Here is a 72089-nt window from a genome sequence, read left to right as displayed (position 1 = left end):
TTAAATCAACTCCTCGGAAAACGAGGGGAGCAACGGGGAGCCTCCAATTTCTATTGCCCCAAGTGGATCACTTGGGGCGTTCTCTCCATCTCGAGGAGCCTCGAGACCAGCCCCCACAGTCGTACCCACTGTTGGCTCATTATGGTGGGAGACATCTTCAATCCTCGATGACTCGGGGACTTCACCCAAGTCTCTTTCCGAGACCCCCTCATCTCGAGATGGAGTCTGCAGTCTTTACCGATTCAGTGGCTTTTGGGGCCTCGGTGCTCATTCCCACTCAGGCCACCAGCCCGGAGTCATCTTCTTCCTCTTCTTCGTCTTCATCCATTAGTCACCGAACAGAGTCTTCGGTCAGGAGGATGATGTTCTTCCTCGGCTTACGAGCCTTCTTCTTAGGTTCTGGATCCTCGGAGGTTGAGATCTTTTTCCTCTTTTTGTCCTTCGCCAATTTTGGTGCCGGGATCGAAGTCTCCTCCTCACCAGATAAGGGCCTCATGACAGCATCTTTGACAAGGCTTGTATGATAAGAAATTAAGTAAGAAACACTTTAACAAAATCACCAAAGACGTGGAAAAGGGGCTTACCATGAGTTTTGGCCTCCCATCGGTCCTTTGATAAGTCACTCCATGAGCGCTCGGCATACGTAGAGGTCGAGGCCAGGTCCCAAACCCAGCTCTTGAGGTTAGGAATTACACCGGGCATCCAAGAGACCTCTACATCACGAAAAAGGATATCGATGAGAAGAAGCAAAGAAGCAAAATAATAAATAGGAGATAACAGTGGGATTGTACTTACGCTTCATATTCCACTTCTTGGGAAATGGTATCTTCTCGGCCGGGATTAGGTTGGAAGTCCTCACCCGAACGAACCGGCCCATCCAGCATCGGTCCTTGTCCTCGTCTATGCTTGAGAACAACACTTTGGTAGCCCGGCATTGGAGTTTTATTAACCCACCTCGATAGAGGCGGGGGATGTACAACCTGATGAGATGGTCGAGGGTGAAAGGCATCCCTTCGACTTTGCTCATGAAGAATCGGAGCAGAATAACAATTCACCAAAATGAATGATGGACTTGGCCTAGGGTTATTTGGTATTGACGGCAAAAATCAACGACGACGGGGTTGAGGGGGCCCAGCATGAAAGGGTAAGTGTAAACACTTAGAAACCCTTCCACATGGGTGGTGATGTCCTCTTCGGGGGTCGGGATCACCACCTCTTTGCCCTCCCAGTTGCAGTCTTTCTTTACCTTCTTAAGGTATCCCTCGGCTATCAAGCATTATACCTCGACACTGGCTCGCATCGACCAGGAATCAATGAGGCTTTATCAATTTTAAAGTCAAAAGTGAGAACGCACCCCCCGGGAATACACTCCTCAGGGCGCGGCTCCATCGGTTTTTTTTCACCGCCGGCCGTGATGAAGAAGCGTTTTCCTTTTGAGGAACAGTTTTTGACATTTTTGCCATTTGGATTTGAAGTTTAAAAAATGGAGATGATAAGATTTGGTGTTCTAAGAAGAGGTTAGCAGTAAAAATCGTAGATTTGCAGATGAAGAACTTAGAAGATGTAAAAAGCTTTGGAGATTGGAAATTTGAAAGTAAAAGTTTGAAATGGTGAAGAGATGAGCTATTTATAGATTTCACAATGACGATTCAAAATTGGCGATGGCCGACCATAGACTGACACGCATTTAATGCCTTGGTAACTATACAGACGGGACGTTTTCGGTGAATTTCGTCTCTTACGTCACGAGGATGACGTCATGATAGGTCAAGGTAGAAAAATCGAAGGCTCAATTCGTTTCTTGCCATTACACTCCAAAACAATGAGAGGACTATCTGTATACGTTTAACCCCCTCCCCCCCTCTCACCCCCCCCTCTATTTTACTATTTGTCCGAGACCGTGAGATTGCATCAAAGGACGGCTTCATAACGGAACAGACTAAATCACGAGGGCTAGGTACCAAGTTCAGAACCGAGGTACCTGTCGAGATCGAGGCTAGTAGCGATCGAAGCCAAACGAGACAGACATCGAGCAAGATCGAAGATATCACAATAACAGAAATGCGAAATATATGTGACTGGTCGAGGATCATGGCGTAAACCTCGGTGACTGGTCAAGAATCATGGCATAAATCTCGGAACTGATCAAATCAGAAATGGTTAATTAGCTAATTATGGGATTTCTTTCTGTAATTAGTGTTATACTATAAGTAGAACTCCTATACTATATAAAGGGAAGTATTGACCATTTGTAAGACATATTTTTCTCGCATAAAAAAGCCAATATAACTAGGGGTGGGCATAAAATCCGAAAAATTGAATTCTAAACCGGACCGAATTAACTAGGTATTTCGGTTTCGATTTTTTCGGTATTTCGGTCTAATTCGGTATTACATTTTTGGTATAACGGTACGGTCCTCGATATTAGGATTTTGAAATTTTGGTATATCGAAATACCAAATTTTAAGTTGGACCTATAGCTATAGTGCCCAGCCCAAGTTGTATATCTAATGACTAATGCCCATTGCCCAGCGCCCCACCCCTAGCCTAGACCAATAAGGCCCTACTAGTCTTTCACTTATCTGATTAGGGAATTAGAATTTAGAAAATAGAAAGGGAGAAAGACAGAAAGTCAGAAACGGCGATTTAGGGTTCTTTCAACGAGAAGACCTTTGAAGGTTTTAGGGTTTGCAGTGCGTTCACTGGTGCGATTTAGAGTTTGTTGTTGTGACTTCAAAGAATCAAAGGTATGTTTCTAGTTTCTTCAAAGGTATCTTTAGTTTCTTCAAAGAAAAATGGATATTACCTGTTTTTGGATGAATTAGATGTATTTGGTTCGAGTAAAGACTACATTTTTCTTTTATCTTTCTCTACAGTCATGTCTAGTGATTTGCTGGGTTTTTGTGGGGTTTAAGATAAGTCGAAACCTGATGTTTACTAGGGTACATTGGCTTGATGTTGCTTACATTGCATATTTTAACAGTTTGAAGTTGGTTTTTCTGTAAATAAATTAAATATCATAAGATTGCTGGAGTTTGTGGAAGGAGTCAATATGAAAAACAGTTGTACAAGTGATTTTAATTTGTAATTTTAAAGCTTCGATTGAAAATTGGTTTTGGTTGCAAAACTCATAGGTGACTGTAATTCATTAGGATGTATTTCTTCATTAATTGATGGTTTTAGCAAATGCAGATCATACTCAGAGTAGCCATTGCCTTATTGGTTTGTACAAGTTATGCCTTGCTAGTATTAACACTACCAAATTAACTATCTGTTGCACAATGTATTATCTAGATCCATGTGCTCACAGTAACTCATCTAAAATGATTTCTATTCCTGCTATATTTGTACTAGGCAGTGGCTAATTTTGAAGCATATTTATTGGCACAAGAGTCCAACTTCAACTAAAAGCAATTCACGTGAGTATGGAGTTTGCCTAGGAAAATCCTACTTGCCATCCTAGTAAACTAAGTCTAATTATAGGAAGTCCAAACTAATTTGACAAAAAATTTAGAAAATTGAGTAAGGTTCATTTCTTATTTTGAAAAATTAGACAGATTTCTGTAGAGATTTTCTTTTTCACACAAACCAAAACTTTTGTTGCTGGTTGGAACTAATACATGACAAATAATAATTCAATAGCTTTTATCATATAATACCAACAACAATAAATATGAGTTGTAAAAGGTGAACTATACTAGTTTTATCATATAGCTTTTGAGTTGTAAAAGGTGAAATTAAGTCTTAATTTGTGTTTATATTTATTTTAATTTTATATAGATGGCATATGAAAGTAGAGTAAGTGATGCCGGTTCAACTGAAAGTTTACCTATTACTGAAGATAGCAACACCAACACAATTGATACTCAAGATTCTAAGAAAAGAAAAGCCATGCAACCTAGATCCGAAGTTGGCAACATTTTGATAAATTTGAGGTAAATGGGGTCGGTAAAGCAAGGTGTAGATATTGTAAGCAAGCTTATGTTGCTAATACATCTAGGAATGGAACAATGTGATTGAAAAATCATTTGGCTAGATACAAAGAATACCCACTTAACATTGATAAAGATAATAGTCAAACAAAGATAAATTTTCAATCTTGCCAAAATGATGGAGGATCACTTTGAAAATTTAATCAAGAAGTGGTTAGGAGGGCCTTAATTGAGATGATAGTTATTGATGAACTACCATTTAGCTTTGTAGAAAAGGAAGGCTTTATGAAGTTTATGAGAATAACTCAATCACTATTTCGTCTTCCTTCTCCTAAAACAATAACAAGGGATTGTTATGAAGTTTACGGTGAATTGAAGCAAAATCTAAGAAGGTCTTTTAGAGAAGCACAACCAAAAATTTGCCTCACAACAGACACATGGACTTCATTGCAAAGAATAAATTATATGTGTTTGACAGCCCACTTCATTGATAGGGAATGGAAGTTGCATAAAAGAATACTAAATTTTTGCCCTATCATTAGTCATAAGGGTGAAGAGATGGCTAAATCTATTTCTAATTGTTTGCTTGAATGAAAATTAGATAAGGTGTTCACTATTACCATGGACAATGCTTCTTCAAATGATGTCACAGTCAAAGAATTGTCTAAAAAGGTAGATATGTGAAAAACTAATATGATGAGTGGTGAACACCTTCATGTGAGATGCATGGCTCATATACTAAATCTAATTGTGCAAAATAGTTTGAAAGAAATTGATGCTTCTGTCACGCGTGTTAGAAATATTGTGAGATATGTGAGATCTTCGCCTGCAAGGATCTTAAAGTTTAAACAGTATTGTGCATATGTAAAGGTAGAATGTACCAAAATATTATGTTTGGATGTTCCTACTAGGTGGAATTCCACCTATTTGATGTTAGATACGGTACAAAACTTTGAAAAAGCCTTTGACAAGTTTCATCTGTTTGATGATGGATTTTCTGCTTATCAATGTTCTCATCTTTGTGAAGATGGTTATAGTGCAAGTCCTCTTGAATCTGATGATTGGGTGAATGTGAGGAATATGATAGAGTTTCTTGCAAGATTTCATGAGCTCACCAAAAAAGTTTCAGGTTCATGTTATGTCACTTGTAATTCTCATTTTGAGAATTTATCTGAACTTTATTGTCATTTAAAAATATGTTTAATTAGTGAGGATAGGCATTTGAGAAAAATGGCTGAGCGGATGCAAGAAAAGTTCAAAAAGTATTGGGGTGAGCCTGAAAAGATGAATAAAACGATTTTTACTGCTTCCGTCTTGGATCCACGTAACAAATTTGAATTTGTTAACCTTGCACTTGAAGAGCTTTTTGGGGAGGAAAAAGGGAAGAAAATAAATGTTGAGGTGTATGCTTATATGAGTTCTTTGTTTGAAAAGCATCTAAAAAAGCATTCAACTAGATCTTGTTCTCAATCTCCATCTAGTTCTACTTCATCTAATAACGCATCTAATACATCTAGTGGGAGTGTTATAACTGCATCATTAATAAGGACGAAGCTTCACTTGAAGAAACAAAAGGAAGACAATGGAAGTGGAGGTGTTAAATCGGAGTTGGATAAATACATTAGTGAAAAACAATAGCCTTTTAGTGAAAAAATTGATATCTTAAGTTGGTGGAAAACACATGCTCTTAGATTTCCGATTCTTTCATAGTTGGCCCGTGATGTGTTGGCCATTCCAATATCTAGTGTAGCGTCGGAATGTGTGTTTAGCACCGGTGGCCGTATTCTTGACTCATTTAGGAGTTCATTGACTCCTAATTGTGTGCAAGCTCTTGTTTGTGTTCAAGATTGGCTTAGAGAAGATAAGAATCATATTAGTGGTGAAGAAGACTTGGAGTATCTTGAGGAACTCGAGCTTGGTAAGCTTTAATATTTTGTGTGTATTTTAGTTCAAAATAATATATCATACTTGTTTATTTGTATGACATATTTGGTCGAATTATCTTTAGATATGGAAAATAATGGAAGCAATATTAGCATTGTTTGATGTATAGTTGCAACTTGCAACTTATGGTAAGTTTAATACTCTATTTGTTTGGTAATATACTTTTGTAGTTTTGTTTTATTATCATCAAAAAATAATATTCTAACTTATGATTTTTTTTTTAGGTTCAAGTGCAATCATGCCCCGTGCTCCTAAAGTACGCTCTCATATTTGGGAATATTTTGCGGTGAAAGAAGATAACTTAGAAGTTCGCAAAATAGAGTGCAAGCATTGTGGTCGAGTCTATAATGTTCATCCAAAGAGGGATGGCACATATAGTTTAAGGAAGCATATTAGGTGTTGTCTTGAGCGTCTTCCTGAAATCCGTATTTAAGAATTAAGACTAAGTTGATTCGAGACTATTAGTGTAAACTTGAATTGAGTGATGCCCTCTCTGTTTTTTTGTTGCACTGTGTTAAAGTCTGCTGTTAGAGTCTGATGCCCTCTTTGTTTATGCTGCTGTCTTAAATCTGTCTTAATGTTGTGTTTTGATTTTGTATTTGACTTTCTTTGCAAAAGCTCGTGACATTCTTTGCTGAATTGTGGTAACATTCTTTACAAAACAGTGGTAACATTCTTTGCTAAATTGTGAATGCCAACGTTCAGGTGTTTCCTCTATTTGTGAATGGCCTTTTTTCGAATATAGAAAAAATCTAGTATAAGTGTATAACAAAAGCTCATGAGTTGCGAAGTGAAGGTTTCAAGTTGATCTCACAATCAGTGGACTGTTTCCTTTGTTTTTGAATGCCAACGTACTTGTGAATTCATTGAGTGAATTGTGAATTCATTGATCAGTGAATTGTGATTCATTGTGAATTCAGTGAAGAATTGTGCACAGAGAGAGGCAGAAGGTTGTCAGGCGTCATAAGTTTATTTAGAGATTATTAAACCGAAATCGTACCGAATCAAAATAAAAAAAATACTAAACTGTACCGAAATAATTTGGTACGGTATTTGGCATACACAATTGATAAACCGAATACCGAACCGAAATATCGAATGCCCACCCCTAAATATAACTCTCTCTCTCTTTAGCTTATACTCTCTTGTCCATCAGCTTGCTTTATTTTTAACTGTTTTGGTATCAATCAATTCGAGGGCATCCTAGCTCGAGGGTCGAATTTCCGTTTCAACACTGGTTCACTTTAATTTATAGTTCATTTCTGTCATTAATCTTAATATTTATTTATTGGTATTAAGTGAAATCACATATCCTTAGAACCTCATTATAAGTTTAATTGTTATCCAATTTTAGAAGGTAAACAATATTGATGTTGGTTTCCAACAAAAACAGAGAATCCCAAATACCATTAATTTGACTTCATATAAAAAACCGAAGTTAGGACACAATGCTTCTTTAAGATCGACCATGTTGATGCAAACTGGCAAATGCCAGCTAACAGTGAATGTACTCAAGAAAAGTACATTATGTTTGGTCCCTGCTCCATAAGGCAAGATATAATTAACAAACAATAAAGTGTGCGGTGCTCCATTCTCGTCTATTTTGCGTCGGTGCACAAAAAAAGTCTTGAAATCCCCCCTTTTAACAAAATATATGAGTTTTTAAAAACATATCAGATATTTACCATTTAATTGCATATGACTAAGATCCACTGCAATGACAACTAAAAGTTTTAAAAAAAAATTGTTAAGTTGACTTATTTTATTCCCCACGTTAGTATATATAATAGTATTAGTAACTAATCAATAGCAATATCCAAATATAGTAAGCAAGACCCGCCAGACACATTGTTAAATCTTTAACATGAGTTATACGGGGTATGAAAGTTTAATGAAACGTGCAAAGATAATAGGAAACTCACAATGATTCAAAATTTCAAATAGATGGCGCTCTCCTGATATATAGATAATCTAGTAAAGTGATCGCGCGAAATCGTAAAAAATATCAATGAATTTACTAAGAATGCAATAGAATAATATTATTAATGGATTTAGATATCATTCTCTTTTTCCATGAGAAAGAGAACACTTTTAGATAATATACATTTGGGTTAATTCAGAAATTTTGCTTATTTAAAGTAAAACTTAAATTACATAAATGTCATTCTAAAACTACTAAGCACACAAATAAAGGATCACGACTATGCAATGTGTTTCCTTTTTTCTTTTTCCAGTTATACTTGTTTATTGAAACAATTGGGTTAATTTTACTAAGGACATCCAACTAATACTCAATTTTGCAAACGCCACTTATCTATTTTTATCACTTAAACGTCACTAAATTTTATCATTATCACCTAAAAATCATTCGGTTTCAAATTCCATAAAATTCCTACAAGAATTCTGATATGGTATAAAATTTAATTAGAAAATCTGAAAATATATACCTGCCACGTTAACTTAAATTGGACCATACCCAATTTAAACCTATTTTCTCGTAAACTCGATTTGGACTCATATCCTAAATGGAGAGCTACAAAATTAGTTTGTGAAAATGGGTTCACATATATATATATATATATATATATATATATATATATATATATATATATATATATATATATATAATGTATCTTCTATATTATTATACAGGCAGAATGATCTAAATAACACATATACTTGTGTCACTTTGTCATGTCAGTCCCCAAACTTAACAATTTATCAATTAAACACTTATACTCCTTTAAACCGTGTATAATAAAGCTTATGACAGGAAGCCGCCAGTGCATGTAATACAATCTCCTACACGTTGACGCCATGTCAAGAAAATTAACCCACGTAGGCTTCAGGTCATTTATTATCGCCACATATTAAAATAAAACGAAAAATGATTATTAACCCCCCAAACTCAAATTTTCCCCTCATTTTACACTTACCCGCTTAGTTTAGGGGTTAGAAAGTATCGAACCACTTCTGTCTCTCCTCTCTTCTCCGTCATCATTGTCATCGCAGTTGTTATCGAAGTTTCTGGGATAAGTTTCTTCATCTTTAAAGAGGGAGAAATGGGTTGGTTTCCCTGTTCTAGATCATCGAAACAGACCTCAAAGAATAGGAAAAAGAAGAAAGCCTCGACCAATGCGGTCCAATTTGGTTCTGGTAATTAATAATTCTGCATATTTATCATATAAGTAGACTAATTTGATGATTCTCTGAGATGGTTTTGTTGTATTATTGTCAAAATTCTAGGTTTTTATGCAATTTAAAGCTTCAAGTTATCAACTTTTAATGAATCCGTGAAATGAGTTTGTTCGTGACATTTTAAGATCTGCAACAACTCCATAATAACACAAAGATTCCTTCTTCATTGCTAAAGGAGAAGACTCGGCAGTAGCTTATTTCTTGTCGGAGAAGAAGAAAAAAATCGACCTTCAAAAGAAAAGGAGATGGCAGAAATTGATGGGCAATGAAGAATCCCAGCAAAGAAATTCTATTTTTTACTGTTGAAGCTAACACGAGAAAGAAGAAGGCATCAGATTTGGATAGAAATCAGCTTTTATAATGTTCAACAATGGAGAATAAGGTAGAAAGAAGAAGATGGATGTTAAATAGGCTACATTATTACCGTTAAGGCTTTTTCAACTGCCCTCACGCCCCTTACGGGCGTGTGAATCACGCACTAAAGCCAAATATGACACATAGGATCGGCCTCCTGTCATAAATATTTATTATACACGGTTTGAAGGAGTGTAAGTTTTCAATTGGCAAATTGTTAAGTTTGGGCACCGGCATGATAAAGTGGCACAAGTATAAGTGTCATTTAGGCTAGTCTGCCTTAATATATAAGCACGAATAAGATGTTGGTTTACAAAAATATTCTTATAATATTTAGCACAATACTCACGATGAAAGGATATATTTGGAATTCTAGGTGTTAGTCTTGTAACCTAGTAGTTTAATACTACAGTATGAAATTCTACATGATTACCTTTATGAATCCTATTAATATAAGAAATAGACATATTTTTAACAATGTAATCTTATTAGGATTTGGAAATATCCTTTACCACTTTTACTATAGTTAAGAAAATGCAACAACCATTTTTTAACATCAAAATTTTCCAATAATTTTTTCTCTTTGCAATATGCCAAAAAATTCACCGATGGATCATTATTTAGTACTTTTCTTTTCACTGATTTAGAAACTTACATGTAATTTCCCTTTTTTATTAATGTACTTAATAAGTACTTTATAACTTACATATACTTTGTATTTAGTTTTTTTTATTTTTCAGACATAGTTTGCATTCTGATCCACACGAAGGCATCAATACTGATATGAAACAATAAGAGGGAGATAATAGTTACTTATGAAAGGTAAAATACAATTACTTAAGCTATTTAATATCTTTCTTACTTAACTAATAATAGATTGAATGTTAATTTTATGTAATGTAACTAATACTTTTTCTAATTGTCAAATAGGATGATCGTAAAACTATGACCTTGTAGGGTGATTTAACTGAAAAATATGGTGAGACACTGTGTGAATTGATTAATGAACATCCCGCTGTAGTATTTATGATGTGGGAGGGTTGACTTTTCAAAGTAGTATATCAATGTTTTATATTCGCAGTTAATTTTTATCAATTTAATTTGCACTAAGCTTTATTTCGTCTTTTCTAAACAGAAGACTATGTAATATCTATCATTCTTATTAGTAGTGTGTTGATCAGCTGATCAACTCAATATTGCAAAACGCAAAAGAGTGGCAAAATTAGTACTATACTATATTAGTTTTGTCACCTCACTTGAATATTACAACTTACAATAAAGTTATGAAACATCTAATAATCCTTTAAATTCTATGCTAAAATGTAGCCATGATAATATAAAAGCTGAAAATAAAGATATTAAGTTAATTCCAAATAAACTGATTGGAGAAGCCAGATGAATGAAGATTGCCGATATCATAAATGGTTCATCTACATCTGTGAAGGTAAACTATTTTAAAATAATTATACTTCCTTTTTGAATGTGTAAGAAGAACCCTCCATAGGAGGTGTGCTTCTTAGATCCGTTAGGAAAGAATACAACTTGAGCTAATTTTTGTGTTTGTTTTCCTTTTGAGAACAGCTGGTTGTCATGTAGCTTTGCTGTGATTTGTACATATAATTTTGGTGAGTAATATAAAAAAGTTTAAAATAATTAACTTTTATTTATGTGCAAGATTTATATTATAGATTCAATGCACAAATAATAAGCTTTATAAATAAAGATGGTCCGTGGTATTCTTCTTACAAAATTTACTGCAAAAATATGGTGAGAAATAGGGTGATTTAGCTGGAAAATATGGTGAGATACTATAACGAGCCGACTTGTCGTTTTGAGCATTTACATCCCGTTCAACAATTTGAAGTCTTGAGCAGTTTCGTAATATAGATTATGACTTGTGTGAATTGTCAGCTTTGGTTTTCGGATGATTCGAGATTAAATTGAAAGAACAATCCTAGTTTAGAAGCTTAAATGAAAAAGAGTTGACCAAAATTTGACTTTTGTACAAACGACTTCGGAATTGAGTTTTGATAATTCCAATAACTTTGTATGGTGATTCTGGACTTAGGAGTATGTCCGAAAAATTATTTGAAATAACGTAGTTAAATTAGGCTTGAAATGGCAAAATTAGGAAATTTAAAATTTGGAAGTTTGGCCACCGGGAGTTGACTTTTTGATATAGGGGTCAGAATCTGATTTTGGAAATTGAAATAGGTCTGTTATGTCATTTATAACTTGTGTGAAAAATTTGAGGTCAATCGGACTTGATTTGATAGGTTTCGGCATCGAATATATAATTTAAAATTCATTAATTTTTATTAAGCATTGAATTGGGGTGAGATTCGTGTTTTAGTGTTGTTTAATATAATTTGAGGCATCGATTAAGTTCGTGTCATGTTATGGGACTTGTTAGTATACTTGGTTGGGGTCCCATGGGGCTCAAATGTGTTTTGGAAGAGTTTGGTATTTTGAGCATAAGCATGTAATGATCCAAATGTCTATTTTTAGTTTTAGAGATCGAAATTCGATTTTGAGACTTTCAGGAGTTTGACAATGAATTATATGAATGATCTGGAATGTCTAGTCTAATTTCATCAAGTTGCGGTTGGGTTTTTAGCGCGAAACATGAGTTAATTGATTAACGAGTAAAATTTGTATCACATAAAGCAAATGAGCTCCAAATTCAGTGTTGATTGAAGAATTAGATCCGTATTGAAATTACGGAGCCATAGCAAAAAGAATCATCGAATTCGGATATCGTATGAGAGAGTTATTCCTATTTCCGGACGAAATAGAAACGGTTTTCCATCACCAACGCCCAGGGTAGTGTGGGGCGCTGAGATTTTGAGGTTCTGGAAACTGGGCCACAGATAGCGCCCCACGCTACCCGTGGGGCTCAAACATTAATCCCAATAAACGGGGAATTTCGCCATTTTTGACATAAACAGAGTTGGAGAGCTCGGTTTGGGCGATATTCAGAGGCAAATTTTACCACACAACTTGGGATAAGTGTTCTTGACTCTCTTGTGATTATATTTCATCAATTAATCTTCATTTTCGGCGTTAGATTATTGATTTTTCAAGAGAAATCAGAGAAATTTTCTACAATTCCATAAAATGAATTTTCGAGCTTTAAACACCGATTCAGAGTCGGATTTGAATGAAATTAGTATGTTTGGACTCGTAATTGAATGAGTTGTCCGATTTTGTGAGTTTCATCGGGTTCCGAGCCGTGTGCCCTGATGTTGATTTTTGAGTTGAATTTCGGATTTTTATTGGAAAATTTAGCATTTTCATATAGAATTGATTCATACACCTCGCGTTGATTGTATCGAATTATTTGTGACTAGATACTAGGCATTCAGATGCCAATTCGCGAGGCAAAGGCCTATTGAAATAAAGAATTACACGATTCGAGGTAAGTAATATTTCTAAACTTGGAGCCGAGGGTATGAACCCTGAATATACGTGTTATGTGATTTGTTTGGGGGTGACGCACATGCTAGGTGACCGGCGTTCATCATAGAAATTGTGATGTAATTAATTTCGTGGAATTGTGTAGTCAAATAGTATTGGCATTGTCCATGTACTTTCATGTGTTAAAGAAATCGAGATGAGAATCATGTTAAAAATCATGCCGAGGCTATATGTCAGTATTATTGAGACCCACAAAGGTCATGTTGTTGAATTATTTATTTAAATTGTAATTTTCTACTCAGTCATATACATTCATTGCAAATTATATCTCAGTCTCTATTGTTATTTATTGATACATTGTTTCATCATTTAAGGCTAGTTTCATGACATTGTGAGCCCGAGAGACTAGAGAGATTGATGACTAAGTGAGGCCGAGGGCCTGATTGTGAGAATAATTATGGGATCAGGTTACACGCTGCAGCAGGCCATTTTGACTTTATATATTTTATTATTATGAGATTGGGATACACAATGCATCATGTTTTTATTTATTTATGCCTGGATCTGGCTTATTACAGCGCTTTGGTTGAAGGAGCCCCTCCGGAGTCTGCACCCCCCCCCCAAGTGAGCGCAATGGATATTATATTTGGGATGGAGTTCCTTGGGCATGGAGTTGTCATATATATTCACTTATGAGATGGAGTTGCCTTAATCATTTATATTTGGGGATGGATCTTCCCATGGGCATGGATCTTGCCCGAATCATTCATATTGAGGGATGGATCTTCCTTGGGCATGGATCTTGCCTGAATCATTCATATCGAGGTATGAATCTTCCATGGACATGGATCTTTTCCTAATCATTTATATTTGGGGATGGATCTTGCCCGAATCATTCATATTGAGGGATGGATCTTCCCTGGACATGGATCTTGTCCGAATCATTTATATTTGGGGATGGATCTTTCCCTTGGCTGGATTGGCCTTGTACAGTACTGAGTGACTGACCCTGGACTGGATTGGCCATATACAGTACTGAGTGACTGGAGTGGAAATGCGAGATATAGAAATTGAGTACTCTCAGAGTGTGAGTACATAAGTTATATAAGTTCATCATTGTGCTGCATTGCATTAGACATACACATTTGATATGTAGGCATAGAGAAGTATTTTTCATCATGCCATATGATAATGAGACATCTTGCCTGCCGTTAAAGGTTTTGAGAAAAATCACACATTTTAGACTTACTCTTATTTTCGATGACTTTTGGCAAAAGATTTGAGTTTTACTATTATACTTGAAAAGAAAATATTTATTTTCCAGAACTATATACAATCTGAGCATGTTATTATTGAGTTATTACTAGTGCTGCTTTAAATTTCATTGTTATGAGATGTTATTGGTTATTAGTGTGGACTCTAACCTTGGTACAAGCTCGTCCTAAGGTTAGGTTTATTACTTATTGAGTACATAGGGTCGGTTATACTCATACTACACTTCTGCACCTTGTGTGCAAATTTCTGATGTTGATGCTGCTGTGTGGCGGGAGTTGTCATTAGAGATGTACATGCGTTCCGGTCATAACTGCCTATTGATCTTGGTAGCTTTAGATTTAAAAATCTGTTCATGTATTTTCAAACAGATGGTATTTTATTTCACACCAACTTTGTAAATTCTAAATCTTAGAAGCTCATGATTTGCACTATCAGCCCTTAGGGAGTGTATTAGAGTCAGTTAAACATTAATTCAATCGAATTGTTGTTATTTGGCTTATCTAGAGGGTGAGGTTAGGTGCCATCATGACTAGTTGGATTTCGGGTAGTGACAAGTTGGTATCTGAGCTCTAGGTTCATAGGTTCTACAAGTCATAAGCAAGTGTCTAGTAGAGTCTTGCGGATCGGTATGATGACGTCTATACTTATCTTCGAGAGGATACAAGGCATTTGGGATAATTTTCCATTTTTCTTTCATTATCATGCAAAATTGATTCATCTTGAAACATAACTCTTTGAATTCCTTCCACACATTCGTGTGCGCATGTGAGCGCTCAGTATCAGTTGTGCATCGACGGCTTGTGATTCTATAAACGAGGTTCGAGATGAGTATTCAGTGTTTTGGTGATGGGCCAGTATGGAGGACTTGAGCCCAGGGTTAGACCGCTGCTTAGGCTTGGTAGCTTCAGCTGTGTGAACTTGTATATTTTGACTCATATGTCTGGTAGTGTCCCTATGAGTGGAATTTGTGGCTCTATGAGAGGTTTAATAGATATATGATAAGCATAATGTGACTGCGGAATGTGTTCATATGGTTTGACATGACGAGGATAGTTTGCTTGAGATGTAAAAAGGACTATTGAGTGCCAGATTATTGTCTTGATGTGACGTATAATCTCAAGTTATGAGTGTGTTGAAAGATTTTGCATATTGACTAATCGTGGAACGAAATAGATTTTTATGTCTCGTTGTGAGTTTAGACTCAGGAAGATTAAGTAATGGCATAGTAATCGTGGCAGCAAAAAGGGTATAGCAAGATGCCAATTTGAGGCTAAGCAGGTGGGTTATCTCATGCAGAGTAATTTACGGATGTATGATCCCTATAATGCCGAGTGGAGAGTTTCTTTCCTACCAGCGGGGTGTATGTGTTGAGATTTGAATTTGAATCTGGTTGAGAAAGTTGACTTGACTGTCAAGAGAATGAATGCGAGCTTAGCGGATGATTGAGGTATTTTATGGTTTGGGTTATCTGGGCTTGTGAAGAATTTTAGTTGAGTTGACTATGGGATTATGACAACAATAGATTATGGGTATTGTGAGTTATCGAGTGTTTTAACCTATGGCTTTGATCCAAGTGGGGGAGCCTGCTATTGACAATTCAATTTCATGGTTATATGTTAAATTTTAGTTTTGGTCCGAGGTATACTTGTGGATTAGTTATGACTTGCAGAGGTTGAGATCGAGGATGACTCGAGTAAGGAAATTCTTGGATACGGGTTATATTGTATTTTATGAGTATATGAAAATCATAGAATATGTGAGTTATTATTTGTGAAGGATGTAGTACGCACGGAGTATGAATTTGATCAGTGGTATTAAAGCAGGGTTACTTCTTTGAGTGTTGTCGTGCTAATGAGGCACGTGTCTTTTGGCTCGTTTGGGCGGAGTAATTTAGATTTGAGCAGAGTGGATGACTCTCAAGAAGGTTGTAAAGAGTTAAAGATTTATATGTAAGCAATTAAGAATTTTTTAGATTTGTATATTGCTAGAATCGGTTAGTTACATTGGAGGGTGTCGGGACTTGCGGTAATTCTATATGACTATGGATTCTACATTTCAGTATAAGAAAGGAAAGAGGAACAATTTTAATTTCACATAAGGTCTTTTAGAGTGGGTGTCTCGGTTGTGGTATTTACGGGAGTGCTTAAAAAAAATACAACGGCTTATGGGCCTTAGGGCGGTGTGGTTTTATGTTAGGATGTCTTGTAGTGAGCTTTGGGTAAGGATCATAGAGTTCTAACAAGGAGAAGTATCAACTTGAGGGTAAATCATAAGAAACTTTGAGAAAATAGGACGACTGGGTAGTAGGATGGACCAGTATGGTAATGGTATGATCGGTTCTTTGGGTAATTATGATGTGGTGAGCCTCTACAAATGTTTGGTGGCAATATTCTTGGGTTTGGTGACTTGCGTGGCTAGGTCGAGTTAGAGGAATTTAGTTCTAATAGCTTGGTTATGTGCAAATGGATTTCAAAGTGTTCTTGATGGTTTCCACCATGGTTTGAGTCGGATATTTTCTACCGGTGTGAGGAAGTGATTTCCTCATGGAAGGGCGCAAATGGAAGATTTCTAACTAACTGGGTATGTAATTTGCTGGTGACTCAGAGTTGATAATGAGATTCTCGTGCTTGTCACATTATGGCATGATAGATGTGGTATACGGGATTAAGATTTACATGCAAGGTGGCGGTTTAGTCTTGAAAGGAAGGTCACGAATTCTGGACAGAATGGTCAGTTTCAGATATTTAGATGAATGTTATAACTGCTCGGTAATCCTTGAGAAGGGTGCGCATTTCAGAAGGCGTATTGTGTTTTGACTTACGGATGTTCATCGGTATTGCGGTACTCACTTGGTTGATAGACTGTTGATACTCCAATTATTGTTATGTGTCACGGAAGAATTATGGAAGTATTCCTCGTGGGATGATCATGCATGAAAGATGTGTTAGTCATTCGAGTGCTGGAGTTGGGACCAGTTATAGTGATTCATGTGTTCTATGAATTTGGAGACTGGGAGTTCTCAGAAGCATATTGTTTCAGTGTTGTTGCATGTTTGAGGTAAGCATTTTAAACTCAATGGAGACACTAGTTGCGTTAATTGCTTGTGATAGCTACGCGCTACGAGTGCGTATATATGTGAGGTTTGAGCCCATGTATGGGCATCGGGGCAAGTATTCATACTCGGAAGAATGCTTGGGCCATGATATGCCTAGAGTTGACTATTAAGCGTAAAGTTATAATGTTTCTCGTATTCGTACCTTTGTGGAGAACTATCTAGGCTATACTTGAGGTTACAAAGAGGCTAATTCTCTAAACAAACTTGGTAATTACTATTCCTGTGATAACTTGCCGAATTGAGTTGTGATAGCACACTTTGCACATGCCTACTCTATGGCATGTTATTTATACCAGTCCAGGAGCATAAGAGTCTTATTTCATTTATCATATACATGTGTACTTATTTGATTGCTCATGTATGATATGCTTGGACTGGAGGCCTGTGACCATGCCAGGCGGATTATGTTATTGGCGCGTGAGTTGTTCGTGCAGATCCATAGACTGATATTATTGGCACGTGAGTTATCCGTGCGGGTCCATATATTGATACTATAGCACGTCAGTTGTCTGTACGGGTGATACTAATGTGAGCTCTAGGAGAGGTGATTACCGTTATTTTCGTGGGTCTTGGTTTGACTATATATGATGAGCTCATAACATTGTGGTTGAGGTGGTGCTTGTTGAACTTGCAATACGGTTCTCTTCTTTGAGATATTTTCTATTTTTGGGTACACGGATTGCGCAGTTGTGGCTTGAGTTATATTAGTGTGGCATGTATGTGGGATAGTTGTGTTTAATAATGTAAGGTCATTGAACCTAGAATGGGTACCATCAGGTTTGATTACGGTATATTCAGGAGGATAATATTGAAAGTTGGCTTAGAAAGTGATTGTGGTTTTAGTTGGGGCGAGAGAGCTCCATGACTTGTTGATCTGATAAGGGGTTATGGGATTCCGCGTGTTTCTTTCATTATCAGCAGTGTACGAATGTTGTTTTGGAACGATGTTTTGTTTGATATGGGATTTAATACTTGTACTGGGTTGGTTTTGAGTAGTTACTGTGATCGGGAATAGTGTTGTGAGTATACGAGTTGTGTAGTATGTTATGTGATTATATCTGGGGTTATAGTTATGGCTTGATAGAACTTGTTCAAACTTATACAGTGTTTAGATGTGAGACTCGGGTCTTGTAATAAATTCTAGATGTTGGAAATTGGGTTCTAAGTTTTACGGACTAAGGTTAAAGTAATGATCTTCAATTGTATTGTGCCATCAGGACTATGTGAAATAGGGTGGCGTGGAATCGCTCCTGGGTACGTGCGTGGTAAGATGGCATAGAGATTTGAAGGTTTAGGAACAACTCTTGGAACATTCGAGGACGAACATATGTTTAAGTGGGGGAGAATGTAACGACCCGACTTGTCGTTTTGAGCTTTTATATACCGTTCAACAATTTAAAGTCTTGAGCAGCTTCGTAATGTGTATTATGACTTTTGTGAATTGTCGGCTTTGGTTTTCGGATGATTCAGGATTAAATTGAAAGAATAATCCTTATTTAGAAGCTTAAATGAAAAGAGTTGACCATAATTTAACTTTTGTACAAATGACCCCAGAATTGAGTTTTGATGATTCCAATAGCTCTGTATGGTGATTTTGGACTTAGGAGTGTGTCTGGAAAATTATTTGGAAGTCCGTAGTTAAATTAGGCTTGAAATGGCAAAATTAAAAAATTTAAAGTTTGGAAGTTTGACGACCGGGAGTTAAATTTTTTATATCGGGGTCGGAATCCAATTCTGGAAAATGGAATAGGTCCGTTATGTCATTTATGACTTGTGTGCAAAATTTGAGGTTAATCGAACTTGATTTGATAGGTTTCGGCATCGAATGTAGAATTTGGAATTCGTTAATTTTCATTACGCTTGAATTGAGGTGCGATTCATTTTTAGTGTTGTTTAATGTAATTTGAGGTATCAACTAAGTTCATGTCATGTTATGTGACATGTTAGTATACTTGGTTGGGGTCCCATGGGGCTCAGATGAGTTTTGGAAGAGTTTGGTATTTTGAGCATAAGCATGTAATGATCCAAAGGGCTATTTTTAATTATAGAGATTGAAATTCGATTTCGAGACTTCCGAGAGTTTGATAATGAATTATAGGAATGATCTGAAATGTTTGGTCTATTTTCATCAAGTCGCGATTGAGTTTTTAGCGCGATAATGAGTTAATTGATTAGCGAGCGAAATTGGTATCACATTAAGAAAATGATCTCCAAATTCACTGTTGATTGAAGCATTAGATCCGTATTGAAATTACGGAGCTATAGCAAAAAAGAATCGTCGAATTCGGACATCGTATGAGAGAGTTATGCCTATTTTTAAACGAAATGGAAAAGATTTCCCATCACCAACGCCCAGGGTAGCGTGGGGCGCTGGGATTTTTGAGGTTCTAGAAACTGTGCCACAGGTAACGTCCCACGCTACCTGTGGCGGTCAAACATTAATCCCTATAAATGGGGGATTTCATCATTTTTGACATAAACAGAGTTGGGGAGCTCGGTTTGGGCGATTTTCAGAGGTAAATTTCACCATACAACTTGGGGTAAGTGTTATTGACTCCCTTTCGATTATATTTCATAAATTAATCTTCATTTTCGGCGTTAGATTATTGATTTTTCAAGAGAAATCGGAGGAATTTTCTATAATTCCATAAAATAAATATTCGAGCTTTGAACACAGATTCAGAGTCGGATTTAAATGAAATTAGTATGGTTGGACTCGTAATTGAATGAGTTATTGTATTTTGTAAGTTTCGTCGGATTTAGAGATGTCGGCCCCAATGTTTATTTTTGAGTTAAATTTTAGATTTTTATTGAAAAATTTAGCATTTTCTTATGGAATTGATTACTACACCTCGTGTTGATTGTATCGAATTATTTGTGACTAGATACGAGGCATTCAGAGGCCAACTCGCGAGGCAAAGGCCTATTGGAATAAAGAATTACGCGGTTTGAGATAAGTAACATTTATAAACTTATAGCTGAGGGTATGAACCCTGAATATACGTATTATGTGATATATTTGAAAGTGACACACATGCTAGGTGACGGGCGTGTGGGCGTGCATCGTAGAAACTGTAACGTAATTGATTCTGTGGAATTGTGTAGTCAAATAATATTAGCATTGTCTATGTACTTTCATGTATTAAAGAAATCGAGTTGAGAATCATGTTAAAAATTATGCTGAGGCTATATGCCGGTATTATTGAGACCCATAGAGGTCATGCTGTTGAATTATTTGTTTAAATTGTAATTTCGTACTCAGTCATATATATATTCATTGCATATCATATTTCAACCTTTGTTGTTATTTATTGATACATCATATCATCATTTAGGGCTAGTTTCATGATATTGTGAGCCCGAGAGATTGGAGAGATTGATGACTGAGTAAGGCCGAGGGCCTGATTGTGAGGATAATTATGGGATCGGACTACACACCGCAGCATGCCATATTGGCTTTATATATTTTATTATTATGGGATCGGGCTACACGCCGCAACATGTTTTTATTTATTTATGCATGGATATGGCTTATTATAACGTTTGGGCTGAAGGAGTCCTTGGAGTCTGCACCCCCCTCCCCCCACAGTGAGCGTAATGGATATTATATTTGGGATGGAGTCCCCTGCAGAGGCGGATCCAGGATTTAAATCTTATGGGTTCAATTTTAAGATTTTTAACACTGAACCCATTATATTTTTAAAATTATGGGTTCATACCTACTATTTTTGTAATTTTAATAAATTTTTATATATAAATTTTTACTTCGCGTCGAAAGTTATGGGTTTAGTTGAACCCGTAGTCAGTACACTACATCAGCCTCTGGTTCCCTGGGCATGGAGTTGCCATATATATATTCACTTATGGGATGGAGTTCCCCGGGCATGGAGTTTCCTTAATCATTTATATTTAGGGATGGATCTTTCCCTGGGCATGGATCTTGCCCGAATCATTCATATTAAGGGATGGATCTTCCCTAGACATGGATCTTGTCAGAATCATTTATATTTGGAGATGGATCTTGCCCGAATCATTCATATTGAGGGATGGGTCTTCCCTGAACATGGATCTTGTTCGAATTATTTATATTTGGAGATGGATCTTCCCCCTGGCTGGATTGGCCTTGTACAACACTGAGTGACTGAATGTCAGTTATTATGTATATGTATTGGGATGGATCTTCCCTGGGCTGGATTGGCCATATACTGTAATGAGTAACTGGAGTGGAAATGCGAGATATAGAAATTGAGTACTCTGAGAGTGTGAGTACACGAGTTACATGAGTTCATCACTGTGCTGCATTGCACTAGACATGCATATTTGATATGTAGGCATAAAGAGGTGTTTTTCCTCATGCCATCTAATAATGAGACTTCTTACCTGCCGTTAAAGTTTTTGAGAAAAATCACAGATTTCAGACTTACTCTTATTTTCGGTGACTTTCGGCAAAAGATTTGAGTTTTAGTGTTATACTTGAAAAGAAAATATTTATTTTCCAGAACTGTATACGAGCTGAGCATGTTATTACTGAGTTATTACTAGTGTTGCTTTAAATTGTATTGTTATGAGATGTTATTGGTTATTGGTGTGAACTCTGACCTTGGTACAAGCTCGTCACTGCTTTCAATTTAAGGTTAGGTTTGCTACTTATTGAGTACATGGGGTCAGTTGTATTTATACTACACTTCTGCACCTTACGTGCAGAATTCTGTTGCTGATGTTGCCGTGTGGCGGGAGCTGACATTGGATATGTACCTGCGTTCCGGTCATAGCTTCCTCTTGATCTTGGTAGCTTTAGATTTAAAAATCGGTTCATGCATTTTTAAACAGATGATGTATTTTATTTCACACCAACTTTGTAAATTCTGAATCTTAGAAGCTCATGATTTGTACTACCAGTCCTTGGAGAGTGTATTAGAGTCAGTTAAACATTAATTGAATCGAATTATTATTATTTGGCTTACCTAGTGGGTGATGTTAGATGTCATCACGACTAGTTGGATTTTGGGTTGTGACATATATTGTGAGAAATGATTAATGAGCATCCCGCTGTAGTATTTTATGGTAAAAGACGTTGATTATGAGGAAAAGGCAAACATATAAAAAATATTCACTTCTTTTCGTTTTCTTTGTATTAAATAAGTTTTTAATTTATCTATTTAACACTTTGTACATACTGTTTAAAACTTATGTGTTGGATGGCGAGCGATAGATCAATGTTACACTTCTTTGATGCTACAAAATACTTGTTAGGTTGTGATGTTAAAGAATATATCTAATCAATCTCTCAAAAGATTATCACCTTTCAATTTTATTTTTAGTATATCAAATATATAATTGAATGACAAATTGGATATTGCAAAGAAACATTAAGTGTCATTATTAACGTGCAACACACGTTAATAAAAACTCATTTTAAAACACGGCCCACTAGTTCGACTTGTCATAGCCTTGATAACTTCTAATTGGGTATGGAGACTGTATCGGACAAAGGTTTCACAAAAAAAAAACATGGCCCCCAACTCGGGCCCTTAAGGGTAGACCCGTTCGGTCCGAAACCGAGATCGATATGGCTCATCCTTAAGGGGGTGGGGTTAGGCCCGATAGCCTAGTTGACAATTTACATTAAGGCTATTATGTAACAGACAAGGAAAGAATTTTATGCCGATGTAGGTTAATCGAGTTTAAAAGGGAATGCGCTTAATAACCTATTTGGCCAAGCTTCTAAGAGTTTGTTTGGCCAAGCTTCTCGGAGGTTAAAAGTATTTTTTTTTGTTACCAAAAAAGTACTTATTTAGAAATATGAGATGTTTGGCCCAAACAGAAAACTACTATTGAGCAGAAGGAGAAGCAATTTTTCTGCTTCTGGGAAGAAGCTACAATTACTTCTTCCAAAAAGCAAAAGCAGAAACAGAAAATTAATTTTTTCAAGACAAAGATACCATTACTGTAAAATTATTATTTTTTGATCACCCCTTATTAATTAACCCTTTATTTTTTTTTATCTCTACCAATCCCTTTTTTCTCTTTTTATTTGTAACGTATTTTTATTCTTCTTCTCTTATTCCTATTTTGAATAATCTCTCCACTATAAATAAATCTCTTTTTTTTCTTCCGTCATTTTTTTTTGTCTCCTATTACTCTTTAAAATAACAAGGTTGATTACCAGATTCAAGCACTTTCTTCATATGGTGATTTTATTTTTTCTTTTGTAGTATACCAATGTTATACGATCTTCAGTTAGTTTTATTTATATTTTTTTGATGTGCATGCATATAATATAGTTATTTTTGGTAAAAGCATATAATATAGTTGACATAATGCAATACTACCTAGTTTGTTGTTTTCTCAATAATTAATAGTCTTTTTCGTATTGTAAGCATATATGTTCTTACCAATATTATTGCTTTTACATACTTATATTTTATATTGATTAAAATTTTTAACATATATTACTTTATATTTTATACTTTAATTACGTAAAAATAAAAACTATTATTTACTAAACCTTTAATGTCCTTTTGTCGTAATGATACTCAAAAATATTTTTTGGAAAGATTGGCCAAACATAATTTGTTTATCAAATATCGCAAAAAATACTTCTCAAACGAATTAGCCAAACACAAACTACTAATTTTCAAAAGTATTTTTTTTGAAAAGTACTTCTGAACAAAAGTACTTTTCAAAATAAGTAGTTTTTGACGGCTTGGCCAAACAAGATCTTAAATTAGCTTATTTTAAAAAGTAATTTTAAGTTGTTGTGACATAATTTTTTTAATTTTCTAATTAAATTTTATGTCATGTCAGATTTCTTGTAAGAATATTTTTGGATTTAAGTCAGAATGATGTTTAAGTGATAATAATAAAGTTTAGTGACTCGTAAGTGACAACAAATAGATAAGTAATTTTTGTGAAATTAAACATTAGTTGGATAACTTTTAGTGAAAGATTCGAAACAATTACATTGAAAAAAAACAATATAAATAATATTGTGAAACTGTAATGGAAATTGTATAAATTACAGAAATAATAATTGTCGCTAAAGAAAAGCTAAGGAAGTTTTCTCGGAAGTCGGATCTCAAAGTGAGGTGAATAAGGTTTCATAACTTTAAGTTTTTTGTTTCCGGATCTCAAAGTAAGATAAATGGTTTTGTTGACCCCAAAAAATTGGTTTTAAGTGACAGTTTTAAAACCGAATTCCAAGTGACATTCTTTCATTAACCGATTTCAAAGTGGCAGTTTATTGATAACGGAAAGAACTAATAGGATAAGTGAGTCTTGCTTAGTTGGTAAAAGTACCTCCACTTACGATTATTAGGTTCTGTGTTCGAGTTATGCTTGAGGGAAAATATGAAAACATTATAGATCCTCATAATTTGTGAAGGGTTTTAAAAAATAAAGTAGTATATTTTTGCAAAATGTATAGTACGACAGTACCACGAGGAATAATTCTGTTTTTTTTGTTCAACTGACAAATAGTTTAATTTCTAAAAAATATATTTAGTGTTTAATTGAAGAGTAAAGAATATTTTAAAAAAGAAGTATTTACTACATTAAATATTAATAACAATGTTAGCAAATTAGATGGTTCCGAAGAAACTCGATATTATTAAAAAATTGACAATAATGTGTTAATTGAAATAATAACTTAAATTTAAAAGTTGAGATAATTTATGAAATAAAAGATCTCCTCGTGAAATCATTTTTCTGCATTTGATTAAAACAAGTAAACACCAGACAATAACCTATCTTTTCGTAAAATAGTTACTGTCAATAATGTCGTAGTCACTAATTCACTATTGAACAGTTTCGAATCGTGAAAAAAGGTGACTTAAAAAAGGGGGTAAGCTTTCCCTCCAAATTCATTCCTCAAAAATTTCAGGGCATTTTGTTCTGCACACAGCATTCGACTATCATCATGATTGCCACCACAAACTAATTCTTTCAAATAGTATTATCCCTTTATCTTTACTCCAACTCTCTCTATTTCCTTCTCTCTCTCTCTCTCTCTCCTCTTTTCTAGGGTTTTTTTCTGGATCTCTCCCTCTTATCCCGCTTCGCCATTTCTAGGGTTTGTTCCAACCAGTAAGTTCCTTTACTTAATATCTCGTTTCTCTTTACATTCGTTTATGTTAAGAGTTCTATTTGGTTTCTTTCGATCTGATTTAGGATTTTCCTTTTTTTTTTTAATCCCTGTTGACTTTCGACTGCGGAATGAGGACTTTCGGTTTAACTCTCTATTTTATTTTATTTTATTTTATTTTGTATTACTTCATCTGGCCATTTGTTCAATTATGGTTGCATTTCTCGCTTTTCATCATTTGAATGATTTTTTCTGCTCTGTTAAGCCAGTCTTTTTTTATTAAGTGGTTCGTTTTGATGAGTAATGAGATTCAGATTTTGTGTAATGAATCAAAATGTGGCTTAGGTTTGTACAAAAATAGAGAGCAGTAACCATTTGGATGGAGTTTATTTGTTTATAAATCAACCAGTTATGCCTCAGTTTAAAATAGTTGTGGTCGACTATGTGAATCATTTATCTTGTTCCGCTCTGTTCAGCCATTTTTCATTCTGTTTAGTATATGCATATACAGATATTGAACAAGAAATGCATACTTATTGATGGCCTACCAGGATAACTATGTTCGTGGACTTTATTTGTATGTAAAGGGGAAATGTGATACAACTAGAAATGTAAACTCCAAGTCACTACTTAGGTGGTTTTACTTATACTCTAAGACCATCAGTAGCTTTGACAGAACCCTTGTCTTTCCAATCTTCTCCTGGTGATCTGCAGATAGGTGTGACTTTGTAATGTCCCAGAGATTTTAAAGGAGACCATTCTTAATTCTTGATGGCTTTTGAAATAACAAATATTGAGCACCTCCTTGTATCTCACAACACCAGGAAATTGAATACAAAATGTCTATTGTTTAGAGAAATTCTTTACTTTAAGAGGGAGGGAGGAAGAATCAAAATATGGAGACTCTTCTTAGCCTATGACTATTCTGAAAATGTCCCACTAATAAATGCAAAATGTGAAGAAATCTGTCTCTTGTTTGCCTTTGGAATTGTATTCGAGTTATTGCTTGATGCAAGGGGAAAACTTAAATGATACAAAGTTACAAACTCAGAAGCTTTGAGATATGCCTCGAGCATAGTAACTTTTTGCGTGGTATTTTACTGACAAGGTTAATAAAAAACTATGAGAAGTTTAATCACGGATAGTAGCTTATCATAAATGCATTTCCTTTTTTTGTGGCGATGAGATGTCAGCGAATTCGGATAAATTTGTTCACTTCCTTTTTGAGCTTTTTGCCCCTTAACAAAAGAGAAAGAGTAATATTTTAAAGCATAAACAGAGCTCCTAGTTTTCTAATGAAAAGACTATGGGTTTGCTTAACTGACAAGAGATATATAACTGTTAAAAGTCTGAATTCAACGTGAATAGCGCATGATGGAGTTTGAGCTAATACTTCCAAACAGAACAGTGACCTTCTTTTGTGGCTCAAATATATGATTTGCTATTTTTCTTAAATACATGGTATTTGGTGTACAGGTGAGATGTTATCGGGAAAAAAAGATTTCCTTATTGCACTAGGGGCTAGGACGCTTATATGTAATTGTACCTGTGGTGGATGTTTTTGCAGCTTATGACCATGATCTGAATGTCAATATGCACCAACCTTACTCATGCAATATGACTAATTACCCTTTTAAAAAGGTCTTGCATTTATCAGGCAAATGCTTATTCTGTTTTTCCAGTGAGATAAAATTAATTGTGTTGCATCATTTGACCAGAAAATAGCAAATTGCGTAGAAAATAGCAAATCTTGGTTGAAACCCAACTATGGAACACAACTGTGTAGAAAATAGCGTTGTGTTGCTGATAATGCGTTGTAGCTCATTGTTAGCCCTGTTTATAGTTATTGTTTCTTATGAAAAAGGTACCTCTAAGTCAATCTTATCAATGATTAAACCTTTATCGAAAAAGGTTGAAATAGGAGTAGTCATTATAGTAAATGGCATCTTTCATTTGATCTTCTTATTGTGATCACACAGATGCTTTGCCATTATCTTTTTCACTTATTTTGATATTCCATGTGTCTGTTTGAAGGGAAAAGGAATGTTTAAAATAACAAGGAAACATTTTTCTTCAAGTTCTGTACACATTTTGCAGGATTTTATCTAGAGGGAATTTTTTTGTAGGAAATGTTTTTACCATTTTTCAGACAACTTTCCTGAATGCAAGTTAGTTGACTTTCTAGGCACTTTTCTTTTCATTTCTTGGCAACATATGGTACCAAAGTCTGAGGGGATTCATAATTGCACATGATCAATTGTTGATGTGCTTATCTACTGATGTCAATCACGAACACGCTGAAAGCATAAACATGAACCAAGCACATTTGTTATTGTTTCCCTTGGTCTTAGCTGCCTTATTTCAATATTTCAGTATTAGTGTAGCAAAAGCTCAGAATTTTTTTTTAGAGGGTGTCCGTGAGGAATGATTTGCAAAATTTTAAATGGCATATGTAGTGGATCATTTCCTTATTCTTCTTTTGTTGACAGAATAATCTTCTGACTGCAGCTGCTTTTCCGGGCTATTGAAGATGGATTCTGCAGGATTCTCTATGAAGCTGTGGCCCCCAAGCTTAAGTACCAGACTTATGCTTGTGGAGAAAATGACCAAGAATCTTATTACTCCATCCATCCTATCCAGGAAATATGGCCTTTTGAGTAAAGAAGAAGCTGAGGAGGATGCCAAACAAATAGAAGCTGTGGCTTTTGCGTCTGCCAATCAACATTTTGATAAGGAGCCAGATGGAGATGGAAGTTCTGCGGTGCAACTTTATGCTAAGGAATCTAGTAGGCTTATGTTAGAAGTTATTAAAAGAGGCCCTCAGACAAAGGAGGAATCTGCAGAAGGTGTAATACCTGAGAAGGTTAAAGCATCTGATGAAACTACTGTTTTTGATATATCCAAAGGTAGACGGGATTTCATCAATGCAGAAGAGGCTGATGAGTTATTGAAACCACTAAGTGAACCGGGGAATAATTATAAAAGGATATGTTTCAGCAACAGAAGCTTTGGTGTGGATGCTGCTAAAATTGCAGGACCCATTTTGTCCTCTCTTAAAGATCAATTGACAGAAGTGGACCTTTCAGATTTCATAGCGGGTAGACCAGAGGAAGAAGCACTGGAAGTCATGGAAATCTTTTCTTCTGCTTTGGGTGCCTGTGACTTGAGGTATCTCAATCTTTCTAACAATGCTTTAGGTGAAAAGGGCGTAAGAGCTTTTGGGGCACTTTTGAAGTCACAACGGAACTTGGAGGAGCTCTATTTGATGAATGATGGCATCTCCGAGGAAGCAGCACAAGCAGTCTGCGAGCTAATTCCTTCAACCGATAAACTTTGTATCCTTCATTTTCACAATAACATGACAGGAGATGAGGGTGCACTTGCTATTTCTGAACTTGTGAAGCATTCTCCTGCATTGGAGGATTTCCGGTGTTCATCTACAAGGGTAGGATCTGAAGGTGGGATTGCTCTTTCACAAGCTCTTGGAGAATGTAGGAATTTAAAGAAACTTGATTTGCGTGACAACATGTTTGGTGTGGAAGCTGGAATTGCCTTGAGCAAAGTACTATCAATCTTTTCTGACTTAACTGAAATCTACCTTAGTTATCTGAATTTGGAGGATGAAGGGTCCATTGCTCTTGCTAATGTCCTCAAGGGATCTGCTCCATCCCTTGAGGTTTTGGAGATGGATGGAAATGATATCACAGCTAAAGCTGCTCCTGCTCTGGCAGCCTGTATAGCTGCAAAGCAATTTCTTACCAAGTTGAGGTTAGCAGAGAATGAATTGAAAGACGAGGGCGCTATCTTAATTGCAAAGGCATTGGAGGATGGTCATGGTCAATTAACTGAACTGGATATGAGTACCAATGCAATAAGAAGAGCTGGTGCCAGGTGCTTGGCACAAGCTGTTGTGAGCAAACCTGGGTTTAAGGTGCTGAACATCAATGGCAACTTCATATCTGATGAAGGAATTGATGAGGTTAAAGATATTTTTAAGAATTCACTTAATGTTCTTGGGCCTTTGGATGAAAATGATCCTGAAGGAGAAGATTATGATGAAGAGGCTGATGAAGAAGCAGATAATGAATACGAGTTGGAGACAAGGCTCAAGGATCTTGATATCAAGCAGGAAGAATAAGCTTTTAAAGAAGCACAATATGGCCTAGTCTAAATTCCCGTTATACTAGGTCATAATTGCCAGATTGTGCTTAATAAGCTAATCTAGCTTTTAGTACTATCATAATGTAGGTTAGATTTCAATATCATTTCTTGCCATTAGTATCAGGTTCAAACTCTTCTGTCCAACCTGCGCTTATGGAGGCTGAGAATTGTTCTTTAATAGTTGTTATGACTTTATTAAACTTCATTTGTTGCTTGCATTGTTAGTATAATGTATTGAGTATATTTTCCCAAATACAACCTACAACATGCCAAACTTAGTTTATAATATAAGCTTTTCCCTTTCTCCATTTTTTGCTGGATCAACTGATCAAGTATTTCGCTTACCTGATAACCAACTTAAATGCCATTAACAATAATTGATCTGGTGGAGCATGCATGAGTAACATAATCATGTTTAAATGTGATAGTCTGCAGATATGCCTGGTCTATTTTAGTGCCAATGATGATAGAACCAAAACGTAGATTTTAAGCTCAAGTATTATCAGTAGCGAGACAAATGTTCGAAATTTATGAATGGGACTAAAGGGTGCAGAAAGGGAGCAAGTGTAATGCAGCAAGCCTTGGGCCAAGCTTGTCATTCAACATAAATAACTTTGCACATAACGTGCTGAACAGTTTAGATCATATATCTCGATTCTTGAACTTGATCATTTTCTTACAAAATTTAGAGAAATTGTAGGGAAGAATGATAGACATGCACCTTCTCTATAAATAGCACAAATTTAAAAAGTTGAATGTAAAAATATGCGGGATGAGGTTAATCAAGCAGCAACTGGTACTTTTAGAGCTTCTAGTATCTTATCGTCTAGTTCAAACTTCATTTGTTTCTTATCTCTGCCAATCTTCACGTACTCATCATATCGCTCCTTCAAATCTTCCGGTAGGTTAGTCGTAGCACTCCATCCCAGAATCTCCTTCGCAGCTCTAGGCTCAGAATAGAAATGCTGCAAAGAAACACCAGAGGAAATTAAGATCTGATACAGATAACAATGCCTGGAACATGAATAGGTCTATCATTTGAAAATAAATCATGAAAATTTGTAAAGTGAACACTCAATGCACTTTCCACCTTACATTGACAAGAAAATGTGGATACATACCATGTTGCGGAAAGGGAAAGCTTTTTTTGCATCAACTCCCACTGCTTTGGGATCATAATGCACAATCTCAACAGAGAGTCCAGCAGCTTTAGCGCATAATTTGGCCATTCCATCCAATGTCACAGCACGGTCACTAACACAGTTGAAGATGTGACCGCTAGCAGCAGCTGGATTCTGGACAGCCGCAGTAAGCATGGATGACAAGTCCCTGACATGTGCTATGTTGGTTAGCTGCATTCCAGATCCAGGTATTGGAACTGGTCGTCCACGAACAATACCTGTATGATACGATTAAAAAAAGAGACACGGACCATTAGTAGAACTCAAAAACTGGCTGCAATCAAAATTATGCTATTTGAATCTGAGGTAACCTTCACATGTCACTAGTGTTTCTAAATGGTTATCCAATTATGCAGTGCGGATTCAACAATGGTTAGCGAGTTCGGCAGAATCCAGGTTTACGGAGTCAAACCCGATATATATACATTTCAGAACTCACAACATTTAAATTCTCCAGTTGTCACTTCAATTATGTCATAAGTTATTACTAAAGTGATCTGAAAACTAGCAACAAAAACACAAAAGCAGTGAAACACCAGTCCTTTTTTCAAATACTAACAAAAACTGGTACTGTTTATATTATGCAGGCTTGTTTACTTACGATCAAAGAACCATTCCTCACAATCCTTGTTATTGCCAGAGCCAATCATATACTGGGGACGGAAGCTTGCCCAACTATCAAATATCTCGGAGATGTATTTCTCGACTCCCACATGGCCAGCATCAGCTTTCACAGCATCCTGTAAGGTCGAAAGTTTACTTGACAAAGAAATTTCTGTTTATACAGGCGACAGCTAAACATTAATCCTACCCCTTCAACATGAGGAGGCTCATCAGTTGACTTGTAAATTCCAGCGCTGCTGATAAACAAAAATTGCTTCGCACCTGAACTCTTGGCCCAGTCAGCCACAGGCCTACAGAAGAAATTTATTAGAAAACTTTGATTAACTACTTATGTTGAGATTGCTACACATCTGCAACTTTCATCAAATTATATAACCAAAGAGGGTAAAATACTGATGGTACTTATGAAGAGTACATAAATGCTGAAGCTTTTTGGTTTGGGAGAATGCTCCGGTCAAACCAATATCAATCAAAAGTAGTATAATTTCTTCGATTTCTGCAAATTGCCAACTTCCCAATCCTCCTAACTTTATGTATTTATACATTCAAATTCACTAGCAATTGCAAATACTGTAGCCCAAAGATGAGCTAGCATCGACCATACAGCTGCTTAATGGATCTAATCCCATTTGGAACTTGTCTAATCATGAAACTGCAATCATTCTTCAAGAAAAGAAAGCATTATTAACCCAAATATGTAAATAAACAACCCCACCTAACTAAACGAGATATTGTCCTCTATTTCTAGTACTTTAGCCAATAGTCTATTAATCCTACTACAGTATCACTGCAGAAAACAAGAAAAGATTATGTGATCAACAGCTTCTAATCCGAGCGTTTGATTCCGCAAGCATTTGTCCACTACCTGAGGCGTTAAGAAAAACTTACTTAACTAAAGCTCTGATTTATTGTTAGAACAAGGGGGAAAAAAACAAACCTTACAGCATCCAAGTCTTTACCGTTGTTGTCCAAAACAGCATCAAATACTTCCCCCTCTAAAATCTTCCCAACATCTGCGGGATCACCCCATACTGTTCGACCACCAGCACCGGTAATTTCCTGAAAATTAGGCGATTTATAGACAAAATTAGATCCAACTTCAGATTCTAAACTCTCCCAGAAACCGTCAATTCAATGTTTGAAGTTCAAAATCACTCACTCCGTCCCTATTTATATGACACTTCCTATTTTAAAATGTTCAAAATGTTTCACACCATTCCACTTATATACAATTTTCAAAATTAGATAGTTTCTCTATCAAACTAATCTTTCAACCATTGCTTCAATATTTTCTCCCATGAGTAGTACTAACATAACAATCCCTCCGTTTTGTTTGATATGACAGTAAAAAAGAAAGAAAGACCTCTGACACAGACCAAAAGTAGGATTTTAAAGAGTGTCACATAAAATGGATAAAGTATTTTATAACTCTACTCCGTGGTCAATCAATTAATATTGTATAAAAAGACAGTAATTCTTAACTGAGAATCTGTTGAAAGGAGTTTTCTTCATCTTATCAGAGCTCTCTTCTCCAACAGTAAGAATGGTAACATCATGACCAGAACCCAGCAATTCTTTAGCAAAGTAGAATCCAATGACTGCATGACCACCGCTGTTTGTATTAACAATAAGCACCTTCTTCTTCTCAGCTGCACTTGCCTGGACAGTGAAGTACTGGGAGATAGAAAACCGCGTAGAATTAGTTGTTGGGTATGCAAGGAAAGATGGTGAAATCGAAAGAGAAGAAGACAGAGAAGAAAAAGAAGAAGAAAGTTTAAGAGAGAAGCGTGAAACAGTGGAGATTAATGAAGTTGAAGAAGAAGAGTTGAAAGAAGAAGAAGAATGGAGAAGAGAGGACGAAGAAACAAGAGTAGCCATTGGAGGAGAGTTTGAGGATTGTGGACTTGATCTTACGAGAGCCAACAATTTATATTGATACTAATGTATGGAGATAACTCAGATAAGTGATCAGTTGATCTGGGCGCTATGTTTGGTTACAATGAGAAATAAAAAAGGGAAGTGGGAATTATGATTTTTCGTTGGGATTTCTTTTTTTTATTATTTCTCAAAGCATATAAAAGGAAAATAGGATACAGAGGATAGGAGAGAAAATGATCAAATAATCTTTATGGCCAGGGGTGTTCATAAAAATCCGAAAAATCGAATCAAACCGACCAAAAAAACTGATACCTCCGGTTTGGTTTTGGTTTTGAATTTTAAAAACCGAACAAATTTGGTTTGCTTTTTATTTTAATAAAAAAATAACCGAAAAACCCGAACCAAACTGATTATAGAAGTAGCTATTTAAAATTTATTATTACACACACACACACACACACACACACACACATATATATATATATATATATATATATATATATATATATATATATATATATATATATATATATATTTATACAAAGTTTCTAAAATTTTATGGTACATATTAATTATCTCCTTTTAGTTTAGTTCTTTGCTATATAATAATCTTTACTAAGTACGAGAATCTATTTTATTTTTAAAATAATTTATTTTTAATTGAGCGCCTAAATTATTCTATCACTATTTGATTCAATTATCATCAATATATCTTCAGAAATGATAGATTTCTCAAAGAGCAATTGATTTGATAGTGTTACGTTGAAAATATAATCGCCGAAATATGTATTTGGTAGTGTATCTCTCATCTTTAAGAAAAAACGGACAGAAACTGACATAAACCGAATCCATAAAAACCGACTTAATTGGTTTGATTTGGTTACAATATTTAAAAAATCCGACTTACTTGATTTGGTTTCTTTTCAAGGAAAAATCGATTCAAACGGAACTATGAACACCCCTTCATATACTTATGGTATATGGGTTATCTTATTTTGGTCCTTCATATATACCGCTCGATAGATGAAGTCCTTAATATATGTAAAGAGGTGACCAATTTAGTCCCAAAATCTAATAGAATTTTCAAGTAGGATTCTTAATAAAGTACAAAATATTAGTTTTTTTTTCTTTCAATTGTTATATAATCTATTTAGTTTTTGTGTGTTTTAATATAAAATGAAATTTTATCTTAACTTTAGTATATTATATCAATATATGGTGCTACAACAAGCTAGAATTAAAAAGGAAAAAGTATAGGAGCAATATTATTGGTAAGATTTAAATTATTGAAATCATCTTAAAATTGTCTAATTGTGCAATAAATAGTTTCCATATAACTTTACCGTTGAAGATATAAACACAAAGTGATACATTCTTTTTTTAAAGTATTATTTTTACTCAAATTATTTGATGGTCAAAACTTAGATATAGAAGTTTCTTATTTGAATCATGTTATTCAAATTACAATTTAATGTGATTAGTATTTTTTGATACTGTCAGCTCATTGCATGAGTACTAATACTAGTATTTGTAAACAAAGAATATGTCAAACCAATAACAAAAATAACTATTTTAATTATTTCTAATTTGATAAGTTACATTAAAACTTACTACTTCATGCTACAAAATTTATATGACTCTTTCCGTATTATGATATGTATAATAAGTCAAAATGTTTGTCAACATTATGTTCTTATAGAACTTTCAGAAATGTTCAAGAATTTCAATTTATTAAACCATTCAAAATTAAAACTTTTCTATACTGATTTTTTACCAATTAAATCATGAACAATTATATTTCTTCCACTACTATTAATACTACAAATCAAATTATTAATATCTTAATTTTCATTCTAAAAGCATCACATTTTACAGAAAAAAAGAAATTACTTTCTCGTGATTATGATGATTCGGTTTAAAAGGACAAAAAAGAGATTTGATTTTGAATTATAAATCTAAGCAAAAGAAGTTGGTTACTTGATTTTAGAATTGGCGCTTTACTTGAAGCTGCTCCACTGGTTCACACTTCACTCTGAGCACATTATAGATAAGATAAGGCCTCTCCGTCATTCCTCCTTCTCTTTCACCGCCGTGCTCCACCGTCAATTCCGTCGTCGCCGTTACAAAAACAAAGTTTCGTGCACACAAAAATTCGTTATTCTCTATGGTATCTCTACAAACTCCAAACTCCACCGTCCGTTCCACGCCGTGCCCTCTCTTTCCCCATCCCACGCGTCGCCAGTGTTTGCACTTCTGGCGTCGCCGAAATAACTACTCCGTGTACTCCTCCGCTCGGGTCAATGTCAAGCTCGTGATAAACAATCTAAACCGACCCGAACAAACTCCTAGAACGCTTTTCCCCGGTGGATATAAGCGGCCGGAAATCAAAGTGCCCAGCCTAGTGCTAAAGCTGAGCTGCGAAGATGCGTTGGAAGATGAAACCGTTATTAATGAGATAGACCGGGCGGTTTCGGGTCGGGTTGACATTGTGGTGCTCAGTGGCGGTGGAGCAAGCGGCGGGAAGTTGTACGAGGCTGCGTGTTTGTTGAAATCTGTAATTAAAGGCAGGGCTTACTTGTTGATCGATGGACGTGTCGATATTGCCGCCGCGATTAGTGCCAGTGGAGTTCTGCTCTCTGATCAAGGTTATGTTCTGTAACATGGTACTTATCGTTTTGTGTTGTGTACTTCACCTTACACGTTGAGTTTGTGCTATGATGGGTTGTCTTATAATTCGAAATGAATATTGTGCAAAGTGTAGAACTACTTGGCCATCTTAATAGGTGATGATCTTAATTTAGCGCCAATTCACCATTATAGCGAAACCTACTAGTTTGGGATTGAGGTGTAGGTGATTGATTGAGTGATACCCTAAGACGTTCATGTTAGTATGTTTTGTTGCATAAAATTGTAATCTCAGATAACCAAGACACGAACTTTATTTTATTTGTTACATATAGTTGCTAGTACTGGTAACTTTTACTTATTAAAAAAATTACGAGTACTAGTTGCAATAGGGTTATTCATGATGGTGCGTTGAATGAAGCTGTTTCCTATATAATATATATCTGTCCGGTCATGAGATATCGCTAAGTGTAATATGTTGATTATTACATACTGAATGAAACAAATGTTGATTATTAGTGTCTACGGTGGTTCATCCTGAAACTAACTGTGTATGAATCATAAGTTCAAACTTCGCTAACTTTGGTAATAATCTCTAACCAACTTACAATTAGCCACCACTGACTCTCAGTTTTAGGTTCACTCATTTGGCTTTGGTTGAATGCAAACTTTGAAAAGATTTGTGGTTTATCTTTTAGATGCAAGATCTGTTGTCTAAAGTGAGTGGCCTGCTATGTAAATTCGTTGCAGTTGATAACCTATTCTCCTTTGTAACAGATCTTCCTGCTATCGTGGCCAGAAACACTATGATGGATTCAAAATCTGAAGAGTTAGTAGTTCTTCCTTTGGTAGCAAGAATTGTACAAACACGTACTGCTGCAGTGAATGCTTCTAATTCTGAAGGAGCTGATTTTCTTATATATGACGTCGGTGGCAATAGCCAACATGAGGAGCTGGTGAGCTCAGTATTTGAGCATGTGAAAATTCCTGTTTTTGTCATGATTGGTTCCCTTGGCGATCGCAAGTTGTTCAGTGAAGCACTAAATTTTCTTGAATCAGGGGCTAGTGGAGTAGTTATTTCGATGGAAGATTTGAAGTCTGTGACTGATGATGATTTTGGCAAACTGTTTTACAGTGCATATGCATTGAAGAACAAAACAGAGGAAAAAGTTCAAAGTAACAGTCAGCTTAACGTTTTGGACTTGGGGAATGGCTTTCCTGGTAAGAAGGCAATGGCTGGCTTTACCAGTTTACATGATAGGGAGCAGCAGTTGCTAGAAAAAGAAAAACTGGTTTTGCGCGAGGCCATACATGTTATTGAAAAAGCAGCTCCAATGGTGATCTTCTTTTGTCAAAGTTTAGCTGCTGAATTGTGCTACAGATAAGAATTCTTCTGTCAGTGGTTTGCTTGTTTAGACTAACCTGGGCTACTACTGGAATGGCAGATGGAGGAGGTCTCACTTCTCAGTGATGCTGTTTCTCAACTTGATGAACCATTTTTACTGGTTATAGTGGTAATTGTGCGCTGAACTTCAGCAAATTCTGGTTCCAGGGATATGCATGGGTATTAGCTCTGAATTTCAAATGAGTATTTCCTTCTCTGGTCCAGTCTAAATTTTAAGCTAATGCATAAAACTAAGATCTTGTAGATGCGAAAATTCTGTTTATACAAGTTTCTTTTTACGTCTTTTTTGCACTATTTCTTTTTTCCACTTCTTGCATTTGTTACTTCTTATCTCTGTCTCTTTCTGTCTGTCTCTATCTCTGTTTGTCTGTCTCTCTCTCTCTCTCTCTCTCTCTCTCTCTCTCTCTCTCTCTCTCCATATTATTGTTTTCTTAAGACCATATAATATACCATATTCAGCATAAACATTGTTATTAATACTTCATCCCCTTCTTTCTTGTGAATTCTTAATTTCCTGATAAACCAGGGAGAATTCAATTCTGGAAAATCTACTTTCATCAATGCTCTTCTCGGGAAAAAATACTTGAAAGATGGCGTTGTTCCTACAACAAATGAGATCACCTTTTTGCGCTATGCTGAGTCGGATGTCGATGAGTCGCAGCGTTGTGAAAGGCATCCAGATGGTCAATATGTTTGCTACTTGCCGGCTTCAGTTCTTAACGAAGTAAGTTTTCTTGTCTGAAATTGCTACTACTTCCAATTGTACATTTCATCAAGGAATTTAAATAGATATCTCGTTCATGTTGGATAATTGTATGTGCAAGTAATAATGTTGATGAATATGTCAATAACGCCGGCATATCACAGGGCACTATTGACTTACCGTTTTGTGTTTCTCACTTATTGACTATGTCTTTTGGCCTGATTTGAGACACATTTTAAAGTTGGATACTTTGTTTTCTGTTGGTTTAATATGCAATTTTTAACCTTTTGTAAGATCATTTATTACATTTTTTTTTGATAAATAGAAATTTTATACAGTCTTCACAGAAAGCCCAATCAAGAAAGAAAACCTGGAGTTGGACAGAAGGCCCCAAGCTCCAGTATTCATCAAAACTCCTATCTGCTACTCAACTAGCTAAGGATAAATATTTAATTGATCTAATCTTCCTGCCAGTTTATGCTTCAGCTGTCCCCTACACAAAACCTCTTGAATCACTTTTTTTGTTAGCACCTTCAGTTCCCTCTGGTCCCCTTGAAATTGCCTGCAATTTCTTTCTTGCCATAGATAAAAAAATACATCCAACTAAGGACATTCTACAGACTTCAGCAAGTGGCTTCTTTCCATTCATATGTGATATAGCCCAGAGCAATTCATCCTGCAAACTCTGAATGTTCCTTGATATCCCTTGTCATCTAAGTAAACTACTCCAGATCCCAGCAGAATAAGCACACTCAAAAAACAAATGAGCTATGCTTTCATTTTCCTCTTTGCACAAGGTATACTTCTGGCCCTCTATTACCCCCCATCTATGTAACCTGTCCTTGGTATAAAGATTTCCATGAGCAACTATATTATTTCCTCCAATGGACTTTAGGGAAGCTGCCTCTTAATTTCTGATACATGGAACTAACAGACAAGGACTTAGTTTCCTGCAATTCAGCCATACTAATGCCAGCCTCTTCAACATATTTCATTGCCTTCAGTATCTTCTTCTTGCCTTCAATGTAATAGCTATGTACCCTTTGAACCCATACTTTATCCTTTTTCTTGCATAAATTCCATAACAACTTGCAGATAGCAGCTTTATTCCATACTTGAATATCAATGACATTAAAGCCCCCTGCAGATTTTGGTTGGCACACTTTCTCCGATTTATTACATATTGTGATCTGCAAATGTTTGTTTAAGTTTCAAAAATTTATTGCACATATGCTTTTCACACCAATTGTTACTAGTTTTAGTTTCGAAGGCTTATTGCACATTTACTTTGATGCCAGTATTCGGCACATATTTTGCTGAATTTTGTTCTTTATGCGAAATTTAGATGCTTTCTAAACTGTGTGCATTTAAACGCTCTATTTTGTAACTAATATGGGTTAGTTGTGATCTAGATTAAACTTTAGAATTGGACTTCAAATGGGCTGGAGTAACTCTCCACATGCCTGGTCGCAATTTCTTTGCTCCCTTGTATTTTAGCTTTAAGAACTTAGTCCCCGACTTTGAGTGGCCTGATCTTTGCCTTTTTGTTACACTAGTGTTTTGTTTGTTGCTTTTGGGCAATCATCCTTACGTAGGCCATATCTCATCGTTCTTCGACTTTGTCGAGCTTCTGCCTTCTGTTTTCATCGTTACTGGGTCCGTTTTTATGGGAGTATCTTAGGATGGGCTCCTCGACTTTGACCGGTATTACTGCATCAGTCCCATAGACCAATGAGTAAGGTGTCTCTCATGTGCTCGTCTTCGACGTCGTTCGGTAGGCCCAAAGTACTTCTGGTAATATTTCCGGCCACAACCTCCACTCGGAAGGCGTGGGCTATAGCACACGAAAATATGGGAATCGCGCGGAATTCTAGTTTTTTGGCCGAAAAATGCAAAACATGAGGAACGATCATGGCGGGGCGGTAAGTATGGTTCCCTAGGACGTATTTGATGGCCCCAAAAAATTTTGGGCGATCCCAGTCAGGGGGCCTGGCCCACTCGGAAGGCGTAGGCTATAGCGCATGAAAATGTGGGAATCTGGCGGAATTCTAGTTTATTGGCCGAAAAATACAAAAAATGAGGAACGATCATGGCGGGGTGATGACTATGGTTCCTTAGGTCGTATTTGAAACTCTTTGAAAGAAAGTTAAATTATCTGCTTTTGTATTTGGATAATCTAATATTTGATTGCGTGTATAAGCTGCCTCACTACTTGATTTGGGTTCTTAGTTTCCATGCTCTAATTTCTTATTTGTCTGTTCTGGCAGATGATCATTGTTGATACTCCAGGGACCAATGTGATTCTTCAAAGGCAACAAAAGCTGACGGAGGAATTTGTGCCTCGTGCAGATCTGCTTCTGTTTGTCATGTCTGCTGATCGACCATTAACTGAAAGTGAGGTACAGTTTTGTCACTTTTATGATTACCAGTTCAGCGTTTTTAAGGTTATAGAATCTGGGACCTTGTCTGTCTTAGGCCTGTGTCCCGCAAGAATGAGGACATTTGGGTTTATGAGTTTAAGGTGGGATTGCATATGGTTTCACTTTTTCACGACAAGATTACCCAATTTTGTGCTCTCATCTCAATCAATCTACAGTACAAGTGAATATTTACCATTGCAATTGTCAGATAAGGTTATGTGTCAAAATAACTTATACAACAACAACCACGCCTCAATCCCAAGCAAGTAGGTATCGGCTATATGATCCTCATTGTCCACGTCACTCTATTTAAGCTCATATATGTCCAAGATTATATATAATAAAATTAAAAATAAAAACAACAAGTAGTAAAAGTTCTATATATTTTCTACTTACAGATATATTTCTCGGACTAAAAGACTCCTAGAAAATAACTTATCAATTAAAAAAAAACGTTTTGCGTTAAAATAAGGCAAGAAACTGGGGCGAATTGGAACATGCCTCTTTGCATCTTAGTGCCTAAATACAAACTTATTACGAGCATTGTGCTTTTGGTGCACTATGAAACAAAGGGACAACCTTTTTTGTCTCAGCCGATCTGACAACACTAATAGCCTGTTTGGCCAAACTGGAAAAATCAGCTTATTTGAGAAGTGCTTTTTTCAAAAGTGCTTTTCAAAAAAGTACTTTTGGAGAAAAGCAGTTTGTGTTTGGCTAATCAATTTGAAAAATACTTTTGAACAATAATTTGTGTTTGGCCAAGCTTTTCAAAAAGTGCTTTTATGTGTCAAATTATAAATAAGGAAATGAAGAGACTTGCTTAATAGTTAATATTATATAAGTAGATAAATAATTACAAATATTTATTATTAAAGATAATAATTAAGTTTTTAATTTTATTTAAGTAAAATATAAAAATAAAATTGAAAAGTACTTTATTCCTTCAAGATAATTTAAATATATCGAAAAATCATCCAATAAATATGAAAATTCATCCCAAAAGTCATTTTATATTACTTAATAGTTTAAACTAAGTAAGGTTATTTTGGTACATATAAAATTTTGCAAAGGGTATTTTTGGTAGGAAGAAAAGTCAAAACTGCTTCTGCTTCTGGAGAGAAGCTACTTTTTTCTGATTCTTTAAAACTGTTTCTGCTTCTAACCAAAAGCACTTTTTTTTCAAAAAAAGCTTGGCCGGATAAAGGCACTTTTTTTGAAAAAAAAGCACTTTTGGCATGGTGAGAAGCTTGGCCAAACATGCTATTAAGTGTCATAGTTGTGGCGAGGGTGGAAAGAGCACCTCCAATTGCGAAGGAGTAAGGGAAGTATATATTTTGTGGTAGCACTGGCCAGCTACCTTTAAGCAACCTTCATTTTCATGCTTAAATGTTGTAGCTAGATTGGATTAGGATAAGGAAATTGTTCATTTATTGGAAGGGTTTTGGTGCTTGAGGAAGCTAAGGACCGGTCTACCGGATATCTTTTGGACGTCACTAGAGCTTCATTGCAACAACAATACCTCCCATTTCCGATAAGTCTCGGATTTGATTATCCCACTCTATAGTTCAAATGTGTTACGTGCTGTAGTATTCATAAGGATTTATGAACTGTCTTTTATGATTTAATTCTTGCCACCTGCTTTATTTAATGACTGTAAAAGAGCATGTGATGTTCCTGATGCTCTTTTGCTTTTAGCTTTTACCAATCACTGGAATTTATAGTAAGTACTGATAACTAGGAACCGTTAGTTGCACACCTCACACCTGTTAGTGCTAATGCCGGCCACTGTCATATTTCTGTTTCAGACCTGTGAGGCTAATGCCGGCCACTGTCAGATTTCTGTTTCAGGCCCTAAAAAGTAATTTTAATTATAAATTTTTCGCGTGGTATTCTTTATGAGACAGTCATGAATTAGCATGTAGTCTTTGGGTATTCTTTTCTCCAGTCATACTCCAAGCACCGATTAGACCTGACTATTAAGAAAACTCTAACACAGAAAATTATTATGACTGAAGCTAAATGAATTTTCAGTAGTCTGGCTAGTTCTTTGAGGGATCATCTGGATGTCCTGTTGTTGCTACATTTCTATGAGCTAGAAATTAAAGATTGGGTAATACTCTCTTCCAAACAGATCGAGTTTCTTTTGCATGTTAAACATAGAGATAGTCTTTCCTGAGCTTTGATTATCATAAACTGATGTCTACTTAACTTGGGTGGAGACCTTTTTCTTTCACCACATATTACCTCTAATATTGTACTAATGTAAAAGTTTATGAGACCCACTTTGTCTCATAAATATCAAACTCATCAAAGTAATAGTATATAGTTCTGAAATTACTATTTAAGATCTTTCAGTAGCGAAGTAAGGCAGCAAAATGGTGGAATAAGTACAATTCTTTGTCCAAAGATGATCCTTTCCTTTTACCCCCCCCCCCCCCCCCCCCCCCAAAAAAAAAAAAGTCATAAAGGTGGATGAATTCAAGCCGTTAGGTGTTGAAGGAGCCTTAATGAGATTATCACTTCTAAAGGTTTAATATCTCGGGCTTGCTGATATACAAAAGACAGTTCAATTTCATGTGCTTTTCGTCATCTCTCTAGCTTGTCTTTCTTTTGGTATACAGTAGGCTCTTATCATGTTTATTTTAGGTTCTTCTTCTTTTGCCAAAAGTTAACCTCACATGCACTTATGGTGCTTATCAGGTTAATTTTCTGCGTTACACTCAGCAGTGGAGTAAAAAGGTCGTGTTTGTGCTGAATAAGTCTGACATATACCAGAATAAGGGCGAGGTTGGTCATACATTCTTGCTGCTGTGATAATGTTGAGTGAGGAAATAATTTCTTATTATCCGTGGATATATCAGCTGGGCCATTTTGATTAGTCTTGTATTATTATTATTATTATTATTATTATTTCTTCATGCTGTAGTTGGAGGTGGCCATTGGATTTATCAAAGAAAATACACAGAAATTGCTGAACACAGATTGTGTAACACTGTATCCAGTTTCTGCACGGCTTGCTCTTGAAGCGAAGCTTTCTACTTTTGATGGTGCTCTCAGTCAAAGTAATCGTAGTTCAAATGATAATTTTCATTGGAAAACCAAAGGCTTCTATGAACTTGAGAAGTACTTGTATAGCTTCTTGGATGCATCAACAAGTACCGGAATCGAGAGGATGAAGCTGAAGCTTGGAACTCCAATTGCCATTGCAGAACAACTAGTTTCAGCTTGTCAAGGACTTGTGAGACAAGAATGCCAGCAAGCCAAACAGGACTTGCTCTTTGTTGAGGATCTTATCAATAGTGTAAAAGAATGCACAAAGAAGCTGGAAATTGATAGCATTTTGTGGAAGAGGCAAGTTCTATCTATGGTATGTGCTGCTTTTATTGTGACTATCACAGTATTATTATAAATTTTAACCAACACATGGCATATGCCCTTGTATACCTTTGTACTAATATTCGCTGCGTACACTAAAATGCAGATAAACTCTACTCAAGTACGTGTCGTCCGGCTTGTAGAATCAACATTACAATTGTCAAATGTTGATCTTGTCACTTCATATGTATTCAGAGGAGAGAAATCTACTCAGATGCCAGCCACCACTAGTGTCCAAAATGACATACTCGGTCCTGCGGTTCTTGAAGGACAAGTGAGTGCATCACTCCTTACTGTTCTTAATTAGAGTCAACTCAATTATCTGTTTTTCTTCTTTGTTATTGTTGAAGTATGTGACCATCTCATCTAAAAGCTTAAGCTTTAGAGAGAGCACACTTTATTTACTTAATTTTGTCTTCAACACGCTCTTCCACATGCGGGCTTGATTCTTTTTTCATGGGCCAAGCATGTGAAAATTCTTTTTGATAATGGGTGGTGGTGAGACTCGAACTCAGGACCTTTGCCTGCTGTGATGTTGAAATATGTGACAATGTCATCTAAAAGCTTAATTTAGAGAGGGCACACTTTTATTTACTTAATTTTGTTTTCAACAGTTATCAAAAAGCCAAAGTTACGTTTTTGGAGTTTAACTCGGTCATCCTCAGCTATTAGAACGTTGGAAGCATGATTGAAATATTCAGGAGTAGTTTATTATTTTCCCTTCTGTTGCCACGATGTGAAGGTGGATATTTCCAGAACTTGATTTTTGCAGGTTATTCGATGGAGAAGATATTTTTCTCTCCACGTAACTTGGAAAAATTGACCTCCAATTGATATTCACTGTGATTATCTGTGTGTGTGAAAGAAAAAAACCTCTTGAATGGGCCCAACGCTACAAACTTGCCTTCTTATTTAGGAAGTAAAGCAATTGATGAGTGCTAAGCAACCATGTGAAATTGCCCTTGTACAAGTCAAATTATAGTATAGAGAAGTTATCGTTTTTCAAGGATTGGTTTCTCCACTAAAACATGATTATGCTAGATTACTTATTTGGGAAATTGTAATTGGTGTTATAATTGGTTTAACGAAATAAAGAAATTATATTAGACGTAATTAGAAACCAAAGGAAGGAACACAAGTTAGGTTGGACTTAATTCAATTCGGAAAAAAAAAGTCGAAAAAGATGAGAATCGTGACTTCACTTGATGAATAATGTAAGACAATCAATTAATTCTATCAATTAAGAGACAAATTTTGGATCATATTCTTCAACCTTCTTGCTACTGCATCTTTAGGAAAACCGAACACTGCTTTGTGGTCTTCTTTTTCTTCACCCTTTTCTTCTACCATATGATAGTCTTATCCTAATACAGAAAATTTCATCGAAAGATATTTTCTTCGATATCTGTAGCTTTAATTTGTGTGTATATATTTGTTAATTATATTGTTTATGTTAGTTTACAGCATGTATATAGTGTAGTATTGTCCCACATTGGTAGAAGAGTAGTATGTCCTTGTATAGTATAGCTATAAATAAGGATCTCTTGTATTGTATTGTTCATCTAATATCAATAATATATTTTCTCCCGTGCCTTCTCACATGGTATCAGAGCAATTGTGAGAGACTTATCGCTGTGCATAAATTCCAGCGATTCCGGGAAAGAGAAATCAATACTTTTTTAAGGTTGTTTTCTATCTGCTTCATTTCTGTCAGTGTTGTGCAAAATCCAACACTACCACAAGAGTCGTCACTGTCCGGCGACCAAACCCCAGTGAAAAACTCCGGCAGCAGCCTCCTCACGCGCCTCCACGCGCCACCAGAAGCTCACGCGCGTGAGCTCACGCACCGGCGCGTACGACCACTTCCGGCCATTTTTTGAAAATCTTCCTTCAGAACAGTTGGGTCGCTTGGTAATTCCGATCCTACCCCTACTGTTTTCATTTCATTCCGAAAACTTTGAGTTTTTTCCGGCAGCTACAGTACTATTCCGACAGCTACAGTAGATTCCGGCAGCTACAGTTTCAGTATTCTGTTTCTGTGTTTCCGTACACTGTTTCAGTGGATTACAGTTGATTCTTTCTCCTATTTGGTAATAATTTGCAACAATGTCTTTGGGATTTGATGCTTTTGGGTCTAGAAACATGCGTTCTGGAAGCTCTAGTGCTATTATTACCTCGGAACCTTTAATGGGAGGTTCAAACTACTTAGCTTGGGCTTCATCTGTCGAGTTATGGTGTAGATGTCTAGGTGTTTAAGATCATCTAATCAAACAGTCTAGCGATGGAGATGAAAAGGCAATAGCACTTTGGGCAAAAATCGATGCTCAGTTATGTAGCATCTTGTGGCGATCTATTGATTTCAAGTTGATGCCCTTGTTTCGTCCATTCCAGACATGTTATTTGGTTTGGGCAAAGGCACGCACCTTATACACTAATGACATATCTCGCTTCTATGATGTGATATCACGGATGACAAACTTAAAGAAGCAGGAATTGGATATGTCTACTTACTTGGGTCAAGTACAAGCAGTCATGGAGGAATTTGAGAAGTTGATGCCAGTTTCTGCTAGTGTGGAAAAACAACAAGAGCAGCGACCGAAGATGTTTCTCGTTCTTACCCTCGCTGGACTTCCTAATGATCTTGATTCAGTACGCGACCAGATTTTGGCTAGTCCGTCTGTCCCTACAGTTGATGAATTATTCTCTCGATTACTCCGCCTTGCTGCAGCACCAAGTCCACCAGTGATCTCATCACAGATACTTGATTCCTCTGTTCTTGCATCCCAGACAATGGATGTTCGGGCATCTCAAACTATGGAGCATAGACGAGGAGGAGGTCGTTTTGGAAGATCTAGACCCAAGTGTTCTTATTGTCACAAACTTGGACACACTCGTGAAATGTGCTATTCCTTACATGGTCGTCCACCCAAAAATGCTTACATTGCTCAGACCGAGACTCCAGGTAACCAAGGATTTTCTTTATCTAAAGAAGAATATAATGAGCTCCTTCAGTATCGAGCAAGTAAGCAGACATCTCCACAAGTAGCCTCAGTTGCTCAGACTGATACTTCTGTTACTGGTAATTCTTTTGCTTGTGTTTCCCAGTCTAGCACTCTTGGCCCATGGGTCATGGACTCCGGCGCTTCTGATCACATCTCTGGTAATATATCACTTTTGTCAAATATTGTATATTCACAGTCTCTTCCCACTGTTACTTTAGCCAATTGATGTCAAACTAAGGCAAAAGGAGTTGGACAAGCTAATCCCTTGTCTTCTATCACTCTAGATTCCGTTTTTTATGTACCTGGCTGTCCTTTTAGTCTTGCATCTGTTATTCGTTTGACTCGTGCCCTCCATTGTGGTATATATTTTATTGACGATTCTTTTATTATGCAGGACCGCAGTACGGGACAGACAATTGGTACAGGACGTGAATCAGAAGGCCTTTACTACCTTAACTCACTCAGTCCTTCCACAACATGTCTAGTTACAGATCCTCCAGATCTAATCCACAGACGTTTAGGACATCAGAGTTTATCCAAACTTCAGAAGATGGTGCCTAGTTTATCTAGTTTGTCTACATTAGATTGTGAGTCGTGTCAACTTGGGAAACATACCCGAGCTTCCTTTTCGCGTAGTGTTGAGAGTCATGCATAGTCTGTCTTCTCCTTAGTTCATTCTGATATATGGGGCCCTAGTAGAGTCAGTTCATTCTTGGGATTTCGTTATTTTGTCAGTTTCATTGATGATTATTCAAGTTGTACTTGGCTTTTCTTAATGAAAGATCGTTCTGAGTTATTTTCTATATTCCAGAGTTTCTGTGCTGAAATCAAAAACCAATTTGGTGTTTCTATTCGCATTTTTCGCAGTGATAATGCCTTAGAATATTTATTTTCTCAATTTCAGCAGTTTATGACTTCTTAGGGAATTATTCATCAGGCATCTTGTCCTTATACCCCTCAGCAAAATGGGGTTGCTGAGAGAAAGAATAGGCACCTTATTGAGACTGCTCGCACACTTTTAATTGAATCTCGTGTTCCGTTGCGTTTTTGGGACGATGCAGTTCTCACAGCTTGTTATTTGATTAATCGGATGCCTTCATCTCCCATCAAAAATCAGATTCTGCATTCAGTATTGTTTCCCCAGTCACCCTTATACTCTCTTCCACCTCGTGTTTTTGGGAGCACGTATTTTGTTCATAACTTAGCCCCTGGGAAAGATAAGTTAGCTCCTCGTGCTCTCAAGTGTGTTTTCCTTGGTTATTCTCGTGTTCAGAAGGGATATCGTTATTTTCCAGATCTTCGTAGGTACCTTATGTCAGCTGACGTCACATTTTTTGAGTCTAAACCTTTCTTTACCTCTGCTGACCACCATGATATATCTGAGGTCTTACCTATACCGACTTTTGAGGAGTTTACTATAGCTCATCCTCTACCTTCGACCATAGAGGTTTCATCCATACCAACCGTTAAGGAGTCTAGTGTTGTTCCCCCTAGTTCCCCAGCCACAGGAACACCACTCTTGACTTATCATCGTCGTTTGCGTCTTCTATCAGGCCCAACTGGTTCTCATCCTGCACCTGACGCTGCTCCTGCTGCGGACCCTGCTCCTAGTACACCGATTGTACTTCGGAAAGGTATACGGACCACACTTAACCCTAATCCTCATTATGTCGGTTTGAGCTATCATCGTCTGTCATCTCCCCATTATGCTTTTATATCTTCTTTGTCCTCGGTTTCCATCCCTAAGTCTACAGGTGAAGCGTTGTCTCATCCAGGATGGCGACAGGCTATAAGTGACGAGATGTCTGCTTTACATACAAGTGGTACTTGGGAGCTTGTTCCTCTTCCCTCAGGTAAATCTACTGTTGGTTGTCGTTAGGTTTATGCAATCAAAGTTGGTCCCGATGGACAGATTGATCGACTTAAGGCCCGTCTTGTTGCCAAAGGATATACTCAGATATTTGGGCTCGATTACAGTGATACCTTCTCTCCTGTGGCTAAAGTGGCTTCAGTCCGTCTTTTTCTATCCATGGCTGCGGTTCGTCATTGACCCCTCTATCAGCTTGACATTAAAAAGGCCTTTCTTCACGGTGATCTTGAGGATGAGGTTTATATGGAGCAACCACCTGGTTTTGTTGCTCAGGGGGAGTCTCGTGGCCTTGTATGTCGCTTGCGTCGGTCACTTTATGGTCTAAAGCAGTCTCCTCGAGCCTGGTTTGGTAAGTTCAGCACGGTTATCCAGGAGTTTGGCATGATTCGTAGTGAAGCTGATCACTCTGTGTTTTATCGGCACTCTGCTTCAAGTCTCTGTATTTATCTGGTAGTCTATGTTGATGATATTGTTATTACTGGCAATGATCAGGATGGTATTACCAATCTGAAGCAGCATCTCTTCCAGCACTTCCAAACTAAGGATCTAGGCAGATTGAAGTACTTTCTAGGTATTGAGGTTGCCCAGTCTAGCTCAGGTATTGTTATTTCTCAAAGAAAATATGCTTTAGACATTCTTGAGGAGACGGGGATGATAGGTTGCAGACCTGTTGACACTCCGATGGATCCGAATTCTAAACTTATGCCAGGACAGGGGGAGCCGCTTAGCGATCCTGCAAGCTATAGGCGGCTGGTTGGAAAATTAAATTATCTCACAGTGACTAGACCCGACATTTCTTATTCTGTGTGTGTTGTAAGTCAGTTTATGAATTCTCCCTGTGATAGTCATTGGGATGCAGTTGTCCGCATTATTCGATATATAAAATCGGCTCCAGGCAAAGGGTTACTCTTTGAGGATCGAGGTCATGAGCAGATCATTGGATACTCAGATGCTGATTGGGCAGGATCACCTTCTGATAGACGTTCTACGTCTGGATATTGTGTTTTAGTAGGAGGAAATTTGGTGTCCTGGAAGAGCAAGAAACAGAATGTAGTTGCTCGGTCTAGTGCAGAAGCAGAATATCGAGCAATGGCTATGGCAACATGTGAGCTAGTCTGGACCAAACAATTGCTCAAGGAGTTGAAATTTGGTGAAATCAGTCGGATGGAACTTGTGTGCGATAATCAAGCTGCCCTTCATATTGCATCAAATCCGGTGTTCCATGAAAGAACTAAACACATTGAGATTGATTGTCACTTCGTCACAGAAAAGATACTTTCAGGAGAGATTGCTTCAAAGTTTGTGAGGTCGAATGATCAACTTGCAGATATTTTCACCAAGTCTCTCACTGGTCCTCGTATTGGTTATATATGTAACAAGCTCGGTACATATGATTTGTATGCACCTGCTTGAGGGGGAGTGTTAGTTTACAACATGTATATAGTGTAGTATTGTCCCACATTGGTAGAAGAGTAATATGTCCTTGTATAATATAGCTATAAATAAGGACCTCTTGTATTGTATTGTTCATCTAATATCAATAACATATTTTCTCCCGTGCTTTCTCACAGTTTATTAGAACCAGGACTAGTGATTTGTTGTATGTTTAAATCTGATGATAGGGGTTTGTGTTGCAATAGAGCTAATTTTTTGTATTCTCAATGAAATTATCTTTGGATGCAGAACCTTCTCGGTGAGTACACTAAGTGGTTACAATCAAAGAGGGACCAGGAAGGACAATTCTATAAGCAGTCTTTTGAGAAAAAATGGACTTCATTTGTTAATCCGTCTGACCAGGTTGAGCTCGACGCAATCGGCATGTTGGAGAGAAAATCTGAAGTTAGCAGAAGAGTGATAGAAGATTTCAGTGCTGCAGCTGCTTCAAAATTGTTCGAGAGAGAAATTCGTGAAGTGGTACGTTTTTCTGCTAATGTTAACTGGTTTATGCCTTCTGCTGGAGTTTGGACCACGTTGCCGATTTTGCATGAGTTTAAAGTCAGCTATCACATTTTGCATGACTTTAGACTCTATCCTTTTCTTTGCTTCATTCCCCTGCCCCACTCCTCCAAACACCCCACCTCGCCGAAAAAAAAAAAAAAAGAAAAGGAAATCTCCATCATATAGTAATAGTGTTCTGGCCTCAGTAGAAAATTAGGTATGATTCACAAGTTGTTGACTATCATTCTGTCAAGACACTTCTTTTGCCTGTTCATTCTTTATTTTAACCTTTGAAAGAGGTGGAATCTTTCCTTTTTGGGAGTGGAGGATCAGGTAAAATGTGTAGACACACTTCATTCATGGTAATAGATTTAGACAGAGGTCTGTGGGGCTTTCCTGTTTTCTCTCACAGACAAGGGAGAGGGAGAATTCTGTTATATTGTTGTAGTTCTTTTCATAGTGTCAAAAGAAAGATGCCTTTTCTACATTCACTCTTAGCAGTTGAAATTCTTTTAGTTCAATGCTAATATTCGTTGTTGGACTATAACTTTTTGAACAATAGCAAAAAAATACGGAGGTTCTTGTGCATCTGGAAGACCAAAACAGATGCTCTTTTGGGAAGTAATGATTGGCACTAATCCTGCCCTATTATTTTAAGCTCCTCTATCTATTTTATTCCCCAATAAAACCACATTTCACCATTCTATATCCAGTTAGGTGATAGATAATATTTCATACCTTCTAAGAGAGTTTGACGCTCTTTTCAGGTCCTAGACTGATTCGAGATAGTTAGGAGTGGAAATCAGTCACAAAAAAGTTCATCTTTTGCTTGCTAGGTCTTTGGCAAAGCCATTTGTGGGGTGTGCAATATGACTTGTATAGGTGTCCGTAATTTTGAAGGATGCATATGTTATTTAAGATATGATTTACCCAAAACAAATGTCTGAGGTGCTCATTCCCTTTTCAGTTCTTGGGTACTTTTGGTGGTCTTGGAGCAGCTGGTTTATCAGCATCACTTCTAACATCTGTTCTTCCAACGACATTAGAGGATCTCCTTGCTCTCGGCCTTTGTTCCGCTGGCGGGTAATCCTCATTTTTTAATTTAAATATTGCTAATATGTTCTTTAATTTTCTCAAAGTGGTACATCTTTATTTTCATTTAATAGAATTTCCAAAACTTCTTGATAGCGGCCACCTTGCTTGTAGTTGGGTACAACCCATGCTTTCTTATGATGAATCAATTCATAATGTTACTAATAGCTCTGATTTGCATTCTGTTATTTGAGAGGTAATGTGCTTTGTTTGGCACAAAGATCACTAACCCATTGAAAATCTTAGGTTGTCTAATCAGAGCATATTGCATGTTTGGTTGATTTAACTAACATTAAGTCAGTTAGAGCTTCAAGTTTTGTTTCAATATGTTGTAATTGGACATTAACTGCTGGCTCATTGAGGTTAACGATTTCTGTCTCCTGGCGTTTGAATGTTAAGCGAGTGTACTAAATTGAGCATATCTTAATGCCATATGGCCCTGTAAAATAATGCCATACTGTAGATCCTGATCTGAGCAAATATATATAGTTGTTCCTTTTGTTCCAATTGAAAGTCTTTCATTGTTGTCCTCGTATGTGTCTGATTGGCTTTTAAATGGGGAATCACTTGATAAAGCGTAAGTGCTAATGAGATGTAAGATTTCCTCTGAAGAGGAAAAGAACAGAGAAGAAAAGAGAGGTGTCTACTAGGTCCTCCACTGGTTGTGTGAACTAATTATTTCCTGATGAATATCTTTATAATTATTTGCTCATTGAGTTCTTGCATGTCTGGAGAAGTGTTACACATTATCTTTATTTGAAAGGAATTTGTTTCCTTCTTTCAGCATTTGTTTGATTTCTTCGTCATGGATAGTATCTTAACTAAAGCTGTCTTTAATAGTTTATTAGCAGTGTCCAACTTCTCAACCCGGAGGCAGCAAGTGGTAGATAAAGTAAAGAGGACTGCTGATGGCCTTGCACGTGAACTTGAAGAGGCTATGCAGAAGGATCTCTTGGAGACAACAAGGAATGTGGAGGACTTTGTAAAACTCATTGGCAAGCCATATCAAGATAGAGCGCAACATAGACTGGATAAACTTTTGGCCACTGCAGAAGAATTGACAAATATTGAGAAGAAACTGAAAGCATTGCGAATTGATATCCAAAATCTTCATGTCTCATAACAGGCAAGTGCACTTTTTACCTTTTCTTTTTTGGAGCTCATAATTCTTCCACATAGGCTGTTGTAATATCTATATATAGCATTCGCTATTGCATGCCAGGATTGTAATTAGTATTGTATAAGCACAATTGATATTTCTCAAAAAATTAGCTATGTATAAGCAATTTGATTAGACTGAAAGAAATAATCTGGAATCGAATGGAATTTTAATAATAAGCGTTTGATATTATATGATGTCAACAGTAAAAGGAGTAATTCATCTATGATAAAGATTATATCGGAACTCTGATATATTTGCTCGCTTATTGGGCTGGAAGTTTTTTCACGATTATACTTTGCCTGGTGTAGGGTCTTTATACCATTTCTATTCCTGGTAGAAGCATAACATTTGTGATCACTGTCGTCTATCCTAAAATGGAAGCCATGACATATTGTATACATTTATTCAAAACCATACAAATAAAATTACGGAGAAAAATATGATGGAGATCAAAATAATATACAACGATCAAAGACACTCATAATCATTTCACCCATTTGAGCTGGCGTTTAGAAATTGTTTCATAAAGGTAAGCTCTAGCTTTTAACCAAATGTTAATATTGTGTGTATTGTCGCTGGCTTGAATGATTGATTATAGTCCTTGCTAGCTAGTGTGAACAAGCCTATAAGAGACATGCACGATTATTCGAACAAAAGAATGGTGGGGGAGTACTAAGCACTTTCAGGGAGAGAGGATTTAAGTTGATGGTGTAAAGATTGTTTACGCTGTGCATGGAATTAAAACTCAGAGATAAAAAGGTAATGAAGGGCAAACCGTTGAGTATCGACAGGCGTCATTCATGAATGGGTTCCTTGATCTTTATATTTGAGGCCTTTGGAAAAGTGTGTCTTATTTTAAGTTTTAATCAAGATCCAAATGTTCATGCATGTGTTGCTTGAGAGAAAAGGCCGGGTGCTGCAACTAGGTTGGACTTTTACCTGGTCGGCCAGTATGATTTTTGGAAAAATTCTCTTAATAAAACCATCAAACCTAAAGGCAAGAGGTCAAAAGGACGGATATTGGTGGCGAATTAGTGAGTAGTGTTGTATATTAGCCCAGCTTTTTAGAGTAGGAGAGAATCTTACCAGCAGCCTAAACGGGTGTAATATGCTCCATTCGTTCACTTTTAAGTGTTCATTTTGAATTTTTCACCTTCTTTAAGAAACAACAAATAAAATACATAATGTATCATGATACTCATATTAATTGATGCATATTTTTAATGGATTTGAGAAAACAATTTGAAATGAGTAATTAATACTGTAGGTATAAATGAAAAAAAAAAATTGTCTTATCTTGATATGCTAAAAGTGACAAGTAAAAGTAAAAATTTATTTTTAGAATACTGGACAAGTAAAAATAAACGGATGGAATAGTTGTACTGGTATATAAGTAGAAAATTTGGAGCGACACAATTATTTTTAGCTATTTTTGCCTTTTTTTTATGCACTTTAACGAGGCGGTACTATCTTTTTCTTCTCTATAGTTTTTTTTTTCCGTGATCTTCTCGATAGGTTTACTTAGCACTTAGCAGCAAGCACTTAGCAGGAAACGGAGAAGAATATAACCTTTTCTTTTCTTTTTCTATTTAGATATTTTGGTGTGTTTCGTTCCATCTTTTTCTCTCACGAAACTTTTAAACCGAGTAAACCATAATTGTTATAAATATATTATATTATGGATGTTCATTTAGTACTCCGTTGTAAATAAGCTTTCTGAAGAAGTTTATCCATATGAGACTCCGCCGTAAATATGTTTATCTATTTAGTACTCTATTGGAAATAAGCCTCCTGAAGAAACTTATCCTTTCGGTACTCCGTTATGGATAAATATTACCCACGGTAGAAGATTATCTATATCTGACACAACAACTTAGAGTAGCAGCTACACATCAGCTTACAAACAGCTTACACAACAGCTTCCTTTCTTCTATAAATAGAGGAGAATTCAGTTCATTATGTACATAAGTTTGAAGTTTGAATAATATATCAGTTTCTCTCTATACTTGTCTTTACTTTACTGTCTTTATTTTATAACACGTTATCAGCACGAGACTCTGTCATCTCGATAAAATACTTTGAAAGTATCACATGTACGAACTTTCTTTTTCTAAATAATGTCAAATCTTTCTAAACTTGAGTTTGTAGCCCTGGATATATCAGGCAAAAGCTACATGTCTTGGGTGCTTGATGCCGAAATTCATCTTGATGCGATGGGTTTGACAGACACCATCAAAGATAAAAATCAGGCATCAAACCAAGACCGTGCCAAAACAATGATATTCCTACGCCATCACCTTGATGAGGGCCTGAAAATAGAATATCTTACTGTTAAAGATCCAGTCATACTGTGGAATAATTTGAAAGATAGATATGACCACCTGAAGATGGTCGTTCTTCCACAGGCACGTTATGATTGGACTCATCTAAGGCTACAAGATTTTAAATCTATCAGTAAGTATAGTTCTGCTATCTTCAGAATTATTTCCCAATTGAAACTATGTGGTGAAAATATTACTGATCATGATATATTGGAAAAAACTTTCACCACTTTTCATGCCTCGAATATGCTCCTGCAGCAGCAATATCGAGAGATGGGATTCAAAAAGTATTCTGAACTTATCTCACATCTTCTTGTAGTCGAGCAACATAATGGGCTATTAATGAAAAATCATGAAAGCCGACCTACTGGTACTTGTCCATTCCCTGAAGTGAATGAGACGAACTTCCACCAAGCTAAGCGTGGAAGAGGACGTGGCCCCAGTCGTGGTCATGGCCGTGGTCGGGGAAGAAACTCTAATCGTGGTAATAACAATGCACCAAAGAACCCTCCTCACCACCAGCAGTGGAAAAGGAAGGAACAAAAGCATGAAGCGGATCAAGCAGCAAAGCCAGAAAATGCATGCTATAGATGTGGAGGAAAAGGGCACTGGTCACGTACATGTCGTACGCCAAAGCACCTGGTTGAGCTGTATCAAGCCTCCCTGAAGAAGACAGAGAAAAATGCTGGAGCAAATTTTATTTCTGAAGATAATTTAGACTTCATGCATTTGGATGTAGCTGATTATTTTGCACTCCCAAAAGGAGAAACAAGTCATGTGATCGGTAGTGAATCTGTAGAAATGTAAATATTTTAATTTTTGTTGTTTGTAGTAGATAGTATGGTTATGTAATTGTTGTACATAATTAAAAGTTATGCTTTGAAAATGATGTTTACTATCATATTTATTTTGTTTATGTCATTTTGAAGAATATGGATAATCCTCAAATTATGTTTGGATCAAAGACCAATCATGAAGATATTTGTGTAATTGATAGTGGAACAACTCATGCCATATTCAAAGATCAGAAATACTTTTCTTATTTGCATAAGGAAAAAGTAAATGTTTCAACAATTTCTGGTAGTATAAGTTTGATTAAAGGCTCCGGAAGAGCTACTGTATTTCTGTCTAAGGGAACAAAACTTATTATCGACAATGTATTGTTCTCCTCCAAGTCCCGAAGAAACTTGTTGAGTTTTATAGATATCCGCCGAAATGGGTATCGTGTTGAGATAATAGATGAAATGAACGTGGAATATCTTTGTATTACAAAGAATATTTCTGGCCAGAAATGCATTGTAGAAAAGTTACCAACTTTATCTTCTGGCTTATACTATTCAAAGATTAGTACATTTGAAGCACACTCTATCGTAAACTAGAAGTTTACTGATTCAAATACTTTTGTGCTTTGGCATGGCCGTTTGGGCCATCCTGGATCAATAATGATGAGACGAATTACTGAAAATTCGAGTGGGCATCCATTAAAGAACCTGAATATTCTTACAAATGATGAATTTTCTTGTGATGCTTGTTATCAAGGCAAAATGATCACTAGACCATCACCAATGAAGGTTGGCATTAAGTCCCCTACCTTTTTAGAACGTATACATGGGGATATATGTGGACCTATTCACCCATCAAGTGGGCTGTTTAGATATTTTATGGTCCTAATAAATGCATCTTCAAGATGGTCTCATGCGTGCCTACTATCATCTCGCAACCTGGCGTTTGCAAAGTTATTAGCCCAAATAATTCGATTAAGGGCACAATTTTTAAATTACCCTATAAAGGCTATTCGCCTTGATTATGCTGGAGAATTCTCATATCAAGCTTTTGATAATTACTGCCTATCAGTTGGAATAAAAGTTATACATCCTGTAGCTTATGTTCATACTCAAAATGGCCTTGCAGAGTCATTTATTATACGGCTGCAATTGATAGCAAGACCACTACTTATGAAAACAAAATTGTCCACTACTGTTTGGGGCCATGCTATCTTGCACGCAGCATCACTTATCCGTCTCAGACCAACACATTATAATAAATATTCTCCGTCACAATTAGTTTTTGGTCATGAACCAAATATTGCCAATCTATGAATTTTTGGATATGCTGTATATATGCCAGTAACACCACCACAGCGCAGTAAGATGGGCCCCCAAAGAAGGTTAGGAATATATATTCGGTTTGAATCACCCTCTATTATTCGCTATCTTGAACCATTGACGGGAGATTTATTTACTGCTCGATTTGCAGATTGTCGATTTGATGAAACAAATTTCCCACAATTAGGGGGAGAGAAAAATGAAATCAAAAGAGAAATTGTATGAAAAGTTTCATCATTATCTCACTTTGATCCATGTACCCCTATATGTAATCAGGAGGTCCAGAAGATCATCTATTTACAAAATATAGCAAATCAAATGCCAGACGCATTTACTGATTTGAAAAGGATAACTAAGTCGCATATCCCTGCAGAGAATGTGCCTATCCGAATTGATGTCCCAGCAGAACCATCTACTAGCATGAGAGCTAGTGAACCTAAAGCACACCTGAAGCGTGGTAGACCTTTGGGTTCTAAGGATCGAAATCCTAGAAAAAGAAAATCGATAAATGATTAAAATGATATTATGAAGGGATCTCCTGAAGAGACCCAAGATCTGATTAGTTCTGAGATTCCTGAAGAAATCAATGAACCCGAGATTCAAGTGAGTGAGGAACTTTTAATAAGTTCTACTGGTGATGGGATTAATTTAAATCGATCTGAAATAGTGGTGAATAATATTTTTGCTTATAATGTTGCACTTAACACTATGCAAGATAGTGGGGATTTTGAACCCCGATCCGTCAAAGAATGTCGACAATGATCTGATTGGCCAAAATGGCAAGAGTCAATTCAATCGGAATTGAAGTCACTTGCTAAAAGAGAGGTCTTTGGACCAGTAGTCCAAACACCTGCTGGTATAAAGCTAGTTGGTCATAAATGAGTTTTTGTGCGAAAAAGGAATGATAAAAATGAAGTTGAAAGATACAAGGCCCGCCTTGTTACACAAGGATTCTCACGACCTGGAGTCGATTATGAAGAAACATATTCACCAGTTATGGATGCCATAACATTTCAATATCTCATCAGTTTAGCCTTACGTGAAAGGCTTGAAATACATCTAATGAATGTGGTTACAGCTTATCTGTACGGGTCACTTGATAATGAAATTTACATGAAAATCCCTTAAGCATATTCAAAATCTCGGGAAATATACTCAATCAGATTGCAAAAATCTTTGTACGGTTTAAAGCAATCTGGGCGCATGTGGTATAATCGCATCAGTGAATATTTGCTGAAAGAGGGTTACATAAATGATGTTATTTGTCCATGTATTTTTATAAAGAAAATGGCTTCAGAATTTGTTATACTTGTTGTTTATGTTGATGACATAAATCTTGTTGGAACTTCAAAAGAGCTCCAAAAGGCAATTGAATATCTTAAGAAAGAATTTGAGATGAAAGATCTTAGAAAGACAAAACTTTGTCTTGGTCTGCAAATTAAACATTTAGCAGACGAGATCTTTATCCATCAATTTGCCTATACAGAAGGGGTCTTAAAATGCTTTTACATGGACAAAGCACACTCATTGAGTACACCAATGGTTGTTCGATCACTTGAAGTGAATAAAGATTTGTTCTGACCTCCAGAAGAGGATGAGGAACTCCTTGGTCCCGAAGTACCCTATTTCAGTGCAATTGGTGCACTAATGTATCTTGCTAATGCTACAAGGCCTGACATAGCATTTTCTGTTAATTTACTAGTAAGATATAGTTCTTCTCCTACACGGAGATATTGGAACGGGATTAAGCACATATTGCGATATTTAAAGGGAACTCTTGATATGTGTTTGTTTTATGCTAACAAAGATAGTGCAGATCTTGTTGGTTATGCAGATGCATGTTATTTATCTGATTCCCATAAAGCTAGATCTCAAATCGGGTATGTTTTTACATGTGGAGGTACTATCATATCATGACGTTCCACAAAGCAATCTATTGTTGCTACTTCTTCAAATCATGCTGAAATAATAGCTATTCATGAAGCAAGTAGGGAATGCGTATGGTTGAGATCAATAATTCATTTTATTCGAGAAAAATGTAGTTTGGAATGTGAGAAAAGACCCATAATTTTATACGAAGACAATGTTGCATGCATAGCCCAATTGAAGGGGGGATTTATAAAAGGAGATATAACGAAGCACATTTCACCAAAATTATTCTACACACACTATCTTCAGAAAAATGGCGACATTGATGTGCAACAAATTCGTTCAAGTGAAAATCCGGCAGATTTATTCACTAAATCTTTACCAACTTCAACTTTTGAGAAGATGGTATACAAGATTGGAATGCGGAGACTTAAATATTTAAAACAAGGTTTTCATCAGGGGGAGTAAAATACGCGATGTACTCTTTTTTTCTTACTAAGGTTTTTTCCCACAGGGTTTTCCTTATAAGGTTTTTAATGAGGCAGCTAGCAATGCGTATTACTAAATATGTGTACTCTTTTTCCTTCACTAGGATTTTTTCCCACGGAGTTTTTTCCTAGTAAGATTTTAATGAGGCACATTACCTTTTAATGAATATCCAAGGGGGAGTGTTATAAATATATTATATTATGGATGTTCATGTAATACTCCGTTGTAAATAAACTTCCTGAAGAAGCTTATCCATATGAGATTCCGCCGTAAATATGTTTATCTATTTAGTACTCTATTGGAAATAAGCCTCCTGAAGAAGCTTATCCTTTCGATATTCCGTTATGGATAAATATTACCCATGGTAGAAGATTATCTATATCTGACACAATAGCTTAGAGTAGCAGCTTACAAGCAGCTTACACAAAAGCTTACAAGCAGCTTACACAGCAGCTTACACAGCAGCTTACACAGCAGTTTGCAATAGCAACTTACACAACAGCTTGCAGTAGCAGCTTACACAATAGCTTGCAGTAGCAGCTTATACAACAACTTCCTTTCTTCTATAAATAGAGGAGAATTCAGTTCATTATGTACATAAGTTTGAAGTTTGAATAATATATCAGTTTCTCTCTATACTTGTCTTTACTTTACTGTCTTTATTTTATAACAATAATGATAAACTCGGGTCATTCAAATCATATATATATATATATATATATATATATATATATATATATATATATATATATGTGTGTGTGTGTGTGTGTGTGTGTGTGTGTGTGTGTGTTATTCGCAGATGATATTGTACTGATTGACGAGATGCAAGACGGTATTAACGCGAGACTAGAGGTTTGGAGACAGGCTCTTGAGTCTAACGGTTTCAAGTTGAGTAGGACTAAAATAGAATACTTAGAGTGCAAGTTCAATGATGAGACCAATGAAACATGCATAGATATGAGGCTTGATACACAAGTTATCCCCAAGAGAGATAGTTTTAACAACTTGGGGTCTATAAGCCAAGGAAATGGAAAGATTGACAAGGATATTACGATCGCATTAGTGCCGAGCGGGTGTAATGGAGTTTCACATCCAATGTTTTATGTGATAAATATATGCCGCCTAAACTTAAAGGTAAGATCTACAGAGTGGTAGTTAGACCGCCTGTGTTGTATGGGGCAGAGTGTTGGCTAGTCAAGAACTCCCATGTTCAGAAGATGAAAGTAGCAGAAATGAGGTTGTTGAGATGGATATGCGGGCATACCAAGATACTAGCAGGAATGAGGATGTTGAGATGGATGTGCGGGCATACCAAGATTGATAAGATTAGAAAATGAAGATATTCGGGTCAAGGTGGGAGTGATCCCGTGGAGGACAAAATGCGGGAAGCGAGACTTAGATGGTTTGGGTATGTGAAGAGGCGAAGCACAGATGCATAGTAAGAAGGTGTGATTGGTTGGCCTTGGTGGGTCTGAGGAGAGGTAGAGGTTGGTCAAAGAAGTATTGAGGAGAGGTGATTAGGCAGAATATGACGTTACTTCAACTGATTGAGGACGACCCTTGATAGGAAGGTGCGGGGGTCGAGAATTAAGATAGAAGGTTAGTAGGTATTCGAGTTTGTTTCCTTCCTATTCCAGTGATATTAATGTCAGTCTTATATTTTATTATTGTTAGATTTTTATCACTACATGTTGTTCATTTCGCCTAGTTTTCTTATTATCTTGTTGTCGTTACTGCTGCTTTATTTTCATCTTTCCTTACGCCGATGATATATCGAAAACAACCTCTCTATGTTCACGGTAGGGGTAAGATCTGCGTACACTATACCCTATCCAGAACCCACTTACGGAATTATACTGTATTGTTGTATATATTGTTGGGAAAGAACGACTATTAAGCGTCTATCAGATAGAACCATTTTGGTAAGCCTTTGCTCGTCTATTTTTGGTAATGTTTTGTATTTAGGGATTTCGATGTAACTCTTGTTCACAAATAGAATAAAAATAGTAAAACAGATATTTGCACATCTTATGAGAGTTGTGGTATTGAAAAGTTCTTATGATAAGATTACTAGGAGATTTATAATCAAGATGATGATCGTAAGGGAAACATTTTTACAGTTGAAAAAAATAAGAGGGCATGATTTTCCTTAATGATTATGACATTTGGTGGTCCTGTTTTTGACTCAAACGAAGAAGAAATTGCTAACGGACGGTTTGTCACCAAACGCAAACAGTACAATGGTCAAAAAGTCTCCTCCAATCTCTATTATTATGAATTTAGACCTGTTTAATTGTATTGTTACGAGTTTGACACATATAAGCCTTCCTTTTATCTTGTTAAATATTTGTAAAAAAAATAATAATTAACGAGTTCGCTAAGGTTGGAACAAATTGTGATTTGTGTTAGCATTTTGTAGTGATCAAACATTTATTGCGATTAGGCTAAGCAGTAAGCAGTATAACAAGTGAAAACTGACTGAACATAAATGGTATGGTAAAAAAATGCCTACAAGTCTTTAATTAACATACTTTCCTTTTGCACATCAAGAGTAGAGATTAATTATACAAGTTATTCTGTGCTACTCGAACTAAAATATATGTTAAGCACAGTGACGAACTCATAATTAGCATAAAAAGCACTTCAAAGTGGAAATCTAGAAAGGATGGCGTGGCTAATTGGTAGAAAAAAGACAAGCTGACCATGTAGATACAGTAGAGGACAAAAGGTCAAAAAAAAAAACACTGATTGGGAAATACAAGGTTGCCTGATTCTTACTGGTTAATATTAAATATTAATGAACCAATCAGATAAAGCATTAGTGGGACAGAATACTCTACTGCACCTCTCTAAATAAGTTTCTTACTTTAAAGTCTAAACAAATTAAACGAAACAATGTTTATTTAAGTGTTGGCTTTCCATACATTTTTACATTTACTATAATGAGCTCAAAGAAAAGATTGACCAACGGTGAGCTGACATTCAAAAAGTAACGAAGTGTTGGACCCTTAACCCCTCAAAGAGGCCATGTTTGCAATCTTTAATAGGGGCTGAGAAAGTTTGGAGGATATATCGTCGAAAAAACTAGTGTATTTTGTTTTCTGCAGTTAGTGCTAAGAGGACATCATTTGGTCGGTGACTTAAATAAGCTTTTTGCGATACTTATGCTATGAATAATATTTATGACAAGGACATCTTGATTCTTGTATTTCCTTTACAAAATCATTGTAATTTCACTAGATGAGTCTGATAAAGGTGTATACGCAAATATTATTCCTACCTGAAGAAGATAGAGAGTTTTACTACAGTAAAAGAACTTCTATACGAGTATATTATTTAAAAAATAATTATAGGTAATTGCATTATTAAATTGAATTAGTTACCTAAACAAAAAAGAAGGCAACCAGTTATAATATGTTAAATTATATTAATTGTGTAGATTTCTTTATTAGCCAAAAGTTTACGTGGCGTGGCTCCGCGTTTGCTTGATCTTTAAAGAATATCTCCTGTTTTAACTTTGTTGCCAAAATAGCCCTCGCATGTTTATTAGGCGAGCCAAATGACATATATGTCCTATGGATATAACATATAAGCTTGTGTTCTCGCGCCATTCATGTAAATAAGTTGATTATAATAGAGCTAAATTATGCATATATTGGTAGAATGCATATACTTTATAGTCTATCATGTTGTCTTAGCTTGTGTAAAGTTAAATAAACGAGTAGTTTGAGTTAAGCTCTGCCAATTTGGTAGAATTTTCTACCAAATGAATTATTGTAATATGATCAATATTACAATAGATCAATATGATCATAACTTGTCTCTTACCGGGGGTATTTGCATGAATTTTAATAAGCTGTGTAGAAACTTATAGAAGAATGAGAATAAATAGTTATTATATTTGTAGACAAGAACTAGTCTTAGTCCATTAGTTTTGTTGAGTCTTAAGTTAGAAAAGGTCCTTAGATCAGGATTACTTCATTACAATTACCACAGAGACTCCGTCAAATATTTGCCAAAAATATGTTCTAGCTAAGGTTCAAACCGCCAACCTTTTAGAGCAAAATCAGGCACATAACCAACGCGCCAAGAGACAATCTATGTCAAGTTGTGTCACTTTGTTTTAACTTATTTGTTTTCTCACAGTATTAATACATATATAGTAAAGTTTTCTGACGAAGTAATGTCGCGTGGCACCGCTTCGTTGAACGTGCGTCCGCTCTTACCTACTACCCTTATCTATTTGTAGATTTGAAATTATGATAACCCGGTAGAGTTTGTGCGTTATGCAATTGGATAGCTAGGTTTAATACAACATGAAGTCCTACCAATTTGTCATAACTTTCCTGTCACCCTTCTAAAAGGTATTTTTTTCTCTTTTTGTTTGTAACTTTAAAATTATGACAACCTGGTAGAGTTTGTTTGTTATGCAACGCGATATCTAGGTTTAATGCAGTATGAAGTCCTGCCAATTTATCATAACTTATGTATGGCAAAGTTCACCGATTTTGGTTGCTCTTGCCACCATCTTTGCCGCTCAACCTTAGGGTATTTTAGTTCGATTGTTTTTCACTAAACGAGCATCTGTACATATTGGGGCCATTTTTGCAATGTTGTTAATTCCGGAGATAAATTTTCTAGACCAGCCCTAAAGAATCCCCTTTGTGTCAATCTCCCTTTATTAGCAGTGCATATAAATTAAATCTCGAACAAATTATAATTTTGGTTCTCTTTTTTTCTTTAAGTAGTTGGGAAGGGCCATAAAATATCGAAAGATAAGAAACTTAAAGAGATTGTTGCACAAATAGCCGGTCAAATTCATTCTTTACTTTTTCTAACCGGTATACATAGATTATACATATTTATACATATATCATATGTGAATTATATACTATATATTATACATCCGTCGGTTATTTTTAGTTTAAGAAATTAGATGAGCGATTGTTTGGCTTAATTCTTCCAACTTTTTAAAAAAAGGAAAGACCATTTGATGGATTAAAAGCCTGCATCCATGCAGTGTAGGATAAAATACAACCACTAGATTATTATAGTTTCAACTCTATTCGAGTTTTTGTTCATTGCTCAAATGATGTACGACAAATTTTAGGTTTTCAACCCTAGTCAAAGTTAAAGAAAAGAATAGGTTAAGTGGAGGTTGAAAAGCACAAGTGAGAAGGGGGTGAAAAAAGCAATATCTATCAAAAAATATTAGAACGAATCCTTTTTGTTGGCTCACTTTGGGATGGCAAAAGAAAATGACCCTCCAAAATCCACACGTTATTTAATCATTCGTTTTAAAAGTAATTCTTAAACTCACCAATCAAATTTTAGCTGTTGTAACCAGCCAAAATCAATGTCTTCTACCTAAAATTGTAAAATAAGAAAAAAGAAAAGAATAAAAAAGAGAAAGAGAGAAAATAATACACAAACAAAAAGGACCAATGAGCTTTTGTCCAACTTCAAATTATTTCTAGCTTCCCATTTTTCTTTGATCCTTTTTTCAATTTATTGTGTGGCAGAGTGAAAGCAGAATAATTCCAGTGGCACCAAAAGTTCAACTCCTCCTCTTTGCAAATTGAGAACCTCTTCCCCCACCCCCAACCTCCCACACCCACCCAGGCCCCCCCCCCCCCCCCAAAAAAAAAAAAAGAGAAAGAAAAAGAAAACCCCTCAAGTGGTTACTTTTTAGTCCTATAAATTCAACCTTGCCCCTTTCACTTCTCTTTCATGTTCTATCCATTCTCTACCTTCCCTTTCTCTATCCTTGTTTTTTTTTTTAAATTTCATTTTTACCTTCAATTTGCCACCCTCATAAGCTTTATAACCTAGGTACATTTTAGAAACCAAAAATGGCTCAATGACAGAGATTATTTATCCTCATTTAAGCATATGATTTTCTCAACGCTAAAAAAACTTCACATTTCTAGTTTCTAGTTAAAAGTAGACCAAATCCTCTGTTTTCCCCTGTTTCTGCCGTTCTTGCTCTGTTCATTTATTTATTTGCATATTGTTCTAAAACAACAATGACCTCAACTTCCACTCTATATCAAGGTCTGCAATCTTGTCTAGAGCCTACACTTCTTGAACCACATGTCTTAATGAACAAATTGCCTCCTCTTATATCAAATTACCTACAATCTACCACATTGCTTCAAATGTCTAATACATCTCCACAAGAAGCAGAAACTGAAGAAGAGAATGAAGTAAATGGCCTTAGTTTCAATGAACTGCAAAATCAACATGACAATAGTGACATGGGTTGTGGATGGAGCTTCATACAAGAACTGGAAAATCCATGTCAATACCCGAAAAAAGGCTATTTAGAGGACGAAGAAGTTTATGTTCATCCTCTGGAAAAGTTGTGTACTCTCAACACAAAGAGTTTGGAAATGTGCACTGAAAGCTTAGGAAGCGAAACAGGCAGTGACATTAGTGAAAGCATGGAAGAATTCTCTCCTTTCTTGTCCGAAAAAGAGACGAATTTTCACCGATCAAAAAGTCGAGAATTCACGAAAAAATTCAACAGGGCAAGTAGTTTTCCACCTCCTCTAACATCAATGAGTGGAAATGAAGGTGTTCAAGTTAGACCTCATCGCGAAGGTGGTCGTTTAGTATTAAAAGCTGTGATAATCAATTCTTGTAACTCTTATTTCCAAGCTGAACGTTCAGATGGTAGGCTTAGGCTTTCCTTGTTAAGACATGAAGAATGTAGCTATGGAGAAGAAGATGATGAAATTAGCCAAGAGAATGAAGATGAAAATGAAGATGATGAAATTTGTAGTAGAAAATTAGGAAGTCATGATATTGGGATAGGAGAGTATGCAAGACCAAGTAGGTGCAAAGCAAGTGAGAGTAGGAATAAAGTAATTCCAAGCTGGGAGTCATTTTGGGTGGCTATTTCCTAAATGCTAGTATAGTACATTAGTACTCCTATTATTTATTTCTCATCATTGTTGCTACTATATTAATATTATGTTTTTCTCATTTTTAGTTTTCTGACTTGATTATGTAAACGGTAGTTATTATGGTTATTGGACATGCGATTCAATTTACTCTATTGTTAATTGGAACGCGTCTATAACTTTTTATTACAACTTCTTTTGTATGAGTTGCAACCATGTGAGGATACTGACCAAGCAACAATATTATTATTATAGTATTTCATATTTCTGTCATCACGAACCAACTACCATAACTGCAATGCATGAAGGTGAGGGTGGGGGAGAGCTGGGCGAGAGCATCCAACGTTTGAAATCATTGGTCCCAATAATTCAGACTCGCGTTGCATAGGGTTTATTGATGGGAAATCACTTCCTATTAGGAATTTGTTTATTTCCAAAACTCAGATGAAGGGATGAAGGGTTCCATCTAATATCCCACCACACTTTTTGGGGTAAAATTATCAATGGTCTCATACACATGAAAATAGCATATTCCATCTAACAATTGGTTCTAATAACTGTTTCAAACATGGGAAAAGGGGGAAGAGGGCCCTTTTTGTTACTTGTTATAATCATCAAGATTGTACTAAGATGACTTTTCCCAACTAATGGCGTCACTTTTCCATCACTGATCAATAATATCTGTGAATATATCACATGCATGTCCATTGGTCCATTCCCACTATAGTACTCAATAGGGAGCTAATTTGGGACAGTTAACTAAAACATATATGGCAGCAATGTCCCTCATGGCTAATGCAAGTGGGGTTTTGTACTAGTGGTGTGTACGTAAGCCTTGTAACTGTCATTGCTTATACCACATTGGACTGGCATCATAGTCTGATGGCAAAATATCACATGTCCATGTACTCTAAACATTCGAGACCTACTAGGGTTTTGATAAACTTTGGACTGCATGTCGGATAAGTAATGCTTTTTGGAGGATCCAACATGGATTTAACAGCATTTTTTGAAGAGTACAAACAATATATTTGAAAATTATACTGCAACAATAACAACAACAACCCAGTATAATTTCACTAGTGGGGTCTGGGGAGGGTAGTGTGTACGCAGACCTTACCCCTACCCTGGAGTATATAGGCTGTTTCCGATAGACCCTCGGCTCCCTCCCTCCAAGAACTCCCCACCTTGCTCTTGGGGTGACTCGAACTCACAACTTTTTGGTTGGAAGTGGAGGGTACAAACAATAAATTGTTGAATTCTCCGTGCTATTGTGGCTCAAAAATATTGCTTTAGCGTGCATGTTTGAATCCTAGGTATGCCACTCTTAGCATTCCTAGCTCCTCCACTGATTGTGCAGGCATGGGCGGATATAAGCTAGAAGCTAACTAGTGTCTTTAGCTCAAACACTAGATATATGTTTAAAAATCTACTAAAATAAGTAAAAGTAAAAGATTTCGAACTTGATAAATCAAATGGGTTAGATAGAATTTCGAACTCGAATCCATAAAGTTGAAATTTTAAATCCGCTTTCTGTGGAGGTGGTCCTGGAGGAAGAAGCAGTAGGGTTGTTACTAGTACAAGAAGTTAGGTACTAAGATCAGACTGTTATCTTATAAATGTATGTGAATGTACAATGGGCCATTAAAGGGCAAAGGAAGAATGCTCCATATCTTTGGAAAGAGGACCTAAATGCCCGAGCGTGGACTCAAGCCTTCCATTCATTAAGGTTCCCTTTGATAGAGAAAGGAAAGCTCTTAACAAAAAAAGTTACCGCGAAGAGGAATATGCCTAACTGGTTATAAATATACTGATATACAAGTAAAAAATCTAGACGCCAATATCAGCATCTCTGCCTAATATTATCTGTTTATTTCGTTATGCAAAAGAAAACGTTGTTTCAGTATATAATTAAAATGGGTTGGCAACATACTTCTAAAAAATACAGAAAGCATGGCGGTAAACATGGTAGTCGTTATGCAAAAGAAAACGTTGTTTCAGTATATAATTAAAATGGGTTGGCAACATACTTCTAAAAAATACAGAAAGCATGGCGGTAAACATGGTAGAATTAATTGCAGAAACATGAATTGAAAAGGTAAATCAATCATCACAGTCCATAGATCCAACTACCGTGAAAAAAATCACAGTTGGTTGCTCTTGGTTCTCTGAGTGACTGAAAAGCATTATTTATAATATTGTGAAGTACAATAAATCTCGTAATAAAATTAGTATTAAGTATCATTAATATAAAGAAAAATTGATTTGCAACTGAAATGTTTCATTAATTGTTCGTTTGGGTAATAGTCGTGACTTTTCGGATTGTTGTAGTCTGGACCAACGTTTACAGTGGTGTCTTTTGGGCTTTTACAAATATCACATAAATAAATCAAAATAAAGGAGAAAACAGCAAAAATTTGGGAAAAAAGATAACTGTGAATTCTGTGATTATAGCATGCCACATCACCTCCCCAATGCCCCTCAATTATATAAATATATAGATTACTTCCAATAAAATAGCAATCTTTAACATAGTTAAGTTCGCACTCTTCGTGAGATATTTTGATCTCCAATTTCACATCAAAGGTTTATTTAAGGTAAACTAACGGATTTTCATGATAGAAAACACTAAAAAATTAAATTATCAGTTGAGCAGCACACAATTAGGTCAGGTCTCTTATCATTTGTATGTCTGCTTTCTCTGTAAAGTGATTACCTAATTTAGAAATTACTAGCTTTAAAAAGGGACCCCATTTTATGGTCATGTGACCAGTCCCCAGGCGTTCATATGGTTGGGCAGAGGTTTCCATCATATACCAGAAAATTCGAAGGGACCAATAACAATTAAGTGGTCCATCTACTAGTACCAACTCTATATTTATTAGATTTAAATTATATACATCGACAATATTAATTTTTTTTATATCGTAGCACGTTAGTTGCCTCAATTTTCAGGTTATTAATTTCATACTTATTATAAACAATTACTTTTAGTTATATTTTAAATGTTTTAATAGCTATACATTATCAGTTTATGAAAGTTAATTAAGCTCCTTCGCCAGCAAAACACTAATTAGGAATTTCAGTTTTGCCGAGCAGGTCAAGACAGGTTTTACAAATTCTCAAACTACAAAAATCTCTGTTCCAATTTGTTTGCCATAGTTTGACTCGGCCTTCGATTTAAGATATTAGAGCACTCTGTAATGGCGGAGAGGGGTTTCGCCTCTAATCCAAACGATTTCTCTTCTTCTCTTAAGATATTTCTAACTTAATCGAGGGGAGTAGATTGAAGGAATTATCTCTTCTCCTACTGCTGCTCTCGGCCCCGTCCCGCAGTCGATCAATCTGCTGCCTTAACTTTAGAAAGATCGTTGTTGTTCAACATTTTTTTTCTAGAAGGAGGGAAAGTAAGAGAAGCGTGATTTAAGACCCTCACGGAGCGGTAAGGAGATTGATGAGTCTTTAATCTTCTTCTTTATGTATGAAATTACAGACATATAATGAATGGACGAGCCTTCAACTTCGAAGCAACTTCTTTTGTACTCGACGTTTAAGAAAGAAAATAAGGCTTTTAAAACTTGTGTCTTAAATGTCATAATATTAGGGTTGCTATAAAACTTTTAAAATTTGTGATCTTTAACTTGCCATAATAATATTTGTACTATTATAAAACTTCTCATTAAAATGTATAAATATATATATATATATTTGGAGTGGACTAATAAAAAATAGGGTTAAACAAAGTGGAATTACATATGAGCATTGCTTTGGAAAAGGCAAAAGGGAAGCCTTTCTACAAAAAGTAAAGAAAAGTTGAAAAAGCTTCAAGAAGTTAGGGTAAGTGCTGGAAATTGGACCCATCTAACCCTCTGAAGATAGTTTTGCATATGATGTTGGTTAAGTTGTGAATGACATGTGAAGGGTGTAAGGAGTTGTTTTTTGAATTTGTCCATTGGGATACTTAGAGAGCATGTTACAAAGGATTTTCACATGTGAAGTTGCTCAATCTGATGGCATTCCCTACTGCACATTGACGCTTTCCTAAGAAGGGAATTAAGCTTCTTCGTCTTTCATTTGAAGACATAATAAGAAAAAGATCAAAGATAGATTATACTGACTTTATGACTTTGCAAGAGTAGTTTCATTAGTGGAAGGGAAGGAGAAGGTTGTTCGACTGAAGCCCGACCTCTACGATAGCTAATTACTAGAAGTAGAACATATTTATCTCATATGACTTAAAAAGAAATAAGAAAACGGAAAATAAGTATGATAAGGAAACTGTCCAACATATATTGCTATTGTACTATCCGAATTGTTCAATTTTACTTAACATCGCGCTTTCTATTCATTCATACTTTTATCATTAGTAAATCGTCTTTTATTTGCAATTATTATTAATAGAGCTTCAGCATGAAATAGGTGGACTCCACGTGTCTGGTTTTTTTTATTTATTAAAAGGATACAAAATTTACCCTTCAGCTTTTGACTATATTCTAAAATTACTTTCAGGTTGGAACTCCGTTAAGGGCCAAGGACAAAATTATGATTTTTTTCCTTATGGCAAGAGTAATGTTAGACCAAAAATTTAATGAGAGAAAACTTTGTTCAACTTCAAATTAAATAGTACAAGAAAAGTTTAACCCTTTTCCCTGTATATTAATGTACAATGTCAAGTAAACTTTGCTTTAAACAGAAGAAGGTATCTGGGTTGTGTTGCGTCTAATTTAGTCATAATCGTTGAATTGTATGGCTACTTTATATAAAAGTTTAAATTAGACTGCTTAATTATGTTTTCAATAATACGTTCCTCACGTCCGTGTTTGACTTAAATCTAATCTCTCTTTCTTATTTGATGCTATGTAAACTTGTGTGACTATACTCATTTAAAAATTTAAACTTTTAAAGAGTACACTTATATTTATTTAATTTTGATTTCAACAATACTCACGTTAACCAAGCACCGTACCTATATATATGAGGTATTATCATTTTTACCCCGTACCAGAAACTATTTACATTCGCTAGTTGAAAAAGTATATGAAATTTGTATAATTTTTGTATATGACATACATAATGTATATATACAAAAAATATACATACATTTTTTCGGTTATTATTTTGAAAACGGCTATACAAGTCATTTTTCTTATATATATATATATATATATATATATATATATATATATATATATATATATATATAATGGATAAACAAGACAGCAGTAGGACGTCATTTTTCTTTTTGTAGAACGATTAAGACCTCATGAGAAAGAAAGAGGAAACCAAAACTAAGTCGTTATGGCAACGGGCATTGGCTGCTGATTTTAGATATTACGCAGCAGCACAAAGAAAATAGAGATATAAACAAAGGGATGACATCCGAAGTAGACGACGTTTGACTGGTTCCCCATTTTCAGCAAAAGTCATAAGTACATTAATGTTTGTAAAATTAAGCTGTCACTGTCCTAATATTCAGGATAACGCATCCCATATATCAATATATACACCCACAGGTGTATTTTGTACGACGGATCATTACGTACTTAGGTAACACTCAACCTATTGCAATCTCTTAGATAAAATTGTCTGTTTTAATAAATTAAATTACAAAGAAAATTTGTACGATCAAGATATATAGTTGACCGA

General features: G+C 36.0%; 5 protein-coding genes and 1 long non-coding RNA gene across 9 annotated transcripts; 5 read left to right on the top strand and 1 right to left on the bottom strand.

The window, feature by feature from the left end:
• Positions 1–3780: 3780 nt before the first annotated feature.
• Positions 3781–6454, top strand: LOC108944651 (zinc finger BED domain-containing protein RICESLEEPER 2-like). The gene is made up of 6 exons (XM_070198459.1): positions 3781–3913; positions 4534–4604; positions 4803–5528; positions 5643–5850; positions 6101–6301; positions 6408–6454. Exons 1-6 carry the CDS (start codon positions 3781–3783, stop codon positions 6452–6454), a joined length of 1386 nt encoding a protein of 461 aa, XP_070054560.1.
• A 2262-nt stretch (positions 6455–8716) lies between these two features.
• LOC117276102 (uncharacterized) lies at positions 8717–9784 on the top strand. The gene is made up of 2 exons (XR_004506325.1): positions 8717–9032; positions 9123–9784. It is a non-coding gene; the product is annotated as an uncharacterized lncRNA (long non-coding RNA).
• Positions 9785–25049: 15265 nt separating this feature from the next.
• Positions 25050–29684, top strand: LOC104093470 (RAN GTPase-activating protein 1). 2 transcript variants are annotated; one of them, XM_009599222.4, is made up of 2 exons: positions 25050–25320; positions 27827–29684. In XM_009599222.4, exon 2 carries the CDS (start codon positions 27849–27851, stop codon positions 29454–29456), a length of 1608 nt encoding a protein of 535 aa, XP_009597517.1. In that variant the 5' UTR covers positions 25050–25320; positions 27827–27848; the 3' UTR covers positions 29457–29684. The 2 variants fall into 2 exon arrangements, with proteins under 2 accessions (XP_009597517.1, XP_009597518.1); XM_009599223.4 differs by having other exon boundaries at positions 27808–29684.
• Positions 29685–30046: 362 nt separating this feature from the next.
• Positions 30047–33280, bottom strand: LOC104093469 (chloroplast stem-loop binding protein of 41 kDa a, chloroplastic). Its single transcript, XM_009599221.4, has 6 exons — positions 32767–33280; positions 32222–32343; positions 31472–31574; positions 31262–31400; positions 30601–30878; positions 30047–30444 (listed from the first exon to the last, which is right to left on the bottom strand). Exons 1-6 carry the CDS (start codon positions 33160–33162, stop codon positions 30262–30264), a joined length of 1221 nt encoding a protein of 406 aa, XP_009597516.1. The 5' UTR covers positions 33163–33280; the 3' UTR covers positions 30047–30261.
• A 1859-nt stretch (positions 33281–35139) lies between these two features.
• Positions 35140–52954, top strand: LOC104093468 (probable transmembrane GTPase FZO-like, chloroplastic). 3 transcript variants are annotated; one of them, XM_070188604.1, is made up of 11 exons: positions 35141–35807; positions 36565–37124; positions 37233–37301; positions 37719–37916; positions 40163–40294; positions 43016–43102; positions 43242–43682; positions 43797–43964; positions 50246–50476; positions 51468–51583; positions 52433–52954. In XM_070188604.1, exons 1-11 carry the CDS (start codon positions 35327–35329, stop codon positions 52713–52715), a joined length of 2766 nt encoding a protein of 921 aa, XP_070044705.1. In that variant the 5' UTR covers positions 35141–35326; the 3' UTR covers positions 52716–52954. The 3 variants fall into 3 exon arrangements, with proteins under 3 accessions (XP_070044709.1, XP_070044705.1, XP_070044710.1); XM_070188609.1 differs by having other exon boundaries at positions 35692–35825; XM_070188608.1 differs by lacking the exon at positions 52433–52954 and having other exon boundaries at positions 35140–35807; positions 51337–51476.
• Positions 52955–65564: 12610 nt separating this feature from the next.
• Positions 65565–66446, top strand: LOC104114579 (protein FANTASTIC FOUR 3-like). The gene has a single exon (XM_009625058.3). The coding sequence runs from the start codon at positions 65565–65567 to the stop codon at positions 66444–66446; it is 882 nt and encodes a 293-aa protein (XP_009623353.1).
• Positions 66447–72089: the final 5643 nt, after the last annotated feature.

The sequence above is a fragment of the Nicotiana tomentosiformis genome, chromosome 1, assembly GCF_000390325.3.
Source record: "Nicotiana tomentosiformis chromosome 1, ASM39032v3, whole genome shotgun sequence".
NCBI lineage: Eukaryota > Viridiplantae > Streptophyta > Magnoliopsida > Solanales > Solanaceae > Nicotiana > Nicotiana tomentosiformis.
The sequence above is the reverse complement of the archived record's forward strand: the minus strand, read 5'-3'. Positions and strand labels throughout refer to the sequence as shown.

Excerpts from the sequence above, each read along its gene's own strand:
- LOC108944651 (XM_070198459.1), top strand. The coding sequence starts at position 3,781 with ATGGCATATGAAAGTAGAGTAAGTGATGCCGGTTCAACTGAAAGTTTA. Across the intron at positions 5,529-5,642 it reads AAGACAATGGAAGTGGAGGT|TTGGCCCGTGATGTGTTGGC; the intron begins GTTAAATCGGAG and ends ATTCTTTCATAG. Across the intron at positions 6,302-6,407 it reads TGAGCGTCTTCCTGAAATCC|AGTCTGATGCCCTCTTTGTT; the intron begins GTATTTAAGAAT and ends GTCTGCTGTTAG.
- LOC104093470 (XM_009599222.4), top strand. The coding sequence starts at position 27,849 with ATGGATTCTGCAGGATTCTCTATGAAGCTGTGGCCCCCAAGCTTAAGT.
- LOC104093468 (XM_070188604.1), top strand. The coding sequence starts at position 35,327 with ATGGTATCTCTACAAACTCCAAACTCCACCGTCCGTTCCACGCCGTGC. Across the intron at positions 37,302-37,718 it reads CATTTTTACTGGTTATAGTG|GGAGAATTCAATTCTGGAAA; the intron begins GTAATTGTGCGC and ends CTGATAAACCAG. Across the intron at positions 43,683-43,796 it reads AGAGGCAAGTTCTATCTATG|ATAAACTCTACTCAAGTACG; the intron begins GTATGTGCTGCT and ends ACTAAAATGCAG.
- LOC104093469 (XM_009599221.4), bottom strand. The coding sequence starts at position 33,162 with ATGGCTACTCTTGTTTCTTCGTCCTCTCTTCTCCATTCTTCTTCTTCT. Across the intron at positions 32,344-32,766 it reads CTCCTTTCAACAGATTCTCA|GAAATTACCGGTGCTGGTGG; the intron begins GTTAAGAATTAC and ends CCTAATTTTCAG. Across the intron at positions 31,401-31,471 it reads AGCCTCCTCATGTTGAAGGG|GATGCTGTGAAAGCTGATGC; the intron begins GTAGGATTAATG and ends TCGACCTTACAG.
- LOC104114579 (XM_009625058.3), top strand. The coding sequence starts at position 65,565 with ATGACCTCAACTTCCACTCTATATCAAGGTCTGCAATCTTGTCTAGAG.